Genomic DNA, 56,986 nt, shown 5'->3' with positions numbered 1-56,986 from the left:
GTTCTGTTCCATTGGCCCATGTGCCTGTTTTTATGCCAGTACCAGGCTGTTTTGATTACAGTGGCCTTGTAGTGTAGTTTAGTGTTAGGTATTGTGATCCCCCCCTACTTTACTATTCTTTCTCAAAATTGCAGCAGCTATTCAGGATTGTTTATGGTTCCATATACATTTTTGACGTGTTTGTTCTATGTCTGTGAAATAAGCCATTGGTACTTTAATAGGAATTGCATTGAATGTGTAAATTGCTTTGGGTAGTATGGACATTTTGATGATATTAATTCTTCCAATCCATGAACATGGTATATGTTTCCATTTGTTTGTCTCTTCCTTGATTTCTTTCCTCAGTGTTATGTAGTTTTCTGAATACAGGTCTTTTACTTCTTTGGTTAGATTTATTCCTAGACATTTTATTTTCTTTTTGCTATTTCAAATGGGATTTTTTTTCTTGATTTCTGCTTCTGCTGTTTCATTGTTGGTATACAGAAATGCCTTTGATTTCTGGATATTGATTTTGTATCCTGCTGTTTTGCCAGATTCATTTATTAGGTCAAGCAGTTTTTTGGTGGAGTCTGTAGAATTTTCTATGTATGCTATCATGTCATCTGCAAACAGTGACAGTTTTGTTTCCTCCTTTCCGATCTGGATGCCTTCTATTTCTTTTTCTTGTCTGATCACTGTGGCTAAAACTTTCAGTACTATATTGAATAGAAGTGGTGAAAGTGGACAGCTTTGGCTTGTTCCTGATCTTAGTGGAAAAGATTTTAGTTTTTGCCCATAGAGTATGATTTTGGCTGTAGGTCTCTCATATATAGCCTTTATTATGTTGAGGAATGCTCCTTCTATTCCCACTTTGCTGAATGTTTTTATCATAAATGGGTGGTGTACCTTATCAAATGATTTTTCTGTATCTATTGATACGATCATGTGGTTTTTGTCTTTGCTTTTGTTTATGTGATGTATTACCTTTACTGATTTGCGAATATTGTACCATCCTTGCATCCCTGGAATGAATCCCACTTGGTCATGGTGTATGATCTTTTTAATGTATTGTTGGATGTGGTTTGCCAGCATTTTGTTGAGGATTTTAGCGTCAATGTTCATCAGTGATATTGGCCTGAAGGTTTCTTTCTTTGTTGTGTCTTTATCTGATTTTGGAATTAGGATGATGTTGGCCTCATAAAAAGAGGTTGGGGGAATCCCATCTTTTTGGATTTTTTGGAACAGTCTGTGAAGGATAGGGGTTAGCTCTTCCTTAAATGCTTTGTAGAATTCTCCCATGAAACCATCTGGTCCAGGGCTTTTGTGTGTTGGGAGTATTTTTATTACCGCTTCAATTTCTTTTGTTGTTATTGGTCTGTTCAGGCTTTCTGCTTCTTTTTCATTGAGTTTTGGAAGATTATATTTTTCTAGAAAGTTGTCCATTTCACCTAGGTTTTCAAATTTCTTGGCATACAGCTCTTTGTAGTAATTTCTTACAATCCTTTGTATTTCTGTGGTATCTGTTGTAATCTCTCCTTTTTCATTTCTGATTGTGTTTATTTGGGTCTTCTCTCTTTTTTTCTTGATGAGCCTGCTTAAAGGCTTGTCAATTTTGTTTCTCTTTTCAAAGAACCAGCTCTTGGATTCATTGATCCTTAGAATTGTGCTTTTAGTCTCTATGTCACTTAATTCTGCTCTGACCTTGATTATTTCCTTCCTTCTACTTGCTCTGGGCAGTATTCATTGTTGTTCCTCAAGTTCTTCTAGATGTAGAATTAGGTTGTTTGTTTGAAAAATTTCTAACTTTTTTAGGTGGGCCTGTATTGCTATGAACTTCCCTCTCAGGACTGCCTTGGCTGTTTCCCATAAGTTTTGGGTTGTTGTGAGTTCATTTTCATTTGTTTCCAGAAAACTTTTGATTTCTTCCCTAATTTCATTCTTGACCCATTCATTTTTCAATAGCATGCTATTTAATCTCCATGATTTTCAGTGTTTTGGGCTTTTTTCCTTGGGGTTGGCTTCTACCTTCAGTCCCTTGTGATCCGAGAAAATGCTTGGTATGATTTCACTTTTCTTGAAATTGTTGAAGCATGTTTTATGTCCTATCATGTGGTCTATCTTTGAAAATGTCCCATGTACATTTGAAAAGAATGTGTATTTAGCTTCTTTGGTATGGAGGGCTCAGTATATATCAGTTAAGTCCATTTCATCCAGGGCATTGTTCCATGCCACAATATCTTTGTTGATATTTTGTTTGGAAGATCTGTCCATTTTTGACAGTGGGGTGTTAAAATCCCCCACTATAATTGTGTTGCTATCAATATCTTTCTTGACGTCCTCTAAGATTTTCTTTATGTATTTGTGTGCCCCTATGTTGGGTGCATATATATTTACAATATTTATGTCTTCTTGGTGGATTCTTCCCTTGAGTATTTTGAAGTGACCTTCTGGGTCTCTCTTTATGGCCCTTTTTTGGAAGTCTATTTTGTCTGATATGAGTATTGCTTCCCCGGCTTTTTTTTTTCCTGTCCATTTGCTTGGAAGATTTGTTTCCACCCCTTCACTTTCAGCCTGTGCAGGTCTTTTATCCATAGGCAGCATATGTGTGGGTCATGCTTTCTTATCCACTCAGCTATTCTATGTCTTTTGATTGGAGCATTTAGTTCATTTACATTTAAGGTTTTTATTGATAGTTACATATTCACTGGCATTTTTTCATACCTGTGTTCCTCTCTCTTTCTTAAAGCAGTCCCTTTAGCATTTCTTGCAGAGCTAGTTTGGTAGAGGTGTATTTTTTAAAATCTCTTTTGTCTGGGAAGCTCCTTATTTGGCCTTCTATCTTGATTGAGAATCTTGCTGGGTAAAGTAGTCTTGGTTGCAGGCCTCTGGTTCTCATTACTTGGAATATTTCTTGCCATTCTCTTCTGGCTTAGAGTGTTTTCATTGAGAAGTTAGCTGCTAACCTTATCAGGGCTCCCTTGTATGTTACTTCCTGTTTCTCCCTTGCTGCCTTTAAGATTCTCTGTTTGTCTTGGAATTTTGACATTTTAATTATGATGTGTCTTGAGGTGGGCCTCTTTGGATTCCTCTTGATTGGGACTCTCTGTGTTTCCTGGATTTGTGTGACTTTTTCTCTCATCAAATTAGGGAAGTTTCCCTTCACTACTTTTTCAAATAGGTTTTCTATCCCTTGCTCTTCTTCTTCTCCTTCTGATATCCCTATTATACGGATATTATTGCATTTCATATTGTCTTGCATTTCTCTTAATCCCTCTTCATTCTTTCTGAGCCTCTTTTCCTTTTCTTGTTCTTTCTGGGTGTTTTTTTCTACTTTGTCCTCCAATTTGCTAATCCAACCTTCTGCTTCATAGATCCTGTTTTTCATTCCTTCTACTGTGTTCTTTAGTTCAGAAATGGCATTCTTCATTTCCTCTTGGCCCTTGTTGATAGTTTCTATTTCCTTTTTCATGTTGATATAGTTTGCAGTGAGATCGTTGTAGCTTCCCTGAAGTTTCTGGTAGCTCATTGTGAGTTCATTGAGCTTCCTGATAATCATTTCTTTGAACTCAATATCTGATAGTTGAGTCACCTCTACCTCATTTAGCATTCTTTCTGAGGCTTCCTCCCTTCCCTTCATTTGGGGATTGTTTGTCTTCTCATTGTTCTTGAGACTCTTGTTGTTAGCCTCTGTTTAAATTGATCTGTTTTGGTTCCCCGTGATTATGGTGTGAACTTCTGTGGTAGAATACCTGTGAGATTCAGTGGTGCAGTCTCCTTCATGTATCCTGGTGTTCACAGCTTGCCCCTACTCTTTTTTGTGATCAGTTGGAGGAGTAAGGCAAAATGGTTTAAGACAGCAAGACAGTATTCTGTGATATTCACAGTAGCAGCCAGTAGAGAAGAGATGGGATATCCTTTGACTGTGTATAGTGTTAATGTGATCTTCCACCTCACTAGCCTCGTTTTAGAAAAGATGGAAAAAAGGTAAGACTCTTATTGGAGACGAAAGGATTGTTCATTGGATCTAGAAAGCAGTGAGGCTGTGGGAGGTCAGATTCTGAGGTAGGGTGGGAATAAAGAATAGTAAATAGGAGTAGTGTGTAAAAGAATAGAGACAACCCTCACAATAATAGAGTTCAGGAAATTGCAAAGTGGGCTGAGACCTGGGAGGGGTGTTGTGTAATATTTACAGTTGTATGAACTAGGTCTTAATTACAGTAATGTTAAAACAACAATCATGTGGCAGAATCTATGGGATCTAGATAACAAGAATAAGAAGTATAGAACCTTGAGTGGTGTACTAATGGAACACAAATGAAGGAGAGTAAATTATCAACATACTGTGAATGAGATAACAGGGGGAACCTGTCAAATGACAATATAACCAGCCAAGCAAAGAAGATTATACAGAAAGAAAAAGAATACCAAAATACTATTAAAATAAAAAATGTCAGAAAAGTGAGAAAAAGATAATACAAATTTGCAGTAAGTTGCAGGGTCAAAAAAAAAAGGGAAAAAAGCAGAAGATGGAATGCCAGAGAGATAAATTTGGAGTATAAGGAATAATACTGGGATGAAAGGAAGAGAAACATAAGGAATTGGGAGATATAAAAATAATAATAATTAAAAAATAAAAAGTCACTTAAAAAAAAACAAGATAAAATCAAACAATCAAACAACAACAACAGCCAAAAAAAAAAAAAACCCTCTTGTTGGTTTCTAACTGTCCAAACCAGTTTCTCTGGTCATGCTGGCTTCAGCAGGCTGAGGGGCATCTGGAATGCTTTTCACTCTTCCTAGTTAGAACTCAGTCAGTCTCTTCTATACTGTCCCCAGGGCTAGCAGCGCGCTCTTTCCAGAGCCTATCCCATGCCTTCCCACAGGACCCTGGGTGTGGGTATGGGCACTCCCAAGCACGCTGTCCAGAGCTCACAGCCGCGGACTCCCAGTCTCTGGGTCCCGAAGAGCAAGAGCGCCTGTGTCTTTTCCAGGTTCACGGTGCAAGCTCCGGTGATCGCAAGGGGTTGCGCCTTTCCCCCAATTTCCCTGCTGCGGGCTCCAGGAATCTACGAAGCACCGCATCCTTTCTGGGTTCATAGCTCCATAGTCAGGAATCCCGAAGGGGCGCACGCTCTCGGGAGTTCACCACGGCAGGCACCAGAAACCCGAGAATACTAGTGCCCTTTCCTTGTTCAGGGTTGCAAGGTCTGGGTCTTCCACAGAACCACACTCTCACTGGGTTGGGGGCGGGCGCAGGCGCATGGCCAGGCCGCCCTTGGTCACGAAGGCTGGGGCACCCACCCTTCCCAGGGCTATGGTGGGTGCTCGCAGCCCCTGTGTGACTGTCTCCCAGTCTCACTCCCCTCTCTGTGCCTTAAGGCGACAAGGCCTCCCCTGATACTGCTCAATCCTTGTCTGAGGAGGGAACGGTGACTTCCGCTCTCCCAGGTTCCCTGAGGCAGACCCTGGAGCACCGGGCCTGGGGGCTGCCACCTCCCTGACGATAGCACTAATCCCTGGGTCCTTATTATCCTGAAGCAGTCTCCTTATCATCTGGTTTGTCAATGCCTGCTATAATTTTTTATATCCTGTTTTTATAAATGTTGCTATATCCTAGACCCCTTGCTCTGTTCCTCCGAGCTCCACGAGTTTCTCTCCCCTGCATAGATGAAGGGGATTACGCTCCCTCCAACAAAGCCACCATCTTCCCCCCAACTCTCTAAAGAACTTTTTAGAAGCAGGTTGACTAGCAACAAATTTCTTCAATTTTTGTTTTAGTCTGAGAAAGTATCCTTCTTCATTCTTTCTGTTGTTGGTGGTTTAGTATATATTTTAGCTGTGAAAGCTATAGAAATCAATTATTCCAGGTTTTCATATAAAAGATTCATTTTTTCTAACCATTATGCACAATTTTAACATAATGATAGAATGATATTCCATAATTTTTCAATATAAAATGAAGTCAATGACTCAAAAAAGTAAACTGATGCAGTGAGTTTAAGGATAAATTTCATAATCTATATCATTGCAGATATCAAGTATAATGGTTCAAATTGTTAGTGCTTGACAGGGAGGAACGATGATTAAAAAGGTCAATATGAAATCATTTGGTCATAGTAGCAATATCTAACATTTGAAATGCATCCATGCTCTTTTGTATAATTGTAACAGAAGGGATCTGGACATATCCCTGGAATAATTGATTATTCCACATGATGGAAAGGGCATGACCCATTGCCCCAGGTGAGGGTAAACAAATCAGCCTGATATGGCCTGCCCCAGGGCAGAGACATTGTGCCCCTTGCGTGTGGCTAGAAACCCTCCTACCCACTTCTGGATCCTGGTAGCAGGAGGAGGAGCAGAGTTGCTGTGTGGGCTGATGGATGAGATGGATGTTAGCCTGGATTTGACTGGTAAGTTGGACAATCTTATAGCACACAGGACTTGGGGGCAGAAGATTTAAATGGAGGGCATGTGGAAAATTTCCTTCACCTCTGTCAGGTAGGGGACCTGAGCATTCCTGGGCCAGCTGGCCCCGGAGACTCCCTGGACAGGCTATAAGCCTTGTGCCCCACCCTGTGCGAGAAGCAATGGCAGCACTGGTGACAGGCACTCTGCTGCATGGTCCAGCCTTCTCAGGTACACAGACGCACTGGCAAGGCCATAGGGATGGGTCACAGGCACTGGGCTGGCAGGCAGAGGCTGCACCAGCTGGACAAAAGGGCAGCACACAAGTAAGACTCTGGTGAGTGCACAGACTCCAAAAGGCACATGAAGCTGAACTGTGACTGGGAACAAGCTAAACTGTCTGGATGGTCATTCTACAGCCAACTGCACATCCCAAAGGACTGTATTTTTAAGTGTGAGAAGGAATTCCAGGTGCAGCCTGGAACTGATCTGGCAAAGGGTGAAGAGGTTATTTGTCTTTGGGTATTTTAAAGGGAATGGGCTTTGAGGCAGAATCCCATTATTCTTCCAAAATTGTATAGATAAGCAGCCCTTTAAATAAAAGACTCCTTTCCTTTTCCACAAAAATCTCTGCCTCCAGAATTTATGGGCAGTAGGCAGCAGAACCCCCATGTGGCTGTTTGGTAGCGCAGTCATATTAGAGTCAAGTATACTTATTTTTTACATTTGTTTTAATTGCTATTGCAAAGGAGAAATACTATTGTCTATTTTTCCAAGAGATGTACACAGAGCATTTTTTTTCTCCAGAAAACTTGTGGAAACCAATATAAGATCTAAATTCTTTACATATTAAGTAAAACAGAAGAGGTCTCTTCAGATCTATTTTGTGAAGTCGGGCACTTTCCAATTAGGCAACAGTGTTTCACTCCAGTAATGTGGCTCAGAGCTCTGCTTACTCTGGGTCTAAAGCAGCAGACCTGATTTATTTACTTTTAATGTTTCTTATCTATTAGTTTTTTTTTTCTCTTTATCTGTCTGACCAGGTCACAAAATACCTGATTAGTGTTGATCTTAGACTTTGTAGAAGATTCTTTTTCTAAAAGAATTTTTATGAGTTTATTTGAGCCAAACTGACAATTGCCGGTAAGCAGAGCCTCAACAAACAGAGAAAATGCTCCAGAAAATAGCAGTTTCACACCTTATTTTATACATTACAATCAAAAGAGGAGGCATAAGGGGGTTACATAAAAATCCACTGGTGATAGATTAGGGAGGAAAAAGCAAAGCAGGGAAACCTTTGGGATTGGATAAAAAGATAAAATGATAGATACTTCTTTTGCATAAGTGAGTACAAGATAGTTAACAGTCAACAAATAACACAATAACAATGAAGGGGTTTGTTGTTTCTGCTTAAATGTGGCGGTGTGTCCCAGGAGTTTGGAAAAATAGGAACTTATCTGACACTCCAAAGGTATGTTATAATAGATACAAAAAGACAATAGACAAGCTGACTTAAGATAAAGATTGACATTTTGACATGAAAGATTCTAGCTATGGCAATAACTGCCCACCAAGACCTGCTCTTAGTTAATACGTTTTAGTTTCAGACCATTCTTGTGGTTACTTTCAGTCTCTCTTTGAGTTTGCAGGGCTGTCACGCAAGCCTCTGCTGAACTTGTCAGGTTTCATGTGTGGCCCATTTTCCCCCCTTTTGGTCATAAACCCATCCAAAGACTGCATTGATGACCAACCTTCTGGTTAGATAATAAGGTCCCACTGTGCTAGGAAGGCTCATTCCCAGGAAGTCTCAGTGTCAGCATTTTGTATTGCTGAACATTCAGGATGGAGCAAGATGGTAACCTTGGATGGAAGTCTAGGCCAAATATTTTCTCCAAGTGAAAGGCAGGTAAATGGGAGGCAGTCTGGTCTTATGGGCCTTTATTTAAAAAAAAAAAAGCACTCTGGATCATTTCTAACCTATGAGCTATCACTGCAACAGAACATCAGACTATACAGTTCTGGAACAGATGAATGGCTCTATTGCCCATTGTCAAAAAACATAAATCCCAGTGCCAGAGTTAGGCGAAATGGAAAGGGAGTATTTATTAAAAGTTATACAGATTTAGAACAATGGCAGAATTCTATTTCTAAATCCCAAAGTTCCTTAAAACCAAACACCCATAAACACACAGTCCTGCCTCCCCTTGCCAAACCAGGCCAGTCAGAGGTACAGTCTCTCAGGGAAAAAAAATAGAAGTTTGCAGCTTAGCTAGGCAGGTTCCCATTCAGCATTCCAGCTTCTCCTAGTCATCCTTCCTTGTCTAGGTTGCCGCAGTTTCCACCACCATCAGCTGTGTCTCTCTTTCTCCAGCTCTTAATCCAGATCCATGATTCCAAGTGCAACCAGTTGAGAATACTCTCACCAAGTCTTCTATATCTCACAGTATTTCTTGCATGTGTCATGAAAGTTCCCTGCTTTCTCAGGTGGGTTCAGTAAACCTTGCACAGCAATTAGCATTTCCATAATACTAGCCAGCTGTTATTTACATACAAAGTAACCATTAATCCTTGTGCTGCCACTCTTCCTGGCCCCCAGCCCAGTTTGTAGGTTTTGGGGCTTCTCCGCCTCCACACCATTCTTAACTTCATTCCACACCTGTTACAGTTCCCCCTTTCTGATTTTAGGGCCCTTTGTATTCTTATAAAGGACAATGGGTGAAGATTTCATTATCTTATATGGCTACTTCCTGCTGGACTTGACCATCAACCTACCTATTCTTGGGTCCAGGAATCCTTAAAAGAGTAGGAGATGTGGAGCAAAGGGGGGCCTTCATGTATTGGGAAAGACCTTGCAGAGTCTAGGCAGATGGGCTCTTCCCAAGGAACAGTGGGCTTGATGTTCAAAGGCTGGCATTACTGGACACGTTGGCATCCTTGTTGTATTCTGGAGGCAACAGATTTGGCAAGAGGGTTGGAAGGCACAATTAAAACTATAACCACTAAATGGCAAAGGCAGGGATCAATTCCTCAATGTCCCATATTAGGAAGAGAGTGGCTTATCTAGAGGAAGGTATACAAGGCATGTCACACCTGTCCAAAACCCACTACACTTAGCTTGGGCTGAGGGGAATATTTTGGGGATTTCCCCTCTTTCAGACTCCTGGATTTTTCTGTCCAAGCCATTAGGGCAGAAAAGGGAACCAGTTTTAAAGTGAAGCCCAAAGACTGAGCCATACTTCACCACTTAGTTCAGTCAAGCTGCTGAGTTTCAGGAGGTGGTGATATACATGGGCTTAAGTGAGACCTTTGTTGCAAACAATCAGTCAGGTAATGAGATCATAGGCTTATGCCCTATGAAAACAGAAGAACACAGGTTAATTCACACAATAACCCACAAACCCATCTCTGAGTCCATGAGACTGTCTTTTGGGAAGACATCCAGTTGCAAGGCCTTTACATGACATTTAACAATGACAATTTGACAAACTTTTCTTACCTGTATATTGAGCATGTTTGATGATGTTACAAACCCAATTTCAACTTTCAAATGAAAATTTTGAATACAGCTGCATTAGTCTAATGTCCAACTCTGAGCATTGTGATTTTCCTTAAATCACAATTTTTCTCCTTAAGACCACCCTCATTGTCCTAAAAGGATTATATTAAGTCCAATTTTAATTTTTCTTGTTCATTTGCATAAACACAATAAGAGCAGCAGTTGATCACACATGATCTTCAAGTCTTCTTTCCCAGAACTCATATAAGGAACATATAGATTGACTCTTTAGTCCATCCTTCAGGGCACAGAAGCTGAGCTACATATCTGCCATCTGGCTTCACCTGTACCAGTTGTTTCTTTCAAGTCCTCCAGGCCTTCATTGTCTTAGTTTCCTTTTTAGCCATCTTTCAGGAAAGCAGCCTTTGTTCCTTCCCTGGAAAGACATCCATGAACCATATAACCAACCAAGGTAACAGGCTATTTTCCTCATGAGCTTTCATTAGCTTCACAAGTCAATCCCAGTTCCTCAGGGCTTTCTGGTGACATCCAGAACCTAGATATATCTCCTTCAGGTGCAACATTCAAGTCAATACCTTGGTTAACAAAACCACCATTAATGACTGGTCTATTGGTCTTATACAAAGAAATCTTATGTCATCACTCATTCCTTCATAATGCCAAATTCTGGAGGGATGAGGTAGGGAGAAAACTACAACCTGTGAGGGAAAATACTTGTCCTTCCAATATCCACTAAAATTGCATTTCCATGTCTTATACTTTCCTTCTTCACTTATTACATAGTGTGAAGTTTCAACTTTCCCTGGCAAACCTCAATTTCCTTCTAGTACAGAAACAAAACAAAATTCTAAACACAGACAGAGTTTCTAAACAGCAAAATAGAGAGATGAGCTTTCCCATGTCCTTGCTGATAGAGGGACTGTCTCATCCTAACCAGAGCATCTACTGACCTCCTGGCAGAGACGTGCCCTTTCAGGCTGAGTTTCTTCATAGAGACACATTCTTTGACTCGGGCAAAAATACTCATCAGCCCTGAATGACCCTTCCTTGGTCCTGAGTGGCAAAGGCATTCTCCCCAACCAGTTACACCTTTCCTAGGTCTTACTGACTACACACATACAAAGGATTTCTGATCAGAAACAGAGCAAAATTCAACCACATTTTCCATAAAATCAGAAAACAAGTAACTGAGGTTTCCTTTTCTCCAGGTTTGAAAATTTCACAACCTTAATACATATTTTTACCCATTCAGATTTAACCATAATTCACTTTCCATTCTTGTTCTTTTTACACTGGGAAGGACTATACTCAAACTCAGTATCAGGCATTTAAAAGCCCCTAGCTTGTCAAGCACATTTATAAAGTGACAGAAACATTGTCTCCCCATGTTAAGGTTCACTGTCAAAAGAGGCTCACTTCAAAAGAGGAATTTCAAACCTTCTTCTGGAGTTCAAGTCCAGCTTCCCTTTTCAGCATCAACCATAACAATAGGGTCTGCATGCTTCTCTGGTGGTGTCCATTTTACCCACGTGTGGTGCATTCCCATCACCTTCAGGGAAGAATGCATTGTCAACAGGACATCATAGGGACTAGCCCATTTTTCAGCCAGCTGCTATTCAGGGCCTTGAGTCTTCCAGGTCTTCAATAAGACTCGGTCCCCTGGCTGGAATGGGTACAGGGGCTCATCAGACAGAGACACAGACCTATAATGTGCAAACTTATGAAAAAATGGTTAGTGTTTGCCCTAAATGTACATATTGCTTAACTCTTACCTCATGCTCCAAATCTAGAGGGGACATTTCCTAAACCAGAGATTTAGAGGGGTCTCCCATAAACTATTTCAAGAGGGCTCAATTTGAGCCTACTTTTGGTGCTACCTAATTTGGAGCAAAGCAATGGGGAGAGCCTGATCCTATTTTAAATGCATTTCCTGGCATATTTTTGTCAGGATCTTCTTTATTGTGTGATTTATTTTTTCAGTCTTTCTCATAGATTGAGGACTCTAAGACACATGTAATTTCCACTGTATTTCCAATGCTCGTCCAACCTTTTGGGAGTTCTCCAAAGTAAGCAATGAATGCTTTGAATGAATGAAGTCACCTTGAGTGCTTCAAGGAGGTTCAGTCCTAGGAATTACTTCTTTAAGTAACAGTTTTGCCACCCCAGTTGCCTTTTCAGTTCTAGTGGGGTATGCCATTATGCACCCAGGAAAAAGAATCCACAAAGACCAACAAAAAATTGAAATTCTCTCTGGTTTTAGGCACGTGAAATCCACGTGCCAGTCCTCAAATGAGCACATCCTTTTATATTGTATTCCCTTCTCCATGTGGATATGCTCTGTCTTAGAATTGTTCCTGGCACATATATGACAGATGTGGCTGATCCTCTAGACAGACCTTTGCAAACAAAGTCCTTTTAAATGTGACCTAATGAAGTCCACTAAAGCATCTCTTCTATAATGGGTCCCCGATGTAGATGTTTGAGGATGAGATTTACTTGAGCCTCAGGGAGAAAGATCATTCCATGGGTGTTGACCTTCCATATAGAATTAGGATCAGTGTTGGTAAATCCCCATTCATGGGTCCATTCCTCATCCTGTTCTGTGTAATGAGGTTCAAACTCTGACAAATCCAGGTGGGGGACCAGAGCCCCTAGGCGAGGTGGCTCCCTGGCTGCCTGTCTTGCTGCTTTATTAGCCATTTGGTTTCCCTGACTGGTTTGGGAACCATCCCTCCAGTGTTCGGGGCAGTGCATTATGACCATCTGGTCTGGTACATTCACTGCCTTTAGCAATTGTAAAATATCTTCTGCATGTTTAACATTCTCGTTCCCCGAGGTTAAAAGTCTTCTCTCCCTCCATATTGCTCCATGGGCATGGACTACCCTGCTGTGGTCCAGCCGCAGCTGGATCCAGGGGTTTCTGAAAGGTGGGTAAGGCGTCAGCGATGGGAGATAGACGACAACACGCCTCAAAGGACGGTGATGCTCTGTTCCATTTATTGCAAGTACAAGCAGGTTTTTATACTTTCATTTTTGGTAGTGATTAACATTTGCGATTTGGTGAAGCAGGAAAAAATTAATACAAAGGTAACTAGGAAAAATACAAAAGTTTCCATAGATTCAATTATATTAAACAAAGATTATTTTGACCAGGAGAGCCATAAATCAGACAATTAGAAATAGCTGTATGTACAAAGTTTGAATGTCTTATTGTTTATTAAAGTTCTCAGAATTTGTCATCTGACTCCCTGGTAACTCTTTTTACCTGCTTAGTTTGTAATAGCTAACCAGCTTTTCTTATTTCTTTGCCTAATTCTACTTGATATATATTCTTATTCAAGGTAAAGGCAGGGCTGTTACTCCAACAACTTTTAGACATTCAGGGGCTATTTTATTAGAGGGGATTTTGTTCTCTGGTCAAGAAATTATTTTGTACAATTTCATTGAAATTATGCGAATTAATAAACCTGAAATACAGGTGTCTAACAATCCCACCACCTTTTGATCACCAAAACAAACATGTAAGGAGAGATAAACAGGAAATCCAGCTACAGTAAACTTTTTTTGTTCCTTAATTAATAAACACCAGCGAGGTCTGCTTCGAGCTAGCCTTTCCATGAAATTTAGACTATTATAAGACACTTGGACTCCATCCTTATGGACCATTCTAATGCCATCCTCATTATATGCTTCTGTATAAGGCAATGGGGGATCTGGAACCCTCTGGAGACTATTAGCTCTTCTTGGGGGATACCATAATTTGCCATTAATCTAATATGCTACCCAGGGGTATCCCTGGGCTGTGGGTAGGGGTCTATATAGTTTTTTCTTGTTTTCTTGAAAGACTCTTTGTATCTATGGGTAAGGAACAGGCGTGGGAAAGTCTGCCAATAATTCTGCCTGTTGTAACTGATTCATGAATTCTTTTATGGGAACAATCGGGGATAATTTCTTACTCAGGTTTATAAACACCTTGTTTAAACAATTTGGGCATGATTCAATAGTCTAGGGAGAACTAGTTGTCCCTTCAGAATTTCCCTCAAAGTTAATCATTGACTCACTTCGAGGCTTTTTCTCCTCATGGCCTATTCTTATGGGAATCAGGGTACAAAGTAAGACCATGATCAATATTAGCAAGGAAATTATTAAGAGCAATCCCCAGGAAAATTACTGCCCCCCTTTGTATGCCACGCTCTCTTCCAGGAAGATGGATTCCTTGAATGCCCTCTTTCCACTTTCAGACCTTGTCAGAAAACATGGTTGGAATAGGGCGTGGCACTACCCTGAAGGCATATTTGGAGTCTGTATATATGTTAACCTTCTTTCCTTGGGGCATCATAAGGGTCTTGTGAGGGCTATTAGTTCAGCCTTTTGTGCTGAGGTTCCCAGTGCAAGGGCTTGGGCTTCTATTACTTTGTCTGTGGTGACTACCACATACCCAGCTCATCGCTGGCCATTGTCCATGTAGCTACTCCTGTCTGTATACAACGCCCAGTCTGATGATGTCAGTAGCTGGTCCACCAGATGTGGCCTGCTGGAATAAACTTAGTCAATAATTTCCAAACACTCATGCTGGAGGGCTGAGTCCCTCTCCATATCTGGGAGTAGGGTAGCTGGGTTCAGGGTTGTGGTGGTCTGCAAGGTGACATTTGGATTGTCCAGCAGAATGGCCTGGTATTTCCTCATACACCCTGCTGTCAGCCAATACCCTCCTTTTTTCCAATAGAGTCAGGACCTGGTGTGGTACCAATACTGTAGTGGGCTACCCCAAAGTAAACTTCTCAGCTTCCTGTAAGATGTCACAGGTAGCTACTACTGTCCAGAGACATGGTGGCCATCCCTTTATTGTGTGATCCAACTTCTTTGAGAGCTAGGCTATGGGTCAGAATATATTTCCCAGAGTCTGGATTGGTATCCTCAGTCCAATCCCCTGCCTTTCATGAACATATAATTTGAAAGGCTTCTGTAAATCAGGCAGTCCTAGTGCAGAAGCTGAAACCAGCTTTTCCTTTAAAGTACCAAATGCTACCTGACAATCTCCTGTCCATTCCAGGTTTTCAGAGACCGGTCCTTTTAAGGAATTGTACAGTGGCTTTGCTATGAGTCCAAAGTTTAGAATCCACAGCCAACAATACCCTGTAATTTCTAAGAACCCATGAAGCTGCCTTCAATTTTCTGGGATTTTTAATGCAGCAACTGCTTGCTTTCTGTCTGTCATCAGCCTCCCAATACCCTGCTTCCATTGAAATCCCAGATATGCCACTTCCTGTTTGCAAATTTGGGCCTTATGAAGTGACACTTTATATCCCCTTTTTGCCAAGTGATTTAGAACTGTGATGGTGTTGTGCAAACAGTCCCAACAGTTACTACTGGATATTAACAGGTCAAACACATATTGCAAAAGAACTCCTGATTTCAATTGAACATCCCTTAGGTCTTTTGCCAGCACTTCCCCAAATGTAGTTGGGGTTCTTCAATCATTGTGGCAGCACAGTCCAGCAGTATAGGAGCGTGGCTTTAGTCTCTGGGTTCTGTCACTCAAAGGCAAACAGTTGCTGAGCCTGTTCATCTATTGGGATGCAGAAAAGGCATCCTTCAAGTCCAGGACTGAAAACCATTTGCTATCTCCAGGCACCACAGTCAGCAGGGTTAGGCACTGGAGGGTGAATGTCCTGAACAAAGTCATTTATGGCCCTAAGATCCTGTATGAACCAATATTTATCAAAGTGCAGCTTTTTGACTGGCAAAATGGGAGTGTTGTAAAGGGACTGGCATGGCCAAATTAATCCCAATTTTAAAAACTTTTGCAACACTGGCTGAATCCCCTCTAAAGCTTCTTTCAGGGGATGCTGCTTCTTTTGTGGGACCCATTCCCCTTCTTTTAGATTTAACTTTATGGGCTTCACATTAACCAGTTTACCTGGGGTTCCATCAGCCCAAACAGTTCAATCAACCTGTTCACAGATCTCAGGTGGAAAGAGTTCACCTCCGGGACCTTCTGGACAGGTCAGGAATGGCTGCAGTTGGAAGGCATGTTCCAGCAGGACTTCCACACATAACTGCTGTTTCTTGGGAGAAAAGGTTATTTGTGCTGCTATTTACAAAGTAAATCTCAGCCCAGCATAGAATGGGACAATCTGGCGTATAGAGAAAACTATGCTTAAGCTTTTGATCACCAAGCTGGCATTCTAGAGGTTGCAGGAATGCCTGTTTTTATAACTGGCCAGTCACTCTAGTAACCCTTACTTCTTTGAACTTTTCTTAGTTTTGTGTTCAATACTGAGCATGTATCTCCTATATCTATAAGAAATCAATGGGCTTGTTCCCCACAGTCAACTGTACCTGGGGTTCCCATGGGGAAATAGTAATAGGTCAGAACATGTCCAATGGAGCCCTTGGGCCTCTTTATTCATCATCCTCCCTTCTCATTTTTAGCATTGTTCAGTGAGGATTCTCATCTCTGTTGTGATTTGGGTACTCATTCCTCCAAAGACCCTCCACCTTGCAATAGGCACATTGATAGGTCTATAGAGTCTTTCCTCTCCTCTTTAGGGCCCTCCTTGCAACAGAGCACAGTGGTGGGTGCCTAATGAGTCTCTCTTCTTTACTTTAGGGTCTTGCCTCTTCTTTTGGCCTCCCCCACCTGCTCTTACAAACAATCAAGGCCTGTTTTGTCTTGCCTGTTTCCCAGGCATTGTAAACTTTAAATACAATGTCCACCAGCCAGGAAGAAGTCATTCCCAATACCCCATCTACATGTTACAGTTTCTTTCTAACACCCAGGACACTTTGCCCAATAAAAGTCATGTTGATCATTCTCACATTTTCTGGTGCCTCTGGGTCAGCATCAGTGCGATTCCTGTAAGCCTAATAGATCCTCTCTAAAAATTCAGAAGGGTCCTCATCTGACCTTTGCTAAAAAGTCTGTATCAAATTTAGGCTCTTCTGCTTGGGTACTCCTTTTCTAAGCTCTTCCATTACATACCTTTTGTAATGTTTCGAGGAAGCATGGCCCCTACTGTTATTTGGGTCCCATTTAGGCTCCACTACAGGAATTGCCCAACAGGATCAGGGGTCCCAGTGGGATCTTTATTGTGGAGATACTGGTCCTCTTCCCTTGTCTTATTTATAACCAGTCCTTTCTCATCTGTAGTTAGCAAAATATTTAGGAGTGCCCGTACATCTGCCCAGTTTGGATGATGAGTGGCAAAAATAGAGGCAACAAGATCTGCCATTCTCTGAGGATCATCTCTCTGGGGAGGGGGCAGGGTTGGAACTCCTCCAGTTCAGTAAGTCTGAAGTGGAGAACAAAGCATGGGCCCCGTAGTAGCCAGCAGGCTGGCTTTCCTGGTTTACTCCACCTCTCGGGTATTGCCTCGAAGGGAACTGTTCTGCTCTGAATCAGGAAGCCCCTGGTCAGGGGTGCCCTGACCAATCCAGGTGGGTAAAACCCATTCCATGTCCTGCAGGGGTGAGGCTGTGGCTCTATGGTCTCCACTTCAGGGGCAGTTCCCAAAGGGCTGCCTTTGGGCAAGAACCTGATGGCAAGAAAGCCCCTCCTGTGTGTGAAGGGGGAGGTGCCCTGGCGGCCACTCCCACCTGTAGGGGGGAGGTGCCATGGAGGCCCCTCCTGCTTCCAAGCTTCTACCCCTGGGTTTAGAGCATTAATAAGGGTTATTTCCTCATTATCTCTTTCTTCCTCCATTTTACTATTAGGGAGGGGTTTTGAGGCCACCTTCCTTCTCTGTACCATGAAGTGATTCTCTCTATCTCTGGCCAAATGCTATTATGCACTGATATAAACACACTGAGATAGCAGAGTTCCTCCCAGTTTTCTGGCTGTTGGCAATGTTGTTTCAATTGCTTAATGATGTAGTAATTCAGGGAACCATCCACAGGCCACCTTTCCTCACCATTCAAAACATACTTAGGACAAAGAGTGTTAAAGTAATAAATCAATGTCTCCTTAGACGTGGGATTCTTAGACATCAGATTACTGCAGTAAATCTTCCAATCCTCTAAATTCTACTCAGCAGGCTCCCCCTAGGGGCCAGCCCAGAACTGCTTTTATTGTTCCACCAGCACATGCAAAAAAGCCATAACAAGAAAAATACAGACTACATCAAAGTCACATATACCCCAAACTATTGTCCAAAACTCCAATCCCATCATTCCAAAACAGTGCTCAGAAACAAAATTTCAACCAAACAGTCTCACTTCTCTGATCCTTTCCCAGATCTGTGATTCATTTCCTTTTCACCTTCCAGGCATGTTTAGACAGCCAGTGCCCTCAGGAGGTGTGCGGGAAATTTTCGGAGACTGTGGAAGTCCACAGTCTCGCTCTCCCACTCCCAAGGGCATTGACTTGCCACAGGCAATTCTCAGCCACTCGTTGGACACCAAGAACTGTTACAGAATGCCAGGTTATAAGGTTCTGGAACAGATTTGGGGTTCTAATGCCGATCACCAAAAAACATAACTCCTGGTGCCAGAGTTAGGTGAAAAGGAAAAGGAATATTCATTAAAAGTTATACAGATTTAGAATGATGGCAGAATTCTGTTTTTAAGTTCCAAGTCTTAACCAAATACCCATAAACACACACAGTCCTGCCTCTCCTTGCCAAACCAGGCTAGTCAGAGGTACCATATCTTGGGGCAATGGGGGCAGGGAATAGAAGTTTGCAGCTTAGCTAGGCAGGTTCTCTTTCAGCATTCCAGCTTGTCCCAGTTGTCCATGCTCGGCTAGGCTCCCAAAATTTCCAGCACCATCAGCTGTGTCTCTATGCTCTCTAGCTCTTAATCTGGAACTGTAGGAGGGTGCAGCCAGGGGGCCCCCAAAAGAAGGATTTGTAATGGGGTCCAGAACTCAGGATGTCCAGGAAATATTAGAAAGATATATAGGATGTTCTCACTCCCTCACACACAGGTATGAGTTGGGGGAAGGGACACATGGAGCAGGGCTATTGAGAGCTGTATTGTATAGCAACAGCTTTGCAGCTAACCTCTGGCATGGTCATTTAACATATCTATAACCTTTAACTGGTTGCATAGATATGTTAAATAGCTGTGGCCATGCTTTGAGCCAGGGAGAAGGGATTGACTTCCACCCAAGATGTAACTGGGAGGCAACTCCCCCTGGTTACAGTGCCTGTGTGAGAGCTTGGAGATGGTTGGCTTCACGCCTTGGGGCCATGCCTGCCCAGACTCACTATGGCAGCCCAGTAAAACTAGAAAGATATGGGAGTGCTGGCAAGTGTAGCTGATTGTGGGAGGAGTTGGAAATGGGGCTGCAGAGGAAGATTGGCTTGGGGATTTAAACCCAGACATGGCAGCCATTGAAGGGAGGTTGTGGCAGTGAGGAGACCCACTCAGCTTTGGCCAGAGTCAGGACCCCTGGAGCCATGGGAAGATCACCACGTGGCTTTAGCAGAGAACTGCCACTTGGCTTTGGCAGAGAACCATGTGGTTTTGGCAGAGTGGCAATGCCCCACCCCCACAACTTTGATGGGGGGATCCCCGTGGCCTTGGCAAGAGTGAGGATCCCAGGGCTTTGGGGTGCTCCCTTTGGCCACATGGCTTAGGAAGCAGGAGAGACATTGCCTGGAAGAAAAAGGAGAAAGGACTTTTACCAATGGGCCATGAGAAGGTACCACATGACTTTGGACTAATTGGAGATCCCGGCGACACAGCTGATGGTGCTGAGAACCAAGGGAGGCCTACCAGCTAAGCACAGATTACCGGGAAGAACCGGGGGCTGCCTGAGCCATGGACTTCTATTTCTTTTCCTGAGATGCAGTATCCCAAGCCAAGCAAAAGGGGGAAGGAAGTATTGTCTGTATTTGTAGGTGTTTTAAGGGACTTTGGGATTTTGATGAAGACATTAAGTCATTACTCTTAAGTCTGTATAACTTGAGTAAATAATTCCTTTCCTTTTCACCAATCTCTAACATGGAGAGATAACTCTCTGGCGAAGGGAAAGGTGAACTTAGTACATGGGGACTCCAGGAAAAGGGGGGATCAATTAGGTAGCATTGTGGGACCCCCTTCCCTGGCAGCCAGTCAGGGAAAATCATGGGGGACCACATGTGCAGTAGCTTTAAAGTAATACAACTACTTGTACATGCTCAGTAAAAGCCCACCAAAACTAGCCAGGAAGGATCCGCCCTATAAGAATAGAGTCCATCCAGCCCATGAGGTCAATCTCTGCTTGTAGTTGGCCTGCTCCCATGTTCTCTGCTATTAACTCTGGGTGTTTGGTTCAATTCTTTGCCTCAATCACCAAGAACCTGGTTACCTATGCCCACCTGTGACAGAACCACACATCCAAGTTCAAGAAGTTGTGCACGTCACCAGTTCAAATACTCTCACCGAGTCTTCTACGTATCACAGGATTTCTTGCATGTCGGGAGAGTTCCTTGCTTTCTTGGGCAGGTGCAGCAAAGCTTGCACAGAAATTAGCATTTCTATAATGCTAGCCAGCTATTTATATGCAAAGTAACCATTAATCACTGTGCTGCCACTCTTCCTGGCCCCCAGGTAGGTTTGGAGGTTTGGGGCTTCTCTGCTTCCACCCTGTTCTGAGCCTCATTCTGCACCCATTACATCACAACCCAGGTTTTGTTGCCTGCCTCACTTTTCTATATTTTGCATCTAATATAACATTCACTTATAGTCTGAGGGCTAATCATACACCTTTTCAGTTTCCATTTGACCATCAGATGGGATTCTATTTTCTATAGCCCATTTACTTCCCATTGGAAGCACACAGGTGCTGTTGTTAGTTTGATTTCTGATAGTTGTGCAATTGGAAGCTGTAATCTTAAATTTTAATCTGGGCCAAGGCTGTAAGAACACAATGCTTTAAATTACAATTGCCATCTAAAAATTCCAGAGGCCAGGAGAACAGGAAGAGTTTTATAAGTAAATGTTTCTGTGCCTTCATAGCAGCTATAGATAGCCATCTATAAAAACATGTGGAAGATTCTTAATAAACAGAGTTACACCACTGTCTAGCTAAATTCTTACCCTGTTCTTTGCCAACTACTTACTCATCTTCCAGGTCATATTTATTACCAACCAAAATCATTGAAACATCATCTTTTTTCCTTAACCTGTAAAATTTGTTCCCTCAGGTCCTGTAAGTCATTAAATATGGACTGAGCTATAATAGAATATACTAGTGTAAACCCTTGGCTATTCTTCATGTACAAATCCTTTATCACTGTAAATAGCTTTATTTCTGCTGTATCCATTTTGAGCATACACTGTTGGCAATCTATATCAAATTGCTTTCTGTAGGAATCTTCTATTACTGGGTTATATTTTTCAACAAAAATTCCCTGGACATATTGAACTGTCAGAGAAGACTCCCCCACCCCTCTTAAATCGAAGACCAGTAGCTTGCACTCACAAAGTGGTCTGTTTAAATACTGACAATCCCAACACTCCCATCCAGCTCTTCCTCCTTCTCCTCCTCATCCTTTCTCTTCTGGGCTATGGCTCCTTCTCAGGCTCTGCAACTTTATCTCTCCTTCACTTTTGAAGGATAATTTTACAGAGTACAGGATTCTAGGTTGGTGCAATTATTCTCTCAACACTTTAAATCTTCATGTCAGGATGGGTGGGGTAGGACAATTGGGAACCTAGCTACAATTAGCATTTTGGACTACAAATATGACCACCGTTTGCACTACAAGTAATATGGTGACTGAACTCTGACCCAGAAGAGGTGACTGACATAAGACCAGGAACCACCAATGATATGTTGCTTCTTTGTTCACCAAGAACCAATCCTTGGCTCCCCGCAAAGTCAAGCCATATAAAACTCCCATCCTTTCCTTTCTCCCGAGAGGTGTTCTCTCCATCACCCTGGAACACAAACTTCCAAAATAAAGCTCATCTGCCTGTTTCCATGGCTAATTGGCTGTTTATTTCCTCGGTGGGGTCTAGGAAAACCTTACAATTCACTATTTTCTTGTTTGCATGGCTTCCGAGAAGTGAGGTTTAATTTTATCTTTGTTCTTTCTAGGGAAGGTGTTTATTCCCTCTGGCTTCTTTCAGGATTTTTAATTTATCTTTGATTTTTTTGTAGTTTGAAGATGTAGTTTTTTGGTATTTATTCTGCTTGATATTCTCTGAACTTCCTGGATTTGTGGTTTGGTGTCTTACATTAATTGGAGGAAGATTCCCAATCATTATTATCTCAAATATTTTTTCTGTTCCTTTCTCTCTTTCTTCATTTGGTATTTTCACTTCATGTATGTTACATCTTTTGTAGTTTTGCTATATTCCTTGAACATTCGGGGGGGGGGGGTCAGTATTTGTTCTCTGTTTTCAATTTTCAGAGATTCTCTTGATATATCCTTTAGCTCAGAGATTCTCTCTTAAGCCATGTTCAGCTCATGAAAGGCATTTTTCAATTCTTTTTTTTCAATTTTTATTTATTTATTTTTAGACAGAGGGGAAAGGAGGGAGAAAAAGAGGGAGGGAGATATCAATGTGTGGTTGCCTCTTGTGCACCCCCTACTGGGGACCTGGCCTGCAACCCAGGCATGTGCCCTGACTGGGAATCAAACCCATGACCCTGTGGTTTGCAGTCCGTCACTCAATCCACTGAGCCACACCAGCCAGGATGCATTCTTACAGTATTTTTAAATTCCAGTATTTTTGTTGTTGTTGTTGTTGTTGTTCTTTTTCAGGATTTCCATCTCTCTGTTCGAGCACGTTATCTACTTTATCCATTAGAGCCCTTAGCATATTAATCATAATTGTTTTAAATTCCTAATTTAATAATTCCAACATCTCTGCCTGGTTTTGCTCCGATCCTTGCTCTGCCTCTTCAAAATGTATCTTTTTGCCTTTGGTATGCCTTGTAATTTTGTGTTGATAGATAGATATGATGTACTGGGTAAAAGGAACCACTGTAAAAGGCTTTTTTGTTGTGTATGGTGTGGTGTAGGGGAAGGGGAAGTGTTCTACAGTCCTATGATCAGGCCCCAGTCTTTCAGTGAGCTTATGCCTCTAGACTGTGAACTTCACAAGTGTTTCTTAGTTTGTTTCTCCTCCCTTAGGTGGTACAAAGTGGCTAGAGTGGACTGGAGTTAGGTATTTCCTTTTCCCAGGTCACTCAGGCTCTATTAATACCAGGTTAGGCTCCAGTTAATCAGTTTTCCCTGAAGGCAGGCCTTATTAAGAAGAGTAGAATGCTCTGGTATATTTTGAAACGATCCCCTTTCCCCTCCACCCTGCCAGAAGCCCAATGGGTTTTTTCTCTGGTGTTTACTATGGCAATATGGTCAAGCTTCTAGAGATAAATCTCACCATACTGTTCTTCCTCCCCCATGATGAGTTTTTAACTCACAGACTTATCCACACTGAGCCTCCAGGAATTTGTCAATTACAGTTCCAGTTCTCCTAGTGCACAGGTTCCCGTGGTGGTTTCCCCTTGTGAGTCTCTGCTCTGCAAGTCCATGATCCCTGTTTCACCTGTTGGTCTCTCTAATCTTAGGGGCAGTGGTTTTCCCTGTGTCCTCCCATATCACAGGGACCCAAGAAGAATTGTTGGGTTTTCAGTCTGTTTAGCTTTTTATTTGTTTGGATGGAGTTTCAGTGTAGCACTGAGGTGTGGGAGTATCATTTCCCATCTACCTTCCAGACTGACACATCTCCCTCAGTGCTTGGAGAACCAGAAGTGACAACAGTTGAGTTACAAGTTGGTTAAAAATGAAAAGGTGCTTTGAGAGTCAGGGGAATTTTCTGTAAGGGTCAGCCTCAGTGGGAGGGGGAGGAATATTGGCACTGGGTCCAGTCAGTGGACAAAAGCAGAGCCAATGCTTGAGATGAAACTAAGTTTCCTATTGGAAATCCATGGAATTGATGAGGAGTATTTGTAGAAAAAGGAGAAGGGTTTACACAAAAACCTGTTTCAAGTTAGCAAGTAAAAATACATACATACATACTTTTTTATAAAATCTAGTGTAAAGTATATGATTGTCTAACACTATGCTGTCTGCTTGAAACTAATACAAAGGAATGTTCAATGTAAACTGTGACTGAAAAAAAATTGTAAAATAAAAAAATCTAGAGCCCAAGAAAAACCAGATGTTTCTTAAAACCTGATATAAATTGCCATGACCTTGGAAATTTTAGTCCAGAAAGAATCAGGGTCAGCCAGGGGAGTAAATGTTTATACAGAGAGTCTAGTAAGAAATATACTTGCTTGCAACAATGTAATATTTCCATAAATTTTGCTTTTATGATGAAATCTTCCTTATGATAAATAACCTTAGAAATTATAAGACTCCTAGTTCAATAAAGTGTTGTTTTTATTTTTAAAAGTCACCATTGAGTAATAATGTAAACTTTCATTTGTAATTCAGATCATTATACCGACATATTGAAGCCAAGAGGCTATATGCAGGCACCACCACTAACTTATCACCTCTCCAGCTCCCAAGCATAAACAGCTTTGCTCAGGTTCATTCTGCACACCCAGATCTGAACAGACAATACATAGGAGAAGCAATAGGCTAACTTTGAGTTTAGTGGCCAAATTGCCTGGGATCACATCAGACCTCTGTTGTTCATTGGCTGGAGATCTTGGGCAGATTACCCAATTCTGTCTTCCATTTCATCATGATGTAATGGTGAAATAAGTTCTTCATAGCACCTAATTCATAAGGTTACTGTGAAGATTAAATGAGTTACCTAATGTTATATGCATTAACTGTTATTACTACTATTACTATTATTTGACACAAAGCAATGAAGACTATTTTTAGAAAAAGGAAAAATATGTTTATTTTTCCTCTTTCCACTCAAAATATATCTTAACCATCAGTGGCATTATATAGATAGCATTTTGGTTAGGCAGCACCAGGCATTATTACAGCATTTGATGGTAAAGATAGCTGTGCTTTTTATTTCTGCTGTCTAGGACTGTATAATGCAGTCAGAATGGGGTAGTGCCATGTGAGATAAAAGCCCAGATAAAAGGCAATCTTTTTTGATGTGGGAAAAGTCAGCTCTTCATTTGGCAGCGTGCTTCTTATATATCTCCAAGAACTCGGTCACATCTTCAGGGGACCCTAAGATGACTGGCGCCCTCTGGTGGATGTCAGTGGGAACGATGTCCAGTATAGCTTCCTTTCCAGTTGTAGCCAATCCTCCTGCCTTCTCCATGATGTAGGCCATTGGGTTACATTCATAGAGTAGTCTCAACTGGAAAACAACAGCCAAGAGCAGGGATTTCACACCAGAAGGTATTACATACAAAGGGGATTTATTTCATAGCAAAACAGTGCAGAGCTAGTGGAAGTTTCCAAGGTAGCTGATACTTTCCCTTTCCTTCTATGAGGTTGTAAAAGCTCCCATATACCCTCCAAAGGTTCCATATAAGACCAAATGGTTAATTTGGCCATTTGGTTAAATTAAGCCATTCATCAAGCTGGAGGCAAGAATAGAGTGCTTGATGCAAACATGAGACGGACCACCTGGACTCAGTACTGTATGACATACTGGCAGAACTGATGGTTCCCTTTTCTTTATAGCATAGAAATTGGACCTAATGAGTGATTCTGTGTGTGTTTTGGATGGAGCTTTGCCTATTCTAAAAGCATACAAAAATTCATGGTTGTGTCGGGCTGCAGACATCTGGAAGGCATACTGGCTCCTCCAAACAGTATAATATTGTTTCCAACTCTACACACATTCCTTTTATAATTCTCCCAGGGCTTGCAGGTTGGGATTTACTGTATTATATGCCTTGGCATTTACTTTTAAATACTAACTTTTTTTATTGTATATATTTTCATGCAGTCTGCCTACTGAGCAGACAGCTTTTTGCAGGTGTTTCCTGACTCTATTTCCATACAGGTGACATGGCCAGATTTGCAAAACTGAAAAAAAGAAGAGACTTCAGTATTTGTGCTAAGGAACAATATTTTGAGTCATTATAGAAAGTGCTATGAAGCAGGCTTATCATACAGGTTGGGATCCTGGAGGTGGCTATGGCACGAGTGGTATTTTAAGTAAGAATGCCTTCAGTGAAATGGACACCATGTGCTGTAAATAGAGATCTGAACATATGTAAATATACGGATTTCTAATTATTTTAAGGGGATTATTGTTCCCATTCCTTCTCTCATATTAAAAAAAAAGGCACTCTGTTTATTGGGAAAAACAAAAGGACAATATCTGAGAAGGAAAACTGTCCCTCTGTGTAGAAGTGGGACCACTTAGCCAGCCTGGGCCAGCAGAGCCCAACCCCAGCTTGTGCAAACGCTGTGGGCATTAACTGGTGCAATCATTGCTAACAGCTTACCTAAAAGCTCTAGGTTTCCCCTGAGATTCTTTCCCTCCCTAGAAAGGTACTGTTTTCCAAGCAGAAAATGTCAGCTCATTAGTTATTTCTATTTTATGCCCTTTAAAAGCAATCAAAGGAAACCTCTATTTGTAATACATATTTGATTTGCTGCCTTGGTAATTAGGGCTGGACTGTTTCATTTCTCTTTATGAATGGGATTTATTTTGCTCAAGCCAAACCCTGTGCCCAGTGGAAGCACTGAGCACTTTTAGTCCCTTCCTGACCATAACACCATTACTTATCTTTGGCATGGCAGGGCTCTGCAGAGACCATTTTTAGCAGCTGTTTCCTGGCTTTAACCTTTAATCTAGACAAGAATATGCCACAGATACCCTTCACATCCTACTGCAGAGTCTAACAGTTATCATAACCTTTCTCTCTAAGTCAAATCCCCGGGTTGCAAATGAAACCCACTGCTTCTCAGAGGATCTGTTTACCTTTCCTTTGGGGCTCTTCTTGTTAGCTGGGTACAGAAAGATCCCACCATAGACCAGGGTGCGGTGAACATCAGCCACCATGGAACCCACGTACCTGGAGCCATAGGGCGCTGAGTTATCCTGCAAGGGTAAGACCAGCAATAATTAGCGTTGCAGAAAAGAAAGTTCTCCATGTATCCTTTACACTTATTTGATTCAAAATGGTTTAGTGAGCACCTATACAGTGCATGTTTAGGTGTTTTCTAGGAAATGTGATGAAAATCCTGTTCCCAAGGAGCAGAAAAATGGAAAAATGGAGGCAGTCTCTCATATGTCTTACACTATGCCAGATTACTCTCAGAAGCCTTGAGGAGGGTGCTGTTGATTCTGGCTCTGTGGTTGGGGCAGGCATCACAAAAATGGTACCACTTAGCAGAACCTTGCAAGAAGGATTTTGTCAAGCTAAGGAAGGTGGGGTTTTCATCTTGTGGGAGAGGGAGGTGCACAAGCAAACAATGTACAGAAGCAAATTCTGTCTACCTGGGTCTGGGGGAGGAGCCAGGGTTGGGGTGGGGATGAGGAGAATCCAAGGTAAAGTGGAAGGAGAGATGATACAGATGGAAGGAAAGTCTGGGGCCGACTCTGAGGGCCCTGAATGTCATGCTAAGATTTGGGCTTCCTCCTCAGGACACAGCAGCCATCAGTAGCATCTGATAACAGTATGGCAATATTGGACATTCCCATATAGAAGCAGCTCTACAGACAGTCATTTCTTTTCTTCACATTCACTAATTAGTAACTGAGGGATACGAAGATGGACACCTTCAATCTTGTGACAGTTTAATAGAAATCCATCAGATATTATAGAGCAGGTACCAATTGGCTTAATTATCCTGATTTCATTCTGCCAAGAGAAAGTAGCAAAGAGCTCTCACTTACTGGTGGAAACTTCTTCCTCTGTACATATTCAGTGACAACAGGGTCAAAATCCTTAGCATAACCTTCATTGAGGCTGTAGATGTTCCCTTTCTTCTTGATCTTCACATCCTTGTCCACCAAAATGAACTCTCCAATGGCCTGTGAAACAGGAGGGAAAGATGTAGAGGGGATGAGCCCTCTCACCCTTCTTGTGTGAGGGTGCAGCAGGCTTGGCTAGGTTGAGGGGAGGTGCACGAGGCCAGCAGTCACACCCATGTATCATTACCAGGAGCCTGGTTTTCCATTTCATGAGCTTTTCTTATTAAGATATAACAGACATGTAGCATTATATTACTTTCAAGTATACAACACAGTGATTCAATATTTGTACACATTGTAAAATGACCACGAGCACAGGTTGCTTCTCATGGCTCTGGGACACCAGTGCCTCCAGCCCACCTCTCCAGTAACTGTGAGCAGGGACAGGGCCGGGAAGTGTCATTGGTGTGACTAGTGGAAAGGAACTGGGAAAGACAAGAGGTTGCTGCAGATGTTAATGGACATAGAGGAGACTTTTGACCTTGCTTTTAAATGGTTTCAGTAAAAGATGAAAGAAAACAGCCCTGGCCGGTAAGGCTCAGTTGGTTGGAGCATCATCCAGTAAACTGAAATTTGGTAGGTTCAATTCCCAATCAGTGCACACGGGAGAGGCAACCGAATGATGTTTCTCTCTCACATCAATGTTTCTCTCCCTCTCTTTCTCCCTTCCTTCCCTTCTCTCTAAAATCAATTAGCATGTCCTTGGGTAAGGATAAAAAAGAAGAAAGAAAACATTAAAAAATATGGAGGGCAGAAATAGGTAAAACAGCAGCAAACCCTCAGGGAGAATAAGAATTTTTGTGTCTGAAGCAACATAACAAGTGTATGCCTTCAAAAAACAAAACAAAACAAAACAAAGACTTGGTGCAGACAGGAGGTGGGCTATCAACTAAATCACACCAACATGCACAGGGCTGGTCTCAGCTTTCCATTTCTACCTGCTGGCATTTTCCTTTTGTGTGTTACTGTAGAAAAGAGTAGAACCCTGAGTTTTGGTTCACAGCATATATAAGTTCAGGTGACTTTGCTCAGTGACTCACAAAATATTTCTCAGAACGTCCTTCCACAATGTCCTGGTGCTAAGCTGGTACCTTTAATGCTTAGGTTCTTCAAAAGAGTTTGGAATTTGGAGGAAAACTGTCACATAACTCCTATTGCTCTGGACTGAGGATTGCTTGGGACTCCTGTGTGTCACTGAGAAGAAGGTGATTGGGGCTCTGCTCATCTGGGGCAGGATGCTCCATGGAAGCAAGAGTTAGAAGAAGAAAGGCCCCATCAACACGTTTCTCCCCAGCCATTTATTCCCATAGCAAAGGTTGCTCCCTGCCAGTATGCGGCATGTTGGAACTACAGAGGGAGGAAGGAAGATAGGAAAGAAGAAGGGTAAGGGAAGGAAAAGAGAGTAGAATTAACAGTGGTCATTGAGAGGTATCATTGCAAGTGATTTTTTTCTTTTATTCTTTTTTGGTATTTCCAACTCTTTTGAACACAAATATGTAGAAATATTCTTTTATGGTCAGAAAACTAAGTAAAAAATAAATAAATATCTTTACCAAAAAAAAGTCTGGAAAATGAAGCCATGGCATAACAGGTGCTGCAGAGCTCATGCAGCCATGCTTTGCAGACACCCCACCCAGGTACCTAACCAGAGCACCCAGGATGTGGAGGGGAGTCCCTGTACATGGAGACAGGAGATGAAAAGCTTTTTGAAAGTTAAAACCTGCTAAAAATGCAAATATAGGGGTTGGGATCCTTTCTAGCAGAAACTCTCAGCTTGTCCCCTCAGCAAGCCAAAATGAAAAGAAAATGCTAAGCCAGTCCAAGGCTCAACCCCAGCATCAGCCAGCAGAGGGTTAGTCAGATCTCTGGAGGACAGCCAGCAGGGGATAGGACAGTGGGCTTGCATTTTTCTTCCAAACACTGAGGCCATTAGGTGTAAGGAGAGCCAAAGACTATCAAACACACAGAAACTCACTCCTGGAGACACCAGTCTGCAATTTAGAAACAAGAAGAGATTTAATTTTTTTCTACATGTCCATCAATATAAAGGTAACAGAGATGTCACCAGAAGAATGTCAGGGAAGTAGGAAATGTCTGGTGAGACATTAAATCAATACTCATCAATGATTTCTGAAACTGTACCCTGGGCTCCAAGTGAAGTGTGCTCTGGTTCTGCCACTATTTTCCCTGAGGTCACCTCATTTGGAGGCTGCACTTAGTGCGGGTGCCCCACCCTTGTTTACTTATTAAGTGCTGGTACTTCCAAAGAGGCAAAGTCCAATTGTGCAAGAGTGCAGGGACAAAGGCAGCCTAGGCTCCAATCTGTGCGACCTGCCAACAAGCCCCACACTTTAACTGTCCCTCACAGGACTCCAGCTGCCTGTTTGTCCTTGTGTTCAGTTTGTTAGCAAAAAACACCAAATAAATAACATGCTTCATTAATGTCTCCCAAGAACATTTCCAAAACTAAAAGCTGTTTATAAACCCAATTCTTTTCCCCTTGGGACACTGGACCAAACACATAATATATGTGCTGACCTATTAAAGATTATTCTATGGAATTTGTATTTGGTGGTGTGGCTAGTTGCACCAGCTATTTAAAAAGATTTCTTTCCCTAATTTAACTGCTCTCTTGACACTGTCATCTAACTCAATAAATAACTAATTCCAATTAATAGATATGTAGAAGACATTATGCGCAAACCAAAACTGCTAATGAATATTTTTCATGGCACCGTTGGCTTCTCTGCATCAGGTAGCTTTTCTCTATAAGGTGGACTAAGGAGTTATCTTCATTTTCTTCTTGATTTTCATGCCTTCAAGTCATCAAAGCCTTGTCAAACTGCAAAGGTTAACTAAATGTTTGCACGCACGTGCACATCAAATAAATTTGGTAGCTATTTTTGAGGAAACAATGCTTCAGTTAGGATACCTGTTCACTCAGGAAAATAAGCTAGTAATGAATATAGTAGGTGGTAAATGGACCATCTATAGGCCCCATCTGATCCATAAATGTGTTTTAGTTGGCTAGCACACTGTTTTACAAATCCAGAAACATCATATTTAAAAAAAAACAACAACAACAGTGTTTCTTAAATATCAGAAGCCTTGGCAGTTGTCGCTATTCCTCTCCAGTTCACCACAGTCCCCAACATCACCCCGGCCCTCCTTCCCATTTTACTCATTTATATGGCTTGCCTGGCCTTGATAGGCATTGGGGTCAGTTGAGTAATGTCTGTTCTAAATATTTCATCTTGGAACAAAGGGTCCCTTTTAATGTCTGTAGAGATGTTATTTAGCACTGCAATAATCTCACGATGTACACATTGTCCTCCATTTCACTCATTTCCCCACATCATCTCTGTCCCTCCCTAGAACTTATCTCCCACCACTGTGTACCCCTGCCCACCCCACCCCACACACACAGAAGAGACATTCACTCACAGCCATCAGCCAAGTACCTAACCTCCCACCGGGTCTCTCACCGGATCCAGCATGAAGCAGTTGACACCACATGCCATGGCCAGGACCAACATGGTAGCACTGCCATACAGTGCATAGCCAGCGGCCACTAGGTTCCGTCCTGGCTGAAGAGCATCCTTCTCAGAAGGCTCATCAGTAGAGTTCTAGGACAAGGAAGAAAACAAACACATTTTTGTTTTTGTCTTTGTGGTTCTTTTTTTAGTTCAACCATTAGCAAGATTCATTATCAAGGTGCTTTCTTAATGAAATAGGGCATCTTCTTAAAGGGACCTTTCTTCTTGAACCAGTGATATCCTGATTATATTACCACAGCAGCCTTCCCACATACCCCAGATTTCCTGCAGCTGGATCCTTCTTTCCAATTATGGCCCTCCTCCAATTTTACTAATTTGATATTCCCTCATTTCTCTATTTTCACTTTCAGGAAAGAGCCTGCATTCTTGCCAGCTCCCACTAATTTAATCTTATTATGTGCATCAATGTCTTTCACCTGCCTATTCCATCTTCATTTAAACAAATTAAGACTGGGCTGCAGGGCTGTGAGTCTAGTGAGGACATCAATTTCATGAGTTCTTGCCAGTGGCAGCCCATTCCCCAGTGAGCAGTGTGGACAACATCACTTATATATCAAAGAAATTTTCAGAAATACAGGAATTTAGAATGTCTCTCCAGACTCATCACAGATTAGAGCAGATACTTCCCATTTTTGACCATGACTCACAGTAAGAAATACATTTTCCATAACAAACCAATATCAACACACACTCATGCTCACACAACTACAAAAATGTAACAAAACCATACTTACACTTAGAACATGACATACACTCTAATCTTTTCTTCTTTTTTCCATTAAAAACACAGCCCACTGGGTCATGTGACCCACAGTTGTGCAATATTAAGGAACTGAACACCCTACAGCAGGGGTGTCAAACTCACCAGGGGCCACATCAGCCTCATGGTTGCCTTCAAAGGGCTAAATGAAATTTCAACTCCTTAATAGTTAAGGAGTAGTTACATTTATACTGTTCTAAAATTATTTCAGACCTTTGAAGGAAACTGTAAGGCTGATGTGGTCCCTAGTGAAAATGAGTTCGACACCCCTGCCCTAAGGAGATTGCTCCTAATCAGTGATTGCTAACTGACAATTACCATCTTTATTAATACTTGATTGGTTTCTTTGTTCCTCAAAACAGCCCCAAATATTTCAATTTGAACACTATCTACTTGAATTTAAACAGAGATGAAAATGGGCAATTTCTGCCAATTCTATTTATTTGTTCTAAACCAGAGATTCAGCAGCTGAGAGTAAGGGAACCTACAGCATGATGCTGACAAAGGTCATTCCAACAAAAACATTCACAGTGATTTCTTCCATATGTTTTGAAAGTGTGGCCCAGAGATCATCTGCATCAGAATCCCTTGGGAAACTCATTTAAATGCATATTCTGGGGCTGTGGGCTAATCCTGTTAAGTTAGACTTTCTAAGGGAGCCTAAGAATCTGCATTTTACCATTTATCATAGATGACTCCCTGAAGTTTAAGAACTACTTATGTAAAAGGAAGAATTGCTAAACCATTCTTTCCATTTTTCCCTCATCCCCACTCCTCGTGTTTAATAAATGGTTTTCATCAAGGTAGCTGGCTGTTAGGTGGTTGGGCTGGGTCAAGTTATTTGATTTGGTCTAGTTTGTATTCACAGGATAGCAAGCATAGGTTAACACAGACTAAACACAAAATAGAAAATTTGAGTTGTTTTCCCTAACTACTAATTTTGCCTGTGCACAACCTTGAAAAAGAAACGAGCTTCCTTCAAAGCCAGTGATATAGTGGGAAGACTCAGGCTTCTAACTATCCTCTATCTCAACCACTTATCCCATCAGCCAGTGTGAAATCAGACAAAGGGAATACGTAAACAAGTAAATTAGCTGGAAGCTGCTAGAGGCTTGGAGTGATCAGTTCTCCATTACTAAAAGTTCCCCGGAGATTTCACCTTGCCTAGTACTGTCCATGCCTGCGTGCCTATGGGGAAGGTGCAAGAGTAAATAGGCTTTCCCTGAAATCCTGTCATCAAATAATCTTATCCATTGACACCTTTGCATGAAATAAGAAATGGTAACACTGTCTAAGATCCACATACTCACAACAAACAGAAAATAATGCCATAAAGTCATGGATTTGGAGGAATTCTCTCCTTGCCTGATCCCCTTTTCCGTGCATGAATTCCCTCCCCCAAACCCTCAGCAGTAAATGCCTTTGCTCCAAGAGACTCATTACATTTTCATGAGGATGCCCATGGGCCAATGTGTATAAAAAACTTGGCAAAATTAGGAAGCCTCTGGACCAAACCCTTCTCTGTGTATCCTGGGCCACCACCTGCTGCAGGTATTGGTGTGTTTTATTCCACACCATCCCATAAAGGGCATAGGGGAAGACACATGGATTCTGGAGACTCAAGGTGGCAGAGGAGAAAGTCAGGCAGAAGTGTGATGGGGCTGTCATGTCACCAGATAGTCTTCCCTTAGAGGGATAGCCAAACCCTCCTTAGAAGGTCTCACATGACATTTAGCAGAGTCCCCAGTAACTTGGCCAGTATTGTTCAGCTACTATTGTACCCAGAAACTGAGCAGACAAAAATATATTTGATGCCACTGCCTCAAGGAGTTTATAATTGGTACTGAAGATCAGTTAGTTTTGCCTAGCCAGTATCTATCACCCTGCTGCTGATAACTGATAACTGCACCTCAATCTTCCTTAAGATACTGTCTCCCTCCCTTTCAGCTCCAGGGTGGGTACGTGACCTCGACCTGGTCAACCAGATCATTACATGCTTCAGGCCATAGTGATTGGTTGAATAGTGATTAGGCACATGACCTAACCCAAGCCAATCAGAGCCAAAGAGATGATATTCTTGTTGGAACTGTTGGAAAAGAGGCTTAAACTTTCTACATGAGCTGCTGAGAGGATTGGGTGTGAGCCTGGACCTGTTGGCAGCCATTTTGCCATTAGAGAGGAGGGTAGAGATAAATGGGAAGTGTGTCCGGATTATGTGGTCTCAGCCCTGAATGCAGCTGCACTGGAAGTATACCTACCCACTGGGCTTTTTAGTTATGTGAACTAATTTTCTTTTCCTCCCTCCCTCCTTTAAGTTAGAGCTGTGACACTGTCTACTGAATCTTAGTACGGAAAACCACACTAGTAATATTAACGGCTACCATTTATTGAGCACTTTTTGTGAGCCAGACACTATTTTCAGTGCATTAGACTTAATTTTCAGTATCTCCCCTTTACACTTAAGGAAATAAGAGGCAAAGAGTGATTACCTTGCTCAAAGTCCCACAGAGCAAGTGTCAGTGTCAGGAAGCCATCATTAATCGCTAATATTACATATAGCTATTATTAATACATCTTCCTGTGCTCAGTTAAGGGAAATATGTTGAATTCTGAAGCTGTTAGAACACTTTTAAAACTCTGCTTTGAATTATGGAGATTGGATTTTTTAAAGTTATAAATTATAACTTTAAAATTATAATGTAAATTATAAGGCAAATTATAATGTATCCAGTAGAGGATGGCCACACTTGCAAATGTCTAAAGTTAATATCTCATATTAAAGATGTTTAACTTAAAGAAGATGTTTTTAAAGGAGGGCAGGAAAGCCATTTCTAAACATCTAAGAATCTTATTTTCTGAATCTCTAAAAGGCCAAATAACAATAGGGAGACATATTTGACTTAATATTTGGATAAATATTCTAACTGTGATGGTTGCTCAACACCTCAGGGGAATTGGTATAATAAGGGGGAATTCTGGTATAATATTGGTATAATAAGGGAATTCTGGTATAATAAGCCAGAAACTGGATGACCCCTCCTCAAGCGCTGCAGCAGGAACCACATGGAACACTGGACCATGTGCTCTCAAGGTCCCCTTGGAACCTGTTTCTGTGCATTGTGTGGGCAAGGCCAGCACTGTTGCCGGTTCCAGTTACAGATACTGAACTCCTGAGCAGGTGCCCTAGGGAGCTGAATTCTAGCCCAGAACATCCTTGCAGAAAGCAGGAAAGGTTACCTTTGAAATATCAGGGACATCAATATTTATGCCCCATAAGCCCTCAAATGGTTTCAAATAATCAATAAGCCTTTTGAAAACTGAAATGACTTAAAGGCACTATCATACTCTTTTTTCAGGCTTTTAAGAGAGTCACTTCAAGCTTACTGAGTGTGGAGATTCATTGCTGACTTGTAGCATCTTTAATTCAAGCTGCTGTAGCATGCAGTTTTGATTTTTTTAGTTAATAGCCAGTGTCCCTCTGTTTTTTAGTTTTATTTCTTTTTTTCCCTTCAAAGAGTCTTTGTTTGGGGGTTTGAGGTGGAGACAAGGGCTGGCAAACATCATGCTGCTTTAGTTTTGGTCGAGTCATTAACCAGCGTTCTTCCTTCACATGAGGACTTTTGCTACAAACCTCACTATACTAAAGATGTGATATTTTGCAGGTAAAATTATCTGCTTCCATGTCTACAACAAAAATGGTATATTTCATGGTTGACTTAAGAAATAAATAATTCTTGCATTTACCTTTCTGACATGAGCATTAGAACCTATTCTCAAATTGATTTGATGTGGATCTCCCTCTGAGCCCAGACAAAAGCAAAATATACTCCAATGACAAAAGAGAATTATTCCATGGTTGTCCTAATTTCCATGTTTGAAAGGAGGTTATGTGCAATACTAGACAACAAGTCATTTTGAATAGTAAAGTGAAAGTCAGGGTCTCACTGCTTAAATTATGGCCTCTGTATTCTAAAATAGGGAAGTGCGAGAAATTCTTCAATCAGCTCGACCTGTCACCTTGTCCATTAAGGTAAAGAAACTGGTTCATCTTCAACATCTTCTGTGAGGTTTTATTGCCAAATTAAATAAGAAGGGCTGAAGCCAAAATGACATTTCAGATTTCATGTTTTATGATGGGCCCACAGGTATTCACTCTATTTTGTTTGTATATTTGAGCACTGTTGCATCACTTGTGCGTGTATGTACACAGACACACACGACAAATGACACTTAGAGAAAGAAGGAAAAGAGAAGCTTCGGAGGTAGAGTTGCCTACCCAGGTCACACAAGTGGTAGGTCAGGACAGGAATCCTTGTCCCCATGCTGCAGGAGTATGCAGCAAACTGTTTCCACAGGTGACATTGGGATATTGTGGGCTCTACTGTCATACAGTTTCTACCACAGCCATGTGGCCCTGCCAGTGCATCATGAAATCAGCCAAAAGCAACATAAAAAGAAATGAGTTGACCATATGCCATTAAAACATTGTTTATAGACAGTGAAAATTAAATTTTATGTAAATGTTATGGGCCATAAAATATTATCCTTTAGTTTATACAGCCATTTAAAAATGCAGAAGGGTTATTTTTTGCTTATAGATCTCAAGCAACTGGCTGAATTTGGCCTGGGAAGAGTCATAGTTTGAGGACCCCTGATTTGGAGCATTTAAAGGGCAATTTTGACATGATAATCTCTATTGTTGTCACAATGTCACAATTCTCAGTTCACATACAATCACCACTGTAACTACCCTCTATAGTCTCTTTTACTATTAACTTCATTTTCTATTATAAAGAACAACTTATGAGTAAATTATATGTCTCTTCCTACCCACACTTCACTACATTTTCTTTTAACAACTTAATGGATCTTCACTATGCAGCTAATGGTGAAAAAGTCAAAACTAGGGACATAAACCTATGTCAAACCTCACAGAGTTTCATGATATGCATTCTGGCTGCTGGAACAGTGAATCAGGACTGGCCACTGGACCATAACTTTGCTGTTGATCCCAAACCAGGGACTTCACACATGACATTTTACCTTTCTGTAGATGCCAAAAATGGTTCCAATGGACACAAGGCAATCGATGTTGGAGGATCCATCAAGGGGATCAAAACAGACCACATATTTACCCTGAACAAAAGATAAAAAGGAAATACAACTTTACATTAAAAATTAATACATTATAACAAAATAGTATAACTAAGGGGATAAAAAATGGAATCTAGGGGAAAGTTCAAGAAGTGTTAGTATTTTTTAAGTATATTTTATTAATTATGCTATTACAGTTGTCTCATGTTTTTTCTCCCCTTTATCCCACACTGCCCTGCACTGCTCCCCCCACCAGCATTCTACCCTCTTAGTTCATGTCCATGGGTTGTACATGTAAGGTCTTTGGCTTCTCCATTTCCTATACTATTCTTGACCTCCCCCTGTCTATTTTGTGCCTACAAATTATGCTTCTTATTCCCTGTACCTTTTCCCCCAATCTCCCCCCACCCTCCCCACTGATAACCCTCCATGTGATCTCCATTTCTGTGAATCTGTTCTTGTTGAAGTTGTCTGCTTAGTTTTTGTTTTCATTTTTAGGTTCAGTTGTCAATAGTTGTGAGTTGTCATTTTACTGTTCATAGTTTTTTATCTTCTTTTTCTTAGGTAAGTCCCTTTAACATTTCATATAATAAGGGCTTGATGATGATGAATTCCTTCAACTTTACCTTATCTGAGAAGCACTTTATCTGCCCTTCCATTCTAAATGATAGCTTTGCTGGATAGAGTAATCTAGGATGTAGGTCCTTGTCTTTCATGGCTTGTAATACTTCTTTCCAGACCCTTCTTGCCTATAAGGTGTTTTTGTTTTTGTTTTTGTTTTTGAGAAATCAGCTAATAGTATTATGGGAACTCCTTTGTAGGTAACTGTTACCTTTTCTCTTGATGCTTTTAAGATTCTCTCCTTATCTTTGACCACGGCTGGTGTGGCTCAGGGGACTGAGTGCCAGCCTTCAAACAAAAGGGTCACCAGTTCAATTCCTAGTGGGGCACACACCTGGACTGTAGGCCAGGTCCCCAGTACGGGGTGCTCAAGAGGTGACCACACAATGATGTTTCTCTCCCTTGCTTTCTCCCTCCCTTCCCCTCTCTAAAAATAAATAAATTAAAAAATGGTTTTTAAAGATTCTCTACTCATCTTTAATCTTGGGTACTTTAATTATGATGTTTCTTGGTGTGTTTCCTCTTGGCTCCAACTTCTTTGGGACTCTCTGAGTGTCCTGGATTTGCATGTGTAGCCCCACTGCCAGATTGGGGAAGTTTTACTTCATTATTTTTTCAAATAAGTTTTCAATTTTTTGCTCTTCCTCTTCTCCTTCTGGCACCCCTATGATTTGGGTGTTGGAATGTTTAAAGTTGTCCCAGAGGTTCCTAAGACTCTCCTCATTTTTTTTAATTCTTGTTTCTTCATTCTCTTCCAGCGAATGTTTATTTCTTTCTGATGTTTCAAGTTATTGATTTGAGTCCTGGTTTCTTTCCTTTCACTGTTGATTCTCTGTATATTTTTCTTCACTTCACATAGCCTTCAATTCTTCCTTCATTTTGGGACTGTACTCAATCATTTCTGTGAACATCCTGATTACCAGTGTTTTGAACTGTGCATCTGACAGGCTGGCTATCTCTTTGTCACTTAGTTGTATTTTTCCTGGAGTTTTGATCTGTTCTTTCATTTGGCCCACACTTCTTTGATTGGCACACCTGTTACATTGTAAGGGGCGGAGCCTTAGGTGTTTGCCAGGGCAGGGCAACCCACTTAGCTGCACTGTGGGGGAGGGGTCAGAGAGGAAACAGTGCTGCTTGCTAGCTTGCTCAGCCCTTCCCCACTTTCTGTCACTTCCTTCGCTTCCCATAAGTGGATTGTGCCCTTTCAGGCACTGATTCCCAGGTAGGTGGTTTTGTGTACATTCTAGGATCCTGTGGGCCCCTCCAACAGACTCTCTTGTGAGACAGGGAGTTTCTCCCACCACCACAACCCCCACACGTCTTTAAGTAATGTTACTCTTATTTATACTCTGTCATGGAAGGAGTGAGTGTCATACAAAATGAAAATAATGACTATATATGTATACCAAAACATCATTAGGCAGAAAAAACACAACTTAAAATAAGAGGTATAGATGGAGGTAATGTAATATAGATAAATAAGTCTTAATTTTCTACGTCATTGATATAACTGAATCATAATTCTGGCTTGTGTTTCCTTGCAGCCAAATGAAGAAAAAAAACAAGGTTAGTCATTTATCTATTTTCATTCACTAGGGAAATAAGGAAGATAATTCTTTCAGTGAAGCAAAGACATTAAGATCTAAAGAAATTTCTCATGCAGGTCTTATACATGACACTTGTCATTGCAGTGCACAGAGCTCTTAACAATGGCCCAACTGGACTTCCCAAAGGAAGTAAACCTCCTTTGCAGTGGAAATACTAAAGATTCATTCTTCCAGTGTGATTGTCACTAGAATGCTGGAGCTGGCTGGTATCCATGCTCAAAAGTTAATCATGCACATCTCTTCCCAACTCTGCTTTCAGTGATGTCACGTTAATAGCTTGAAATCAACTACAGGACCCTGACCTATGTGGCTCAGTGGATTAAGCAATGGCCTGTGAACCAAAGGATTGATGGTTCAGTTTCCAGTCAGGGCACATGCCTGGGTTGCAAGGCAGGTTCTTGGTTGAGGGTGTGTGAGAAGCAGCCACCTGTTGTTTCCCTCTCACATCAATGTTTCTATCCTCCGTTTTCTCCCTCCCTTCCCCTGTCTCTAAAAATAAATAGAATCTTTTTTAAAAAAAAAAAAGAAAATAAATCAACTATGGGGAGTATTTACAAAATTGATACTGACAATTAGTAAAAATCAGAGATTTTTCTTCTTAAGACAGAACCAGTTTACCAGCACACCACTGGGGTTTTTCCATCTCCAAATTAGTTGCTTTAAGATGTGGTTTTTGCAAACATATCAAAAATTTATATGGAACTGTAAACATACCCAAGTAGCCACAGCAACTTTAAGAAAGAAGAACAAAGTAGGAGGGATCACAATACCTGATATCAAACTATATTACAAGGCCACTGTAATCAAAACAGCCTGGCATAAAAATGGACACATAGATCAATGAAATAGAATAGAGAGCCCAGAAATAAACCCAAGTCTCTACGGTCAACTAATATTTGACAAAGGGAGCAGAAGCATATAATGGAGTAAATATAGCCTCTTCAACAAATGGTTTAGGGAGATCTGGACAGCTATATGCAAAAAAAAAAAAAAGAAACTCAATCACTAACTTATGCCATACACAAAAATAAATGCAAAGGGATAAAGAACTTAAACATAAGTCATGACATCATAAAAGTTCTAGAGGATAACATAGGCAGGAAAATTTCAGATATCCCATGCAGCAATATTTTCATTGATATGTCCCTTAGTGCAAGGAACATAAAAGAAAGAATAAACAAATGAGACTTAATTGAAATAAAACGCTTCTGCATAGCTAAAGAAAACATCAGCAAAATGAAAAGGGAACCAACCATATGGGAAAATTTATTTGCCAATGATACCTCAGACAAGGGTTTGATCTCCAAAATATATAAAGATCTCACACGAGTCCATTCCTGGAAGACAAACAACCCAATTAAAAAGTGGGCAAAGGACCTGAACAGACACTTCTCCAAGGAGGACATACAGAACAGCCAGAGACATATGAAAAGATGGTCAGCATCACTAGCCATTAGAGGGATGCAAATTAAAACCACAATGAGTTGTTACCACTTCACACCAGTCAGAATGGATATCATAAACAAATCAACAAACAAGTGTTGGAGAGGATGTTCAGAGAAGGGAACCCTCGCACACTGTTGGTGGAAATGCAGACTGGTGTGGCCATATGGAAAACAGTATGGAATTTCCTCCAAAAACTAAAAATGGAACTGCCTTTTGACCCAGTAATTCCACTCCTGGGTCTATACCCTAAAAATACTGAAATACCTTATGCACCCCTGTGTTTATAGCAGCACAATTCACAATAGCAAAATGTTGGAAGCAACCTAAGTGCTCATCAGTAAATGAGTGGATCAAAAAACTGTGGTACATTTACCCAGTGGAATAGTACATAGCAGAAAGAAAGAAGGAGCTCCTACCTTTTGCAACAGCACGGATGAGGGTAAAGAGAGAATCTTAAAAGTAGTTGGTTACTTACATAGAGTTCCCCTGAGCCTTTGTCCAACCCAACTTATGGGCCTACCCAAGCTGTTAACAGTGGCTTTTCCATATAAATGGGTGGTTTGTACTCATGCTTCACAATTTCCTAAATCCTCTCAACCAAGAAACAGCTGGTGTCAGTGAACCTCCAGCCCCTCTACTTCTTGCTTAGTGTCCCAGGCCCAGCAATAGCAGCAATCAGCCTAGGTTTACAGCTTGGTTTCATCTGGGAACCTCCAAGCCCAGCACAAGAAGCAGCCATCAGCAGGCTGCTTTGTACCTCATACAGGGTGACTCGTATAAAAACAAGTGGGAGCTGACCTTGGCCTGTACCACCCAGGAAATCCCAGGGTCAGCACACCCAGGGGACAGGTACAGACCATTTCAGAGCACCTCCATCCTGCCCCCTGCACAGCTAATCCCCCATGGAGGACAGAGATTTGTGGTCAGTGTTCATAGCCAGTCCTTGTAGCTGACTGGCCTAGGAAAATCCCTCCCATTGATCTGCCAACAGCAGCCAATGCTCAACTACAAGAGGAGGGTGTACTCAGCCCATATGGAGGATGCACCTTGAGTACCCAGCTTGGGAGATAGGGGAGGCTGTGTCATTGGACCCTACAGGACACCTAGTAAATTAGGCCAGGCTACCAAGACACAGAGTCAAAGCAGCTGTACCTAGTACATAGAAACACACACAAGGAGGCTGTTAAAATGAGAAGACAAGGAAACATGGCCCAAATGAAAGAACAGATCAAAACTCCAGCAAGAACTAAACAAAATGGAGATAAGCCATCTATCAGATGCAGAGTTCAAAACACTGGTTTTAAGGATGCTCAGGAAACTTAGTGAGGACCTCACAGCATGAAAGAGACCCAGTCAGAAATGAAGGATACACTAATTAAAATAAAGAACAATTTACAGGGAAACAACAGTAGAGTAGATGTAGCCAAGAATCAAATCAATGATTTGGAACATAAAAAGCAAAAAACAAGCAATCAGAACAACAAGAAGAAAAAAGAATCCAAAACAATGAGGATAGCATCAGGGCAACTTCTGGGACAACTTCAAGTACTCCAACATCCACATCCTAGGGATGCCAGAATGAGAAGGGAAAGATCAGGAAATTGGAAATCTATTTGAAAAAATAGTAAAAGAAAACTTCCCTAATTTGGTGAAGGAAATAGACATGCAAGTTCAGGAAGCACAGGGAATCCCAAACCAGATGGATGCAAGGAGGCCCATTCCGAGATATATCATAATTAAAATGCCAAAGGATAAAGGTAAAGAGAGAATCTTAAAAGCAATTAGTTACCTACAGGGGAGTTCTCATAAGACTGTCAGCTGATTTCTCCAAAGAAACTTTGCAGGCCAGAAGGGATTGGCAAGAAATATTCAAAGTCATGAAAAGCAGGGACCTGCAGCCAAGATTGCTCTACCCAGCAAGGCTATCAATTAGAATAGAAGGGCAGATAAAGTGCTTCCCAGACAAGAAAAAAACTAAAGGAATTCATCATAACCAAGCCATTATTATATGAAATACTAAAGGGATTCATTTAAGAAAAAGAAGATCAGAATTATGAACCATATAATAGCAATAAATACATATTGATCTGCAATTGAATATAAAACACAAACTAAGCCAACAAGTACAGACACAGAATCATGGATATGGGGAGATTTTTGATGGTTGCCAGATGAGAGGGGAGTGTGGGGGAATAGGTGAAGAGTTGAGGACATTAAGAAGGAGAATTTGGCCCTGGCTGGTGTGGCTCAGTGGATTGAGTGCCGGTCTGTGAATCAAAGGGTCACTGGTTGGATTCCCAGCCAGGGCACGTGCCTAGGTTGCAGGCCAGGTCCACAGTAGGGGGTGCATGAGAGGCAATCACACCCTGATTTTTCTCTCCTTCTTTTTCTCCCTCCTTTCCCTTCTGTCTAAAAATAAATAAATAAAATCTAAAAAAAAAAGAAGAAGTACAAATTGGTAGTTACCGAATAGCTACTGTGATAAAAACTACAGTATAGGAAATGGACCAGTCAAAGAACTTATATGCATGTCCCACAGACATAAAAATGGTGTGGGGATTGCCTGAGGGAGTATGGGTGCTGGGAGGAGCAGTGCAAAGGGAGTGCAATTTGGGATAATTGTAATAGCATAATCAATAAAATAGAATTTAAAAGGATAGACTGAAGGCAAGGAACAAAAGGGACAGGTAAAGCTAGGCACTGTTTAATTGCCCTTGTACAAAGCAGGCTGACTGCAGTATAGAACTGGTTCCCCCAAAGGGGCTGGGAAGAGGTGAAGCCAAGAGGGTATAAGATGAGCTCAAAGGTGTGATAATTACTGTGTTGGTATAATTATTATTATGCATTCTTATTAAATCCTTGTGTTAGAGATTCTTATCTGTGGTTTTTGCTCCATTAGTATGCTCCCAAAGTGTAAGGATACTTTCTTCTTTTCACATCTATAACTCAATGTTTTGCAAACAGAATATAGTCAATATGTGTTAGATTAAAATTATTTAAGGTGGCATTAAATAAATAAATAAATTTCTGCATAAAATTAAGATAATTCTGATTCCCCGACCACTTGTTCTTTACAAATCACCTTGGCTGATGCACGAGAAACTGTCATCTGAAAAAGGGGAACATGTGTATTAGTAAGGCACTTGGTAGTCAGAGAAGTTGGGCTGACAGAGAATATTGAACAACAAATTCAGTCCACATGCCTGAAACTGCCAAGTACCTTGAGAAGCCCAACAGAGAACAATATGAACTTTGAATCTGACATGTAGTAGTATTTTAGGAATGATGTAAAACAAGTTAATTGGAGGTGGCTGTCCACCCACTTCAAAAAGTCAAGACTGGGTATCAGGCAGACTCTATAAGTTCATTTTCTGAATGCTTTTTTCTAATTCTACTCCACATGTCCCCAATTTATCTCACACAGGGAGAGATAGTAAGTAAGCCCATATAACTCCACTTCTAATTTCAAAAGTTTTTTTATTGTATGATTGTTGTTATTATACTATAAAAACTGGATATACTCTTTCCATTCCCTTTTGCAACAATAATTTATTATTTAACCCTCACAATGGGCCAGGCATTATGCTGATGCTAGAATATAGAGAAGAATGTAAATCATCCTCTGCCCTCCAGAAACAATCAGATCTATAGGATTCCAAATGGACTGCAATGCACAAATCAATGATATGAATTGCAAGCAGTTTAGATTGGCAGAAGAGTTGGATATGAAGGCTGGGAATTTGGTGGGTGGAGATGAAGCAAGGAGGGCCAGACATCGAAGGGCATTGAACATGACACTGAAAAGTTAGGAATGGAGATGAGTATGAATATATGAGTTTCTCCCATGTATGAGTCCACCAGAGGGATGATGACATGAACTGTGGTGATAGGGTATACAGGAGTATACAGTTTGAGATATGATAGTCAGGATGAATCTGTGAAATGATGACTCATGGTTCAGAAGGAATCTAGGGTGATTCCTAGGAATGCAGCTTGGCTGAACAATTGGACTCATTTATGAAATGAGGAAGAAAAATGGTTACATTAAAACCCTGCATGGTGGAAGTTCAGACCTACCCTTTTCTCAGGTTCTACTATTATGGCTTGCTTGTTTTCTTCTGAGACAAGAACACAGGTTGCAAAGGATGACTGTAACACGTTAACGACCAGGTCATTAGAGAGGACATCCAGCTTCTTCACTTGATCACCTGTCACATTGGTAGAGCCAGCAATTCCATAGCTAGAGGAAAGAAAAGCCACAAAAATATAAGTGGTGACCACCAGAACATATAAATGCACCTATGAACTCACTAAAAGTGACATGGAGTAGGATTTAGAAGAAAGAAGACACATGGTTTGGAAGATGGGCTCCTGGGGGAAAGGAAATATTGTCATTCACCTGCCCAGTACCTATCATGGCACCCAGCACACCTTTGTGGTTGAATCTGTTTCCCAACCTTCCCCACCCCCATTAGGGCCTCTAAGGAAGATTTTTAGGTATTTTTTCCTAATTACACTCCCTCATGAAATTTTAGTTTTAATACTAAAGATATGGTATATATCTGTTTATGTGCTGTATGTATACGTATCTGTGCTTTATACACAAAAAGGTTGATTTTTTCACCCCACTCCCCAGAATCAGTTTTACCCCCAAATGCAGGGTTAATGCTTAATAAATCTGTTGAGAGACACAGCAAGCCAGGGAACCTTCTGGGTAGAAAGGATCCTGAGATTTGAGTGAAGCCAAGAGAGTCTGTTTTTATAGCTGAAAACATCCTAAAAGAAAAGATACTGACTGGTCCCACTGCCTCATTTCACAGAGGCAGGTGGAAGCTCACTCCCAGGCAGCAATGGGCTTGTCCAAACCAGAGCAGCAGAGCACAGGTGCAAAGTGCACTGGGACTCCCAAGCCAGGGCTCTCTTGGTGGTACCCCACTGCCACTGGCAGGGGTCCTAACAGCTGAGGGGACTGGCAAATATGGAATTTATGCTCTATTTTCAAGGTACCAGCAAGTCAATAATAGTAGAATTCCCAGAATCTGAGTGGTTTGTCCAAAATGCAGCCAGTTTGTTAGAATGAGAGAGGAGAAGGGTTGTCATAGCCTGGGGTTGAATAGGAGCACTGAAAGGAGGGGAAAGCTTTTAAAGGGAGGGTGTACAAAACAAGAGAAGAGATTAGATGTGAGATGGAAAGAGTATAGTTGTGGAAGGTACCACAAAATGGCTGGGCTGGGAGCAGGTGATGAGGGCACACCTGCAGTCATCAGATTTCTGGGAGCACTCACCTGGGGACTGATTGTCATGGCATACACTGCTTCAGCTCCAAAAATGCATTTTCTCCAAACATAACTTACATGTCTCTGGCTGCACAAACCTTAGCCAACACCAGAAATCATCCAAACCCAAGTGTCTTGTCTGGCCTGACTCAGGGAGGTAACTCAGTGATCTCATCACCCCATTGTCCAGTGTTTCCTAGAGACACAGGCTGTAGCTGCAAGCTGATGGATCCCTTGGTCTTTTATTCATGAAATAAGATGATGAAAAGAGAAGCATGAGGAAGACTAGAGGGATAAGATGCTGTTCATTCCCTGCCCAGTACCTGTTATGGCACCCAGCACACCTTTGTGGTTGAGTCAGGCAGATGCCCCAGTGGGCAAGGGAATGATGCTCTGTTTGAGCTTTTCATTCTCATCCCATATAATCTCTTCCTCACCTCAACTTTAAGACCAACACTGGTGGAGAAAAAAGACAGCCAAATTCTGGGTGGAGCTGGAGGGTCTTGGCAGCACCCACCAACTGAAATACATCTTCCTGACTAGCTCTACTGGCACCCATTACCTCCCCTTCCCAGCTAGAGGTTTCTAGGATTAAAGTCACTGCTAATCCAGGACAACAGGTAGGGCTGAGGGAAAGAACGTGACATGATGCAGACACCTGGCTTGGACCACAGCTCTGCAAGCCCCTCACCCTCATGGAGCCTCCCTTTTTTACTTTGTCCATGAGAGCATTAAGTTCCTCAAGAAGCTGTGAGAGGACTGCAGGCAATAGATAACTACACAAAGTCTTAGCCCCTCCCTGGGCCCCTAATGTTAGTTCCTGCCTTGATCTCTAGAGGGAGCTTATTAAGGATCTGCATGTAGAGGAATGGGGGTCTCAGGGAACCCCCAAGGCTTTATCCACTATATGCTGGCATGATTGTTTGTCCTTTCCTTCCAGGAGGATGAGGACAGAGGGCATGTTTTTCCCTAGTGTCCCAGTTTCCAGCACATAGTAGGTCCTCAATAAATACTCACTGACCAAATTAATGGCATTCACTGAGGAGAGGAGAGACTGTGTCTGAAAGAATGAGAACAGGAGTGACAACTTCTAAAGTTGTTCCACACCTTGGAGTGCCGGCCCTCCCTCGCATAATCCCCAGAGGGTCAGGCCTGTTGGGACAGCTCCAGGGAGGCCCAGAGGCTGGGGCAGAGGGACAAAGAAGGCATGGAAAAGGACTGTTTCACACTTTGGCCCACATTCCATTAGCTCAAGTATCTCACTCAGCAAGATGGGAGAAGGCCAGTCAGCTCTTCGAGGAGCTGCGTGAGTGTTCATTTATTCCATAAGTATTTATTGGGCACCGAATGTGCCCCCCACAAACTATCCTGACTGCTGGGGTTACAGTGCAGAACAAGACAGATGATATCACTGGCCTCATGGAGCTTTTTTCTACTGAGTGAGACAAAGAAAAAACAAGTACCTTTGAATGAATGAGATAATATCAGATAGCAACCAGTGCTCTGATAAAATGAAACAAGATGCTTAGGGATGGTTGGGGAGTGAATTAGATGGTCAAGGAATGCCTCACTGCAAAGGGGCCATTTAAGCTGAATGATATCTTGAATATTTTTTTATTAAAAAAAAGAAGGTATGAAAATGCCCAAAAGGAGCCCGAATAAGTCCACCAGTAATGACTACACAGAACAGCTCCATGTCAGAAATGTATCCATAAACAACAGGGAGTTTGCTTTTCACACATGTCCAAATGGGAGAGGGTACTCTGTGTACATTTGCATAACTTTTTAAACCTCAGGGTCTTTTTCCCATGGATTCATGGAGCTCTGAAATGAGGGAAGAAGAGATCCAGAGAGGAGGGCCCTGCAAGGCCAGCTCTAGTTTGTGGGGCTCCTGAGCCAGCACCTCTCCTAACCCCCCAGCCTTACCTCCCACCCCTGTCACCCAGTTCAAGGACAGATGGGTTTTTCTGTGACTGATCCACATGCAGAATCTCTACCATTTGTTCAGAGGAAGTGAATGAAAGTGGCAGAGTTCCTGATGTACAAGACTGATTGCATTTTCTGAGTTTGCATACTGAGCAGCTAGCCTAACAAAAGTGAGAAGCAAGTTCTCTAGTCCCAGATCATGCCATGGATGTGGGCTATAAGGAGTTATAAGCAGTGTCGAGGCAGTTGACTTGTCTAGCCAGGACTACCAGCTGGATTGATTCCTCACTGCTGCTCCAAGACTCTAAGGTGGCTCCTGCCCTTGGGCCACAGAGTGTGGCACCACCTGTTTATGATGGGAGTTGGGTGAAGCACATAAAACGCTGCAGGGTGAACACTGTGGGGACACTCACTACACCTGGCACTGAAATGACCCATCACAGACAACTGGCCACTTCTCAGGTTCCGCCTCCCATCAGGGTTAGGTGGTTACTCCTCCCTGCCTTCTCTTTAACTTCCCCCATAACTGAGGGTCCTTCCTTTGTTTTAACCAGAAGGAATCTTCTTCAATTACCTTCCAGTTGCTTATAAAGAATAACATTAAAAAAACATGGAGATTGATTATTCTGTACCACTCGAATTCAAAATTCAGGCACTTGATTACTTTTCTAGGACTTCTCATGAGGAGAGTTCCCCTGGTAAAACCTGGTATTAGGAAAGCCACCATGAAAGCACAGGAGAGTGACTCTAAGGCAGAAACAGGGTTCAGGAGAATGAGTTCCCAAACTGCCATCTGAGTTTATATACTTTACCACAAGGTCTTTGCGTTGCATCTCAGTTCACAAAGCTATCTGTGACTAGGGTTTCACGCACAGCCCTGCATTTCTGCTTAGTCATGATGAGTCGGGCTAGGCATATGTTTCATAGGGCCTCTCCCCACATGCCTCAGAGGGACACTCAGAAGGCAGCAAGCTGTTCCCAAGGTAACTTGTTTTCACAGGTCAGTGAAAAGTCAGAAGCAGTCAAGCTTCTAATGACTCTGACAAAGGAAAACAGCCCTCGGAAATATCCTCAGGGAACTAAGTAGCTAAAGAACACATGGAGTTTATTTTCTCCACAAGTTTTCAGAACCCCCCTTAGAAACAATAAATGTCTGCATTCTGATCAGTCATCATTCCTCAAAGAATAGATGAACAAGAGCCTTCACCTTATATTTCAGTGGCCACTCGGAGGAGCAGTGTAACCATGTACAGAAACAAGAGCAGATATGGGCCTCAGTTCCTGGTGACACAGACCTCTCTTTTGCTGGGCCCATTTGATCCAGGGCTTGGAAACTTATTCTACTGAGTTCTAGGCAGACTCAAGGAGAGCCCGGCAGGTCAGGAGGGCTGTCCTGGTGTGGACGGAGCTTCCATGCTTATCATTGTGAACAGGAGAGGATGGTACCAATGATCTTCAATGGGAGTTCAGCAGTGCCTTTCACACACCACCCCACTCATGGCTCATTCTCAGATCAGTTCCCAATGTGCAGCTCCTCCAGGCCAGAATCAGTCAGCAAATAAGGCTGCAGAGATGTGCATAAATTATCACACAATCCTATCCAAAAAGTCTTCCAGGGGCCAACTGTGCCCTACAATCAATAAAGAGAAACAAGTTGAACAGTTGAAGAAATGGGTTGACCTGAGCACGCAGTAAACCTCAAGGCTTGGCTCCCTCCCCTACCCAAGCAGAAAAGGATCTCAGAGCTCTACTGATCAAGCAAGACAGGGACCTTAGTTGTGACTGAGCCAGTGACTTGATCTGCTGAGGAAGCTTTTCCTAAATGTAAGTTATCACAGAAGGGAAGGCATCATCATGGGTTTTTTTTCCATGAGCTGGGACTCCAGACCACTGGGGTCCAAATCCCAGCTCTGCCCACCACATGCTAAGCAACCCTTGGGAAAACACATCTCTGACCTGTGGTTCTTCACCTGTAAAATAGGGATTTAGTATCAATATATCTACATCATAGCATACATATAGAGAGGGGCAGTAAATGATTTGATATGGGTAAACAGCTAGAACAGAGCATGGCAGGTGAGCAAGAAGTGCTCTTGTCCCTGCTCATCCCTAACTCCCCTGGCAATCACACAACCACACAAGGCAGATCCTGACAAGAACACAGCACCTGAGACCTGGGTCCTAATTCGGCCTTTCCCTTTTACTGATTATCTGTCCAGGTGTCTCAACTACCTGATGGATTGTTTCTGTTTTCAAGCTTTATAAGAATAAGGACTGATCTGCATGATGCACCTGGTTCCCAGCAGCCTAATGGCAGCCACCATTGTTCTTCACGGAGCTCCCCAGGCACCCATTAAGTAAATGCTGATTGATGGGGGGAGCAGAAACCAAGACCTCTAAACCAGTTTTACAGGCAACTCCTGGGAAGACAGCCAGGGCGGAACTGTGTCACAGGTAACCAGCAACAAAAGAAAGTGCTCCAAGTTTACATATGACTAAAGTCTCACCATAAATATTTCATTTGCGATGCTTATAACATTTCATTCAATTTAGTTGACACTGCAGCCCAAGTCAGTTGGGGTTGGAGGAAATTCCTTCAAGGTTTAAGCCCCTATGGCTCTTTCTCTTTAAATCCCTAGAGACACAAAAGTTCTCTTTCTGGAGTTGGAGAGCAAAAATTGATTTGAAAATATATCTTTTTTTTACTTTTACTGTAAACTTCAATGAAAATCTGAAAAAAAAAATTTCCATCATTTTAATTCATATGATGGGAAACTCCTTAAAATAATAGGTTAATTTGGCCAGTTTTTATTATCCTTAGAAATTTGGATTAAATATTAACATTGTTTTTAAACTAGCATCTGCTTTCTGGAATGGACTGAGCCATTTCCCAGCCATAGAGTCTGTGATTTATGATTTCTGAAGCACAGCCTAGATACAAGGACCCTAGTCAGGGCCACAATTAGGGAAAAATTCTCAATAACTTCCTTGATTTGCTAACATAAGATCATTTCCTCCTGATGTCAACATGACAGCCATGACAGCAGGTGGCACTTCAGATAGTACATAAAAGGAATAAGTGGAAAAGCTCATTTTCAGAATACTCAACCAAAGAAAAAGGGAGGCAGACTATGATTTAATCCTTATCACTTAAGTCCAAGGTGACACTGACTTGTTACTAATTGATTCCAAGGTAAATGACCAACCAACTGGTCACCCAGCCGGGAACGTCCAAGGGTCAAATCAGAAATACATTGGAGAGGCACCAACTAGAGCAGCTTTTAAAGGTCACAATCCCCAGCCTTCACTTGAGTTTATGCCAGCCAAAATGGGCAAATATGATGGAGTGTGGTTGGCTGTGTTTCTGGTATGAAAAGGAAGTTACAATTCAGTCTTTGGAAATGTCGAGAAGCTAATTCAAGATACACAATATAAATTGGATAGTTTATGAAAGTTTAATGCCATAAACTCTGAAAATTTGAAGATTACCTGAAGCATGTATTAACTGACCTATAATTCCAAAATTAGAACTGATGTTACTTATTTTTTTCTTCCATCTATACAGAGATGGCCACATATATAAAAGCAACTGTTCTGGACACCACATGAGCATGATGGGAGGATATTTCCTGCAACCTATCTGAGGGTGCAACATTGTTTTAATATATAATGGTCTAGCTTGAAATACATGCCTGCTCTATATGATGTGGGCAACTACTAAGGAATGAAAAGTAAAGTAAAGTAAAGTAAAGTAAAGTAAGCAAAGTAAACTAAGTAAAGTAAAAAGATACTAGTTTATAAAAAAATAATAATCTTCAGCCTAGAAAGAAATGATGATATTAGTACCCATTTAATGAACTCAGTTCATCCTCACAGAAGTCTCTGAGGTTGAAAAAGACAGCTGTCTCCATCTCACAAGTGAGGAAATAGGTCTTAGAGATGTACATCAATTTCTCAAATCCTTACAAAAAATGGCAGAGCCAGGAATCTGAGCCCAGTTCCATAATTCTCTGAAATTTGTTCTTAAGCCCTGCATGTTCCTGTTCTTCTTCATCTAGTCCTGGTTTTCTCCTCTTTCTACCTCAGGGGCAGAATGAACCAAAACTTAGTGGCCAAATCTTTAGTCAGTGCTTCATGCCCAAATTCCAAACTGGTACATCCAACTACTGCATGGGCCGCATTTCCAACTGGGTAGTCTTTTAACACCTAAAGTTCAATGTTTCCAAAATGTCAGAATCATCCTCTCACCATTCCCTGCCTCAAAAACCAGCTCCTCCTTTGGAATTCTGTTTTTGTTTAGTTCTGTTTTCAAAGGCAGGACCCTGCTGTCACTTGCTGGGACCCACTCTTCTCCAAGCTGCCCTGCTCGCCCAATCCACACTCAGACTTCTCCCAGGACCTCCCCCTCCTCCTACTTATGCTCTAGATCTGGTTGAACTTTTCTTGCTCTCCCCCTTTTCAGAGAGCTCTGAAATAAGGCAAGAGGAGGACCCTGCAAAGCCAGCTCTAGTTCTTGGGACTCCTGGGCCAGCACCTCTTCCTAACCCGCCCCCCACCCCGTTCAAAGACAGACTGGTTTTCCTGTGACTGTTCCACATGCAGAATCCCCATCATCTGCTCTTCCCCATATCTTAGCTTTCCCTTGTCCAACTTTATACTTCTAGCCATATCTTCCCCAGATTGATCTGTAATCTTGGCACTGCCCTACTCAAAAACCTTTACTCTTTCCCCTTTGCACACCCACAAAATATAAAGCATTCACCCTTGCCATTTGATGTTCCCAAATGCATCCACAATGACACATCCACAACCACACCCTGCCACATGTACACTGTGCTTCAGTCAAACTGAATGAGCAACTTTTCCAGAAACATTTTCCCACCTGGTACCTTTCCTCATATAATGGTCCAGCCTGAAATGCTCTCCAGCCCTCAGGCCTTATGACCATCTGTTCCTGTCTGTGAGAGATGCCCACCTGATGCTCCAGGATCCTTTATATCCATGTCATGTTTTTGGCACCTCTTTGAAAGCATCTTTCAGAATCTCTATTGTGTTTTATAAATAATTCTATACTTTTATTTTTTCTACAGTATAAGCTCTGTGTCGTTCTCATCTCTCAGGCTCTTTTGGAGCTTTGTATATTGTGGGTGTTCAATAACATTTTGTTGAATTGCATAAAATGAGTGAATTCTTCAAACAGTGATTTGGAAACACGCACAAAGGAAAGACAACTGAACATGCCTAAAGCAAAAGCCTAAGCCACTGGAGGACCACTTTTGTCTAAAGGAATGGAAACAGAAAAATGGGGGAACACTGGAATTTGAAGCATGAACTCATCAGGTCCCCCTGCAGAGTGCTGACTGGTCTCATGAGAGAACAAAAGACTGGTTGTCCCTCATCTATGCTGACAGTGGGTGGAGGCCAGAAGCAGACACAGGCTTCAAGTGCAGGTTGGCTCTAAGGAGATGGCTTCTTGTGATACAAATCTTAATTCACATCAAAAATGTAATTAATAGATGAGACTTAGAGATGGGTCAGCTTTAACTGATTTCTAAAAAGTAAAGGAACAGATGTGTGGTTTGGTGAGAAGAGCCCAACCTGGGCCAAAGGCCAGGTCACCTTGTCTTCCTTGGCCTTGGGATCCTTGTCTGTACAAAGAGGGGTGGGACCATGTGACTTCCCAGGCTTTCAGTTTAAAAACTCTATAATTCTATGAATATCTTATTAAGAACAAGAAAAGTAGCTAAAGATTAACTATTGGTTGACAGAGAGAGAGAGAGAGGAGAGAGAGAGAACAAGCACTCCAGCAGGCTCTTTGCTGAAACTTCTGAAGTCTCCCTGATGAGACATCATGGCTGAGCTCCAAAAACTGGTTCCTGTGAGGTTCCTGCAAACCAGCAATCATCTTGTCATTCTGGACACACGTCCTTCTAGGGCAGGTCTTCATACTAAAAAGCTATCAGCAGGCGCGCTAGCCTTTTCATCCAGGACATCAAAGCCAATAATGAATATAATTTGGAGCCCTGACTTGAGATCTTGTCTAACTGCTGCCTTCCTGACTACATATCATACTGAGACAGCAAACTCTTCTCAGTTCTGGTCCTACATGTCAACTGCCCACATGACCAGCATCAATCCATGTTCCATGAATACAACACTCTTTGAAATAGTCACACATCTGTGAAATATGCTAACACAGGGGGAGAATAAAACAACTTGTGGTATACCCATGCAATGGAATACTAGGCAACAGTTAAAACAAAGGAGGTGGATTTATATGTCCTGACATTGAAGAATGGTCATTATATATTGTTGAATGATGAAAGCAAACTACAGAAGCATATGCTGTGATCCCATTTTGTTTGCTTCTTACATATCGACACATGTAAATATATTCATCTATAAACTTGTATGAGTATAAATAAGTATCTAAGAAAATAACCAGTAAATTATTAGTGGAGGACACCCCAGAGAATGGATAGAGGTGAGTTTCACCTTTCCCTTAGTGGTTCTTTTGAGTGGTTTGAATTTTTGTCAATGAGTGACTCTTATTAAGTAGTTTATAATGATAACAACAACAATATTTTTTAAACCTGCTATTCACCACTATTTAGTCTAAAAATATATACATGTTTCATACAGCCAAAATTAGTACTCTTTGTCCTGGTCCCACTATTTGAAGTTTCTTAAAAGGTGTGAAATATACAACTCAAAGCAGATCTTGCATTTCCAAGTTTCTTTGGGGTTGTAAAAGGTAGAGACACACCTTTAAAATAATGTAGGAAATGACAGGCACTCTTTTGTTTTAAAGGCCCCTTGTTCTCAAAGACAGGTTAATCTATGAATCTACCTCTACTGTTTGAAAATTAAATTTGAAGTGAGATTTTAACTGAATATGCTTCCTTTAAAATGTATTATTAAGAGGACCTTCCTAATATTCCTGATCCAGTCCCTCTCCCAGCCAGGCCCATCCCTGCTTGACATCTGAAAATAAGGGTGACCATACACTCCTTTCTTAAGAGCCAGCAATCCATGTTGTGGGACCAGAGCCAAACACATCACCAGAAAAGGAAGCCAGGTTGCAGGGGTTATACTTTCTCAGATCATCTCTGAACATCACACACAAATTTTATACTGTCCCTGAGTGTGTGAAATGTTAGGAAGGAGGGGGACAATCTGAAAATTCAGCTAAGTAAGGACCAGATAAATATAAAATAATCATGCACACCAGAATAAAACAAAGAGTATTTGTGTTACTTACAGAAGCCTCACAAGAAGGTGCCCTTTGAATTCCCATGTTCTGTGATTCCTTTGCTATACACAAAGTCATCTTCAGATCAACAACATGGTAACATGAACACCATATAAGAATTTCTTAGAAATGCAGACTCTCAGGCCCCAATGGGGCCTACTTCACCATCTGCACACAGCACTGCTGTTCCAGAGAGCTCTGGGCTGCAGGCTTCCTCTCAGCCTGCCTGGGGCTTCCATGGGGCCTCCTAACAGCACTTCTTTAGGCTTAAGGAGATACTGGATTAGAAACTGGACTTGAGACCCCAATTCCATAAGAAGTAAAAGAGATCAAAGAAGACAAAGAGGAAAGTACCGAGCCAGCACTTTACTGTATGAGGCTAGGATGGGTATGGCCAGCAGGCCAGGTGCCCAGCAGCCACCCACTTTCACCAAAGGACACTGACAGTGGTGCCAAGCAAGGCAGGCTGCTCAGCCCCTGTGAGAGGGATGGATGTAGGATGAAGGCAGGTGTGGATGGGGTGGCAGGCCCCCAGGTGGACACCTCCAAGATCAAGAGAGGGGGAATGGGGAACCAGGGTTCGAGTACAAACCTCTGGAGAGGAGAGGACAGACAGACAGACTGACAGCAGGAGGGCCTGAGGACCAGACATCAGACTGTCGGGCACATCCCCAGCTGGGCAGACAGACGGGATGCGGCCCAGCGGCCTGAGGCCTGACTCACAGGTTTGCGATGCCCGCCTTGCGCACAGCTGTGGAGATGGCTTTGACCGCGGTGCAGAGCGAGTTGAGCAGCTGGGTCATCTCGCCCGTGCCGCGGGCCTTCCTGCCCTCCTCCATGACAAAGCGGGTCAGGGTGACGATATTCGTGTCGAAGGCCGCCTGGTCGGTCATGCTGGGGCCGGGTTGCTGCGCTGTAGGGGACTGGTGCTGGCGAGGACGCGCTGGCACACAGCGGAAATGTGGCTGCTGAGTGTCTGCACGGATCTGAGCGTAACTAGCCCTAGACAGCTCTCCCAGTCTTATAGAGCCCCGGGACGCCTAAGGGTGCCGGGTCACAGCCCCGCCCCTGGAACACCTCCGTGCCCGGCCCCGCCCCAACTGGTGCAGAGTCCGCTCCATCCCCCACAGTCCCACAGACGTCCAGATACTGGTCTCATCTCCCTTCCTCCATTTGCTCTGCTATGCCCACCCGCCTCTGCCTCCGCAACCACCTCCACTTCCTTCTCTGCTGCTCCACCAGACTCCCGCCTAAGGACGGCCAATGGCTTTGTGGAGCATTTTCTGAGCCACCTGCATTATCAGTTTCAGTCCCTGCAAGGACCTGCCATAAAACGGAAGTTCAGAGGGTTACGTAAAGTGCTCAGTGTAGCACAGCTGGTCACACCAGTGGCTCAGACTGCTAAGGTTCCCTCCCCCACCTCGTCCCTGCTCCCCGCCCTCTGTCTGCCCCTGCTTGTCCTGTCAACGGTTCTTCTGGCAAACCTCAGGAGAAGAGGATTCAAGCTGTCCTTCACACAGGTGAAGGCCCATGTTTGGGTCCTTAGTTCAATGCTCTTCTAAAGATTCCTATAATTCGAGAGCTTTGGGGGACTTGAGTTTCCACTACCTGTGTTTTACAGACAAAACAGTGGTAGATGCTGGAAAGTGTCTCCAGGATACACTGAAGCCAGAGGCTTGGTAGCCCACATCCTGACCATACTTTGTAGCCACAATGATGCTGTACTAAGGCAGTTCATACACTGATT

General features: G+C 42.1%; 1 protein-coding gene and 1 pseudogene across 1 annotated transcript; both read right to left on the bottom strand.

Annotated features, from left to right (window-relative positions):
* Positions 1-6,534: 6,534 nt before the first annotated feature.
* On the bottom strand, positions 6,535-23,375 carry LOC123819447 (annotated as a pseudogene).
* Positions 23,376-24,210: 835 nt separating this feature from the next.
* Positions 24,211-56,283, bottom strand: FBP1 (fructose-bisphosphatase 1). The gene is made up of 7 exons (XM_045839819.1): positions 55,963-56,283; positions 44,863-45,025; positions 37,061-37,153; positions 31,186-31,326; positions 27,623-27,760; positions 26,705-26,824; positions 24,211-25,123 (listed from the first exon to the last, which is right to left on the bottom strand). Exons 1-7 carry the CDS (start codon positions 56,130-56,132, stop codon positions 24,932-24,934), a joined length of 1,017 nt encoding a protein of 338 aa, XP_045695775.1. The 5' UTR covers positions 56,133-56,283; the 3' UTR covers positions 24,211-24,931.
* Between the last annotated feature and the right edge of the window lie 703 nt (positions 56,284-56,986).

This window comes from Phyllostomus hastatus, unplaced genomic scaffold (genome assembly GCF_019186645.2).
Source record: "Phyllostomus hastatus isolate PE091 unplaced genomic scaffold, TTU_PhHast_1.1 phas_contig_312, whole genome shotgun sequence".
Lineage (NCBI taxonomy): Eukaryota > Metazoa > Chordata > Mammalia > Chiroptera > Phyllostomidae > Phyllostomus > Phyllostomus hastatus.
This window is presented reverse-complemented; position numbering and strand designations above follow the sequence as displayed.

Coding starts and splice junctions, on each gene's coding strand:
- FBP1 (XM_045839819.1), bottom strand. CDS start 56,132: ATGACCGACCAGGCGGCCTTCGACACGAATATCGTCACCCTGACCCGC. Junction 26,825..27,622: donor AGAGGAAGAAGTTTCCACCA/GTAAGTGAGAGC, acceptor TTACCCTTGCAG/GATAACTCAGCGCCCTATGG. Junction 25,124..26,704: donor AGAAGAGCCCCAAAGGAAAG/GTAAACAGATCC, acceptor GTTGTTTTCCAG/TTGAGACTACTCTATGAATG.